The sequence below is a fragment of the Zingiber officinale genome, chromosome 8A (genome assembly GCF_018446385.1).
Source record: "Zingiber officinale cultivar Zhangliang chromosome 8A, Zo_v1.1, whole genome shotgun sequence".
Lineage (NCBI taxonomy): Eukaryota > Viridiplantae > Streptophyta > Magnoliopsida > Zingiberales > Zingiberaceae > Zingiber > Zingiber officinale.
The window spans coordinates 35,276,236-35,348,324 of NC_056000.1; the positions used below are offsets into that span (position 1 = coordinate 35,276,236).

A 72,089-nucleotide genomic window follows, 5' to 3' on the forward strand; every position below is an offset into this window, starting at 1 on the left:
ACCCGCCCACATTGACGTCTGCGAGACAGACTATGACTTAGAGTCAGCGTTAGTGCATAAGTGTATTACCATTACCAGGTTTTAAATCTAGTTTGGATTAAATAATTTGGTTTTTCGGTTTAACTGAATAGACAACATTAAACCCAAACCCGAACCGAAAAAACCAATTTTATTTAACCAAAATTCTGAAATAACCGAACCAAATTTAAAAAATCGACCAGTTCAGTCGGTTTATTCGGTTTGACCGAACTTTTGCTCACCCCTAATATTGGACCCCCATGGTTATTTTGATGTGATCAACCAAGTTAGGTTGGGTCCTTCTTTGGTTTTGATCCTTGTGTCTAAGTGTGCAAGAGCTTAGGAGCACAGGAAGTTGAGCGGAAGACGCAACTAGCGAGAAGGATGGCACGAGAAGGGAGCCGACGGGCTCGGTGCATCCGAGGGACAAAAGAGTTGTGGAAGAGTACATAGGTGGACGAGAAGAATGTACACGACGTTCGAGGGACAAGAAGCCAAAGCGGAATCCTGCTTGAGGAGAAGGCAGGAAATTGGGTTCGGGTGAGCCCTATTCCGGTGACGGAAATCACCTAGGAGATTACAGCAGGAAAGGAGCAAAATGGAGCTACAAATATTGTTGGAGGCGCCTTCAAAGGCTGTTGAAAGTGCCTCTGCGTCTTATGTGGAAGGAGCTTTCCATAGCAGGAAGGCGCATTTGATGAACAGTGCAAAGGCACCTTCCAAGGCTATGGAAGGCGCATTCGGCCAGTCAAACTAGTTGTTTGCAAGTGGATAAAGCTTTATCCACTTGCCACACTGGAGGCGCCTTCCAAGCCTTCTGGAGGCGCCTTCAAACTTCAGATAAGATTTTTCAAGGGCTATAAAAAGACCCCTGGACCTAGGAAATCAACAACAAATTGAGAACAACTACTGTAATCATTTTCTAGTCTTTTCTAAGCTTTTCAAAGAGTGTAAGAGGCTTCTCTGCCTACAGAGAAGGAGATTTTTCTAGTAGAGCTTTGCAACCGCCTTGGATTAACAGTCACCTAGGTTGTAACCAAGTCAAATCTGTTTGCCTCTTCTTTTTATTAGTTGTTCATTTTTTAGATTATAATTATTGTGATAGTGCTACTAATCTTAGTTGGAAAAATAGAGAAAGATTTTTGTTTTCTTTACAGACGTTGCATCCTCTTAGCACCCCCGCTACGCCAATAAGTGGTATCAGAGCCCAACCACCTCAAAAGAACTAACCACCGGCTGAAGCATCAAGATCAAGACGATGGCCGGTAGAAACATTCACCCACCAAAGTTCGAGGGAGACTTCACACAATGGAAACACCGGATGGAGGTATTCTTCAAAACAGATTTCAAAATTCTTTTAATAATGAAATATAGTTTTACAATTCCAAAAGACAAAGAAGAATATCATTGGGCAAAGAAGGAACAAGCTGACTTCGTGGCGAACAGTAAAGAAGAATTTCATCTGCTCAACGTTCTTCCACCTCAGGAAGTAAATCGAATCGGAGATTACAAATCAGTAAAGGAACTTTGGGAGAAGTTCCTGGAACTACACAAAGGAACTTCCAAAACAAAGCTTGTGAGACGGAACGTGCTCCAGAATCAATTGACTAAACTCCGGATGGAAGAAGGAGAGTCAGTAGCACAACTACATGGAAGAATCAAGGAACTGATCACCGGACTAACAAACTTCGGAGAAACGGTAACGAATCAGGACGCACAAAGGTATGCTTTAAATGTGTTCCCAAGAACACCCGAATGGACAACTATAGTAGACTCCTGCTATATTTCCAAAGATCTCGAGGTAAGTACTTTAGAAAGTCTTTTCTCTACTTTCGAATTACATGAATCTTGGTGCGCAGGGCAAAGAAAAGGACCGAGTCAAAATGTTGTACTGAAGGCAAGAACCAACGATTCAGACTCCGAAGAATCAATTGATGAAAACGAAGCAGCGTTAATGGTAAGGAAGTTCAATAAATTTATTAAATCTAATAAATTAAATCACATATGAGAAAGCAGTTTCGAAACAAAAGGACTGTCTGATGCTATAATTGCAACGAAGAAGGGCACTTCAAAGATGACTGCCCGAAACTGAAGAACAAAGACAAGGAAAAGAATAAGAAGTCAGCTCAACCCAAACATAATCTCAAAGCCACATGAGATGAGTCGTCATCCTCCGAATCTGAGTTCGAAGCATACGTCGGACTAGCCCTAACGTCAATCCATCAAGAAGAAGATGAGACCAGCTCAGATATGAGCATAAATGAAGGGGGAGAATCATCGGAAGAAAACAATGATGAAGGGGGAGCATCAGAAATTGAGGTAAGTGAGGTACGTACTCTATCTCCTAAGCAGTTCTTTAATTTTATTAAAAGTCTTACTAAAGATCTAGTTAAACTAGAAAAGAAAAATGCTGAGTTAAAATTGAACTTATCAAAAACATATCCTTTAGAATTGTATGATAATCTAAAATTAGAAAATGAAAAATTGAAAAATTGGAAAATGACCATGCATGCTTGAAACCAAATAACTTTCAAAAATTAAAACTTAGAATTTATGGTAGATTAAATTGATATATTAGACATCACCAAGGTCAACTTAGAAAAATTTTTAGAGAATATGTACCCCCAAATTCTTAGTTAACCCAATAGGAAGGAAGCTATATTGGGTTCCAAAGTCTTACTTAGATTAAACATTTTTTCTAAGGCTTTCAGAAAAGATTAAATGTTTAAATTCTTTAAAAGTCTTTGTCTAGAAATGGTTGATGATTCAATAACCAAGAAGGTCTATTGTCTCACCACAGCCTGGAAGCCAATTATTGAATTAAATATTTAATTGACTAACTAATAAACTTGTGAAATTAATTAAGATAATTGCTTTCAATGTTTGCCAATTTTTGGAAAACTCCATAAATTAGAAATTATTTTAAATTTCTTTTACTTGTTTTTATTAAATCAAGTTTTTTTCCTTAAAACTTAAACTTCTATATTTTTTTATATGATCAAAGGGAGAGAAATATGTACAAGTTTATGGGGAGTAGGGGGAGTTACAATTTTATCAAAATTTTGAATTTTTGCTAACTTTATTATAAGTCTGAACTTTGATAAATCAGTTTATTTCATACTTAGTGTTGCAATTTCTTTATTGTAAACTTGATACTCAAAATATTTTATTTACAAATTCCTTTATTACTCTTTGTTATTACCCTAACTTGAACTTGGGTTGATGCATATCAAAAAATGAGAGATTATTGGACTCCATGGTTGTTTTGATGTGATCAACCAAGTTAGGTTGGGTCCTGCTTTGGTTTTGATCCCTGTGTCTAGGTGTGCCGGAGCTTAGGAGCACAAGAAGTCAAGTGGAAGACGCAGCTAGCGAGAAGGATGGCACGGGAAGGGAGTCGATGGGGTTGGTGCATCCGAGGACGAAAGGGTTGCGGAAGAGTACATTGGTGGACGAGAAGAACGTACGCGACGTTCGATGGACGAGAAGCGAAAGCGGAAGCCTGCTCGAGGAGAAGATCGGAAATTGAGTTCGGGTGAGCCCTATTCTGGTGGTCAAAATCACCCAGGAGATCGCAACAGCAAAGGAGTGAAATGGAGATGCAAGTGCTGCTGGAGGCTCCTTCAAAGGTTGTTGAAGGCGCCTCCGTACTTTCTATAGAAAGCGCCTTTGATGAACAGTACGAAGACACCTTCCAAGGTTATAGAAGGTGCCTTCGGCCAGTCAAACTAGTCATTTGCAAGTGGATAAAGCTTTATCCACTTGCCACACTGGCGGCGCTTTCCAAGCCCTTTGGAGGTGCCTTCAAGCTTCAGATAAGATTTCTCAGTGGCTATAAAAAGACCCCTAGACCTAAAAAATCAACAACAACTTGAGAACAACTATTGTAATCATTTCTTAATCTTTTCTAAGCTTTTTAAAAGAGTGTAAGAGGCTTCTCCGCCTACAGAGAAGGAGATTTTTCTAGTAGAGCTTTGCAACCACCTTGGATTAAGAACCACCTAGGTTGTAACCAAGTGAAATCTGTTTGCCTCTTCTTTTTATTAGTTGTTCATTTTTGAGATTATAATTATTGTGATAGTGCTACTAATCTTAGTTAAAAAAATAGAGAATGGTTTTTGTTTTCTTTACAGACGCCGTGTCCTCTTACCGGCCCCGCTGCACCAACACAAGATTGGTCGAATGCTAGGGAAAGGAAGTCCTGATAGATTAAGGTTGACAAAATATTAGTCAAGAGAAGTTTTGATAGGTTGAGGTTAATCGGATGTTAGACAATGCGAGAATCCAATTTTAGAAAGGTTGAAATAAGAGGTATTAATTGGCTAGTAGGGAATAACAATCGATTGATAATCCCTAAATCTCAAGCTTGGGGTTTAAGAGAGTTTATTATATATCATTCAACTATTGGGTATGATGATCAATTGATTGTCGTCACTGTTGTAACAAACAAAAAGTTCCTGAGTTGGTTCGAGAACTCGACTAATCACTATTAGTCGATTGCTATGTATGAACAATTGACTGATGATAATATTGCAGCGAATAGAATATTTTGAGATTGACTGTGACACTCGATTATTTTTTAATCAGTTGATTGATGATAATGAACAGTTGATTGTTATGGTCAAAGTTAAGTTGGAAAGAATTGTTGTGCAAGTAAAATAGTCCAATTATCAGAGTAATTGACTGATGGACACTATCAGTAGATTGTTAGACGAAAATTAGCCCCGATTTGAAGGCTATAAAGGAAGGTTTTATGGATGATTTCGGTACTGGTTCTTGAAGGCTTTGAAGAAAAAGTGTTATTGTATTACAGTCCTTCAAGTGGCAATTCAAAGCAACCAACAATAATCAAAACAAAGATTTATTATTTTAAAGTGTTTCATTTGCATTGTTCATATTTTAATTGTATTTTTGTTTGGGTTGCTTGTATAAGAATTGGTGTGTAAAAGTTTTATCTACCTTCGAAAGGTATCTGGTAAGGAGAAAAATAGTGGTGATATTGCTATGACGCTAGGTCATGGAGTATGAATCAGGGATTCCTAACCACATAAAATATCATGTTACTTGTGTTTTGCTTCTTGTGTTTCTTTTTGTTGCATAATAATCCTTTGTAGACAAGCACATGAACAATCAACGAAATCATGAATTGATATTCACTTCCCTTCGAGCGATGTTATCGGTCCCAACATATGGTATCAGAACAAAATTACTTTTTATCGAATTGGCCAAAGGAGTTCGCACTAGAGGAAATTATAATTTCATAATGGAGGTCAAAGATGACTTTGGATATGACATCCAATTTCCACCGCTTTTCACTTTAGGAGGATTTACTAAGTGGAAGGTAGGATGAAGATTTTCTTCCAAATAGATATAGGGATTTTGATTTATCCTAATGGAGGGATTTGAAGCTTTAATAGATAACAAAAGAAAACTCCTCAAGAAAAAGAAATGGACTGAGGAGTAAATTCAAAGATCTAAGATAAACGATAAAGTAATACAAATTTTAATTAATTCTGTTCCTAATGATAATCTATGCAAGTTAGGTAAATATAAGGAGTTGTGTGGGTTATATGTTGGTGCAATCAATCTCTAGTCAAGTTGGCCAAATTGATCAGTTTGAGCTGACTCGCCAGTGTAACTATGCCCTTATATATAAATTGAGATATTAAAATTGAGATATTAAATCATGAAGGTAGGATGGCAAACCTAGGTCTCTTTAAGAAGTGTAATGAACTTAATTTGAAGTATTTCTAAGGTGCTTAAGTTCATCAACGAATTTTAATCAAAATTCATTGATGGATTTATATACATTGTTCGAAATTTCAAAATCGTGACATGGTCTAAATCAGTAGAGTCCTAAGAGGTCTTTAGTAGTATTGAGTGATAAGTATGACAAGCCTACGCCTTTTAATGAGCTCTATAAAATTATCTCAAGACTGTGAAAATTTCAAAAAACTTGTAGCTCACAATTATTTAGACTGTGAAATCTGAGTCTATGGGCATGGTAATATTAAGGAGACTCTTAGAACTAGAAGTGTAATGATCCTAGTTTAGTTTTTGGTTAAAACTCACTTATGAACCTATAGTATTTAGAATTTTAAAATATTGGCATAGTCTAAGTCAAGCGAGTCCTAAGAACTCTTTGATGATATTGGTTAGTGAGTATGATTATCTTCAAACATGAGTTTCACAACCTAAATAAAGAGATGTAAATTTATTAAATTGATATAATTTTGAGATAATTTATCACGAGCTCATTAGAGGGTCTAGACATGTCATACTCACTCTCTAACACTATCAAAGAGTTTCTAAAACACCCATAATTTAAATCATCTCAAGATTTTAAAATCCTAGACACTGAGTTATTAGTGAGTTTCAACTAAAATTCAATGATGATGTTAGACCCTGCGTGGTACTTCAAATTAAACTCAGTGTACTAATTTTATAATCTATTGGAGCAATTTTAATATGCAATTTAAATATTAAAGAAATTTGACTTCATGATTTAGTAAATTACCTATGTATAAACCCACTAACCTTTACTCATTCAACAACATGATCCCAATACATGCATTAGACCAAGTCTTTCGCCTACTCCCAACTCTAATAAATCCCCAGATGGACTTTCATGCTTACGATCATTCAAACTGCGTTTACTACAAGTAATCGACACTCTTACGAGGTCAACAGCTGCACGAATCTTCTGTCACCAGTTAAGTTCTCCCGAGTTATCAACTCCATCGCCGGGCGGTTGATCTTAATTTTCTTCCTATGGCTATGGATCGATCCACCACTCTATATAGCAGAAAGACGTCGATCTCCTTGCTGGCATCGATCGAAGCGGCCATGGCTAACGTGCTCTTCTTCTTCGTCGCCTTTGTCGTGCTTCTCTTCCTCGACCCTCACGTCGAAGGGTCTCGCCTCAGCCTCACCCATGTCGACTCGGCCGCTCAACTCACCTCGGCGGAGCGATTCCGTCGCGCCGCCCGCCGGAGCCACTCTCGGAGGCAGGCCTTCGAGGGAAAGTGGAGCTCGCCGAGCACCGTCGTGGCAGTCGTCGACTACGCAGGTGATACCGAGTACGTCATAGACTTCGGCATCGGTTCGCCGGTGCTTCCTGCCACGGCCATCCTCGACACCGGAAGCGACCTCATTTGGACGCAGTGTGTCCCCTGCCTCGATTGCCTCTCGCAGCCGAGCCCCTACTACGACCCCTCCAAGTCCTACACCTTCTCGCCGGTGCCCTGTTCCAGCCCTTTCTGCAGCAACCGAACCTCAATTGACAACGACTGCGGAGGAGACCGGTGCCTCTACTTAGCCTCCTACGGGGACGGCAGCGAGAGCATAGGCTTCCTCGGGACGGAGACATTCATTTTTGGCGACGGATCGTCGATCGCCGGCGTCACGTTCGGATGCGGGTTTCAGAACAACGGCTCGTTATCGAACTCCACCGGCATCGTCGGCATGGGCCGAGGCCCGCTCTCGTTGCCGTCGCAGCTGAACCCTCGCAAGTTCTGGTACTGTCTCACCCCTTTAGACAGCTCCGCCGCCAGCCATCTCTTCTTGGGTTCCACGGCGAGCCTGGGAGGAAACAGAGGAGCCTTAATTGGAAGCACGCCGTTGATCTCCAGCCCGCTTACCTACTTTTCCACCTTCTACTATCTCTCCTTGCTCGGGATCTCGCTCGGAGGCAATCGGCTTCCGATTCCGGCGTCCGTCTTCCAGCTGAAACCCGATGGCTCCGGCGGGACCTTCATCGACTCCGGCACCTTCCTCACGTCACTGAACCAGGCCGGGTACGACATACTCAGGGAGGAGATAATCAAGCAAGTGCGGAAGCCGGCGGCGGAGTTGCCGGAAGTGATACGGGATACGGGCGTCGATCTCTGCTTCTCGTTTCATGGAGCGAGCTGGCTTCCGCCGATGCCGGAGCTGGTGTTCCACTTCGAGGGCGCCGACATGAGGTTTCCGAGGGACAAGTACATGGCGTACGTCGACGACCTGGGGTTGCTCTGCTCGGTAATCGTCGGAACGCAGGACTCCTCGATCTTCGGCAACTACCAGCAGCAGAACATGCACATCCTCTTCGATCTGGAAGCCGACGTGCTCTCCTTCGTTCCGGCGAACTGCAACCAACTCTGACATGAACGCATGTCTGTAATTTTACGTAGCTTCTGCGTGGCACTTAAAGGTAGTGTGTGTTACGGGTGTTTGGTTAAATAAATAAATAGTAAATTGTCCTGATATATATATATATATATATATATATATATATATATATATAGAGTAGGTACATGCTGCGTACTGCAGCATGCGTAGAAACGTTGCTTCACTTTTTTTAAGTTCCCGGACAATGAGATTTTATTTTCGGGTGCGGTGGGTTGGGAGTCATTTCTGATAATCTTGGTAGGTATTTATCAATAAAATTTTTATTGGATTTAGATAATTGAGTGATTTCCGCCTCTTAAGCAATTTCATAATACAAATTATCACAAAATCTTAAAAGACTAAGATTTTTCACAATTCCCATGTTATCAATTTTTTTTTTTTAAATTATCCTCCACAAATTAATTAATATCTCCCCCTCACTCTCGCTGTCTCCGGCCTCGTGCCCTCTCCAAGCTCTGTCAATTTTTCAACACCGCCGTCGACTCTTTCGACTCCCCTCTAGATTCTTATCGTTTCTGCTTCAAATCGTACGCTTCTTCCTACATTAGACGTTCTGCTTCCATAATCCCATTCACCCGCCACTTCCTCCATGCTGACTTTCCCCAACGTCTCAGTACCAGTAGGATTGTAAACGAGCTGAGCTGAGTTGAGTTTGGGGTGTTTAAGTTTATTTGATAAGATAACCGAGCTGAGCCGAGCTTAAAATGAGCCAAACTTTTGAAATAATTGTTCAAGCTTGATTTGGTTTATTTTTTATGAGCTTGAGCTTGTTTGAAACTTGACTTGAGCTTGGTTTGTTTAAATGTTATCAAACTCTTAATTTAAGCTTGGCTTGAGCTTAGTTTGAGTTTGGCTTGAACTTGGTTAGTTTAGATGTCATCCAGCTTTCAATTGCTTGTTTGATTATTTAAAACTTTTAGTTATTTGATTAATTATTAAGTTTAATAATTTAAACTTATTTGTTTATCTCAGTGTTCTAAAACGCAGGCTAGGCGGCCGCCTAGGCGCCGCCTAGTCGCTGTGCGGCAGCAAGCCGCGCCGGAAAACCCCCAGGCGGGTGACCTCAGCGGCACAGCCGCCTAGGCGGCTCTCGGCGGCCCTCGGTGGGCCTCGTTGGGCCTCCGCGACACGTTATTTAGGTTTCACTATTTTGGTATTTTGTTCGAAATTTCCTGTTTACGCCTTCGTCGTCTCTCAGCGCCGCTTCGTCTTCTCATCGTTGCTGCATAGCTGCATCGTTGCATCGAAGGCTTCGTCGCTCCGGTAAGTTTTTACGTTTTTAAGTTTTTACGTTTAGACTTGATACATCAACAAAAGAACAGTGTTGAGTCATCGTCGCGGCACGTCTCCGGCGACGCCGGACGCGTCCGCAGCCGCCGGACGCGTCCGACAGCATCGCATGATGCTTCCAGCGGCGCTGGAAGCTTTCCGCGACGCTTCCGGCGTCGCTGGAAGCAACGACGGACTTCGCCGGACGCGCCGAACACGTCCGGCGGAGCTTCCGGCGGCGCTTGAGGCCACCCGCGAGGCACCGGTGGCGTCCGCGCTGTCGCGCGAGTCGCGAGTCTCACGGCGTTTTTTGTTTTTTTTTAATTTAATAAATTCAAACAATTCCTTTAAAATTTAAATATATTTAAAATTTATTTTTTTAATAAATTTTATTAATTTATATAAAACAAATTTAAATATATAAAATTCCATTATTAATTTTATAATTTATTATTTATATAATCACTAATCAGATTTAAATATATAAATAATATATTTAACTTTTTTAATAAATAATATTAAATATTAATTTATATATTAACAGATTTAAAAATTATAATAAATATTATCATTTATCAGATATTCAGATTTAAAAAATAAAAAATATTTAAATTTTTAAAAAATATAATACATATTATTAATTTATATAAATCATATTTATAAATTTTATATATTATTAATTTATATTAATCGAATTTATAAATATTAAAATTATATTAAAATTCTAATAAATATTATTAATTTATATAAATCAGTTTTAAAAATATGAAAATTAAATTAAAATTTTAAAAATTCCAATAAATAATAAATATTATTAATTTATAATTATATATAACAGTATAAAACAGATTTAAAAATATAAAAAAAATATTTAAAATTTAATTTATTTAAACACATATCTAATAAATTTTATTAATTAAATTAAGATATATAAAAAAATATTCTCAGACTGGTTAATGACTTAATGTTATTAAAATATTTTGTATTGTATGCCTGTATGTATCTGTATAGTATAATTAAATATTTAAATTTTATTATCATGTTATGTCTTGTTAGTTATTAATATATATAATTTTTTCAAATTATATCTGTTATCAATGGCAAGTAATTCATCTTCGACAGCATCTGCCACTCAACCCGAATCCGGGATTCTTAGAAGAAAGTCAAATGACATCGGATGGGAGTTTGGGATATTGATTGATCCTAAGAACCTCGACAAAATTAAATGTAAGTTATGTGGAAAAGCAATGTCAGGGGGAGTGTATAGGATAAAGGAGCACATTGGAAATATACCTGGAAATGTATCTGGTTGTCGAAAAGCATCTCAAGAAGACAAAAATAAGTGCAAACAGGCTATTTTAGAAGGGAGGAACAGAAAGAAGAACAAAATAATGGAAGAACAAAGTTGTAGAGCAGAGGTGGCTATTTCCGTAGATGAAGAAGAAGGTCTTGAAATTGAAGGGATGGATGGAGTTAAAAAACCTCTTCCACTTGACCCCATGGATAGATATGCATCGGCAATTGCTCCAGAAAATGCAGGCTCCAGTGAAAGTAAAGTACTTCGCCAAAAAAATATAAATGAGGCTCTTTTCAAAGAGAGAACTCAACAAGTTCAACAATATGTTGGGAGATGGGTTTATGAAAATGGAATCTCATTCAATGCTGTTGATAATGATAGCTTCAAGCAACTAATGGAGGCAGTGAGTCAATTTGGACCAGGATTCAAGCCTCCAACTCAATATCAACTTAGGGAGCCACTATTAAAAGCCGAAGTTGAAAGAACAAAACAATTGCTGAAGAAACATGAAGAAGAATGGGCAAAGAATGGGTGCTCAATTATGACAGATGCATGGAGTGATAGAAAAAGAAGAAGCATCTTAAATTTATGTGTTAATTGCAAGGAGGGTACTACATTTTTAGAGTCTAAGGAGTCTTCAGAGGAGGCGCATACAGCTGAACTTATTTTTGAGTATGTTGACAAGTGTGTTGAACAAGTAGGAGCTCAGAATATTATTCAGATTGTAACAGACAATGCCACCAACAATATAGCTGCAGCTAAATTGATGAGAGAAAAATGACCCGGGATCTTTTGGAGTTCATGTGCAACTCACACTATTAATCTCATGCTTGAAAGTATTGGCAAACTTCCACGATATAAAAAGGTGATTGAGCAATCCAAGGCTTTTACCATTTTCATCTATGCTCACCATAAGACTTTATCATTGATGAGAAGTTTCATGAAGAAGAGAGACATAGTCCGACCAGGAGTTGCCAGGTTTACATCAAATTTCTTCACATTGCAAAGTTTGATTGAAAAAAAAGCTAGTTTAAGAGCCATGTTTACAAGTGATATGTGGGAGAAATGTAAATGGTCAAAAACAAACAAAGGAAAATTGGCTTACTCTACAGTGATGAGCATGAGTTTTTAGAATGGTGTGACACTTTGTTTGAAAATATTTGCTCCTTTGGTAAGAGTTCTTCGATTGGTAGATGGAGATAGAAAGCCATCGATGGGGTTTCTATATAGGGAGCTTCTTCAAGATAAAGAAGATATCAAGGTGGCTCTGAATAACGTGGAATCAAATTATCAGCCTATCATAGTCATTATTGAGTCAAAAATGAAGGATAGACTTGATACATCATTGCATATCACTGCTTTTTTGTTGGATCTTTATTTTTACTACAAAGATAGTTCTATTGCTCTTTATGAGGAGGTCGCAATGGGGATTTTTGAATGCATGGAAACTTTGCATGCCAATGAGTTAGATCTACAAGATACAATTATTAATAAGGAATTTCCAAAATATAGAAATAAGACTGGGTTGTTTGGAAAAACATTGGCAGCAAAAGCATGTGAAAAAAATGATGATACATTTGATCCATGTGCATGGTGGAGTACATACGGTGCTCACACACCTAACTTGCTAAGGGCGGCATTGAGGATACTTTCATTAACTACAAGTTCATCTGGGTGTGAAAGAAATTGGAGTACATTTGAAGGAGTAAGTTTTAAACTTTCAATCTACTCTTTAATTAAATTAGTTATAATTTTTAATGTCTACTCTATATTCAGGTACTAACTATAATATTTACTTTCTCTGTTTTTTTTTATAGATTCATACAAAGAAAAGAAATACGTTGGATGCCAACAGGTTGAACAATCTAGTATTTGTCCAATTTAATGCTAGATTGTTGAACAAACAAAAAAGAGAAAAAGAAAGAAATGTTGATGTCCTTCTTGCAAAAGATGCTTCAAATGCACAAGGTTGGATTGTGGACGGTGGGGAAGATGATGAAGTTGAACTAGGTTCTGGGCTCACTTGGCAAATGGTTGATGAAGCAAGTGGAGCGGATGAAAATCTACAACCCCGAAGAAGCTCTAGAGTGAGAGAACTTCATGAAGATGATTTTGAATCTGAAGAAGAAGACGAGGATCACAATAATGATATTGAGTTTGTGTCCGATGAAGAACAAGTTATTGAAAATTATGGAGAAAAGGAAGCAGAATAAATACGAGTTTATGAGATATTATTAGTTGTGTAATTTTAAACTCATTTTGTTAAGACATGATTTACGTTATTTAACAATTATATTTTGCTTAGTGGTTACTGGTTACTGATTCACAATGCATTGTAATCTTGAATTGAACTATTGCTACTATTTTCCAATGTTCTACTGTTTGCTATATGATTATGATAACCTACTGCATGTTCTATTGTTTAACTGTTTTTTTTTAACTCATATTTACTAAGTCTAGTATATTTCCTTTGCACAAAACTATTAATTTTCTTTTATAGTTTTTCATTTTTTGGTATTGGAAAGTATGTATTTATTTCAGCATACATAGTTAGATCTCCATTGCTATGAAATTGTTTAAGACAACATTTAGATTTGTATATGACATTATCCACAGTCCACATGAAACAAGGAATACCGAGGAATCCGCCTAGCGCCGCCTAGTCCTCGCCTAGGCGGCCTAGGCGCTAGGCGCTGGTCCGCCGCCCGACTAGCGCCTAGCGAATTTTAGAACCTTGGTTTATCTTATTTTATTTTATTTTTTATTTAACATATTGAAAAGAGTTTATTAATGAATACGTCTCGTGAATATTTTCATGAATATTACTCATGAACATTGTTCATGAATATTGTTCATGAATGTTGTTCACGAACATTATTCACGAACGTTAACGAGCTGAACACATATGTGTTCAAGCTTGTTTGGTTAGTTTAACGAGTTGTTAAAATTTGTTTGTTTAATTAATCTTGTATATATTGAACGAATATAAACAATCTCTTACTAAGTCGAACACCAAATTTACTCATGAATACTTGGTTCATTTATAGCCCTAAGTACCAAATTCGTCACCATCGACCGCCTCTATGCCCTTACAACCTTGTTCAATCCAAGATCCGGGAGGAGACCACTATCGCATCTCCATATTTATGACATTGCAGGGACTCTTTCGTGATAACTTCCCTCTGCTGTAACCATTTCATCCATATATTGAAATCAATTATAGTTATTTATTATATATATTATCAATTTATTATTATCATTAATACTATTAATTTAATTTAATTTAATTTTTTAAAAAATAATTAAATATTAAATTGATTTAAGTGCAACCATGTCTAAGCTTGGAGCACAAGTAATATAGTAAATATTAAATTTGGTTATAGTATTATCTATGGTTAAATCAAACTATATTATATTATATTTTATTCTCTATAATCTTAGTTATGTGATTATCCTAATAATCACATAACTAAAGTTAAAGGTTATGTATAATTACTTGAACTAAACACGATCTTAAAATTTAGTGATTGGATTATAGTATTAAGCAAAAAAAAAAAAAAAAAAAAATATTTATGGTTATATATATATATATATATATATATATATATATATATATATATATATATATATATATATATATATATATATATATATATATATATATATATATATATATGGTTTTATTACTCTAAAGACCTTATGCCAGCGTACCCCGTCCCCCCATGTAAACCAAACCAAAAAACATTGATTTGAATTTTTTTATACTTAATATTATAATTCAATTTTTAAATTCTAAGGATGTGTTTGTTCAAATTATCATGTATCACCTTAGTTATATGATTATCAAATAATCACATAACTAAAATTATGGGGAATAAAATATAATCAATTATTGTTTGGTTCAATTTAGGTAATGTAATAAAAATGTATTTGTTTGAAGGTGTTAATAAATAATCTAATTTAATATTTTATTATATTACCCTTAACTACAAAATCAATTATATATTATTATTATTATTATTACTATTACTATTATTTTTAAACTCTATGTTTTTTTTTATTTTTTTCACGTTTTCTTTATTTTTATGTGTTTTTTATTTATTTTTTTTTCTTTTCATTTTTTTTAGATTTTTTTAATTTTAAAAATTTTTTACGTTTTTTTATATTTTATATTTTATATTTTTTTAAGTTTTTTTTATTTTCCCTATTTTTTTAATGTTTTTTGTTTTTTAAATGTTTTTTCTATTATTTATTTATTTTACGTTTTTTTTATTTTTTTTATTTTTTTTACATTTTTCCTATTTTTTTACAATTTTTTAAAAGTTTTTTTTTAATTTTTTATATTTTTAATTTTTTTCTTTACATTTTTCTTTTTTATCACATTTTTCTCAGAGTATTTTGGGTAAAAAAAATTCGTTAACACGGGAATCAAGAAAACTTCGATTTTCCGAGGTTTTCCGATTCCGGATTACATGCCCTTTTGCTGACGTGTCGAGCATGAAATATTATTTGGGAATCATCAATTACGTAAGCCAAACAGAGTTTTCATTAATAACATTGATAGATAACCAAGATTACCAAGATTAACTCCCAACCAAACACACCCTAAAAATAAAATCTTATTGATATAACTGAAAGCTTAAAAAAAATAAAAAATTAAACAAACAACAACAATTCACGTTAGGGCATAAATTTATTTTATATATATACTCCTTACATTTCACACCTCATGAGCACGTTAATTTTTTATATATATGATTTTGTTAATTTGAAGACCTTATGCACATACCCCCATGTAAATCAAACAAAAAAATCGATTTGAAATTTTTTTTATATTTAATATTATAATTCAATTTCCAAACTCTAAAGATAAAATTTTATTCATATAATCGAGAGTTTAAAAAAAATTAAAAATTAAAAAAAAAACAACAATTCACGTAAGGGTATTATACACTCCTTCCATCTCACATCTCATGAGCACGTCAATTTTTTTATTTTATTTATTTTTTTGATTTTTTTTAAATTTCTTGATTTTTAGAATTTGAATTATAATATTAAGCATACAAAAATTAAACAAAAAAAATTTAAGGTGCTCACGTGCGACATAAAAGGTACCGTATATCAAAACTCTATATAGTAACCCAACCCCTATATCCGATGAGCATCGAATTTTTTTTATATTTAATACTATAATTCAACCCTTAAATCATAAAAACAAATCTCATTGAAATAACCGGGAACTTTAAAATAAAATAAAAAAAATTGTTTTTACCTTGTGAGCACCTAATTTTTTGCAAGTGTTTTTTTAAATTTCTTTAGCTTTGATATTATAACCCAATTTATAAACTCTAAATCTGAAATTATAAATCCTAACTTCTAAACAAAATATATATTTGGTGCTCATAGAATGAGCACCATAAGATATGTAGCCTTCTTTTGATATATCTAAAAGCTGTGAAATTATGTATAAGCTGCGAATTGATGTGCGACCTTGAGCGACATGTAGACGATCTAGCACAATCAAAATTTAATTTTTTAATCTATGTAATAACTTTTCTCTCTTTCCTCTTAAATTAAAATAAAATTTTATCTTCTCTCATATTATTACATGCAACAATTACTGTGGACAACGTTTTTACAACTACTATGTAATAGTTGTTATAACTGTGCAATAGCTACTATAACGATGTAGTAGTTGTTACAATGATACAGTAGCTATTACAACTACATAATAGCTGCTGCAATGGTGTAGTAGCTGCTACAATGATACAGTAGTTATTACAACTGTACAGTAACTTTTACAACGATGCAATAGATGTTATAACGATGCAGTAACTGCTATATTGATATAGTAGCTACTATAATAATGCAATAGTTGTTACAACGCAATAGCTACACAATAACTGTTATACGTTTTAACAGTTACTACATAATAGCTGCTACAATGTTGTAGTAGCTGCACTATCTTTAAATCAATACTACAGTAATTATTGTATGTAATTATAAAAAAGAGAAATGAGAATTTTATTTTAATTTAAGAAGAAAGAAAGAAAAATTATTTATTTTAATTTAAGAAGAAAGAGAAAAAAATTATTGAATGTAAATGAGAGATTAAAAAAAATTAGTTGTGTCATATAGCTCACATCTTATTTTGCTCACGATTGCATAGGAGGTATCGTGCAGTATGTATATATATGAATATTGATTGTATAATACCTTTAAAGGTATATAAGATACTAATTATATTATATTTTTATATTCCATGATATTTGAACAAAAATATAAATTATCTTAGAGATGTTAATTTTTAATAATACTAACTAAATCTTATATTTCAATTTGATTAATAAATTTGGATTTATTAAAAATATTATACGATAACAAAGAATAAATTTGCATTTATTAATAAATTTGTATTTAATCCAGAAATTTTATATTTATTAAAAACATTATATAATATCTAAATATTTATAGAATACATATTATTAAAATATAGGTAGAGAAATAATATCCTCCGCACCACTTGAGCACTTAAATTTTTTTTCAATTTAAATTTTTTTTATACTTAATACTATAATTCAATCTCTAAATTCTAAAGTAAAATTTTATTAATATAACCAAGAGCACAAAAAAATATTTTTAAAAAATCAACATTTTGCAACCCAGGATATCTTCGTTGAATATAAGAATACAATCTTATACAAAATATCATAGCTTATAGAATCGTGATCCTGTGTAGAATCGATTTGGGATCAGGATTAGATTGGTCAAAATCGGATTATAAAATTATATGATCCTATAAAAATCATTAAAATTTTATCATGCATGATTAATAATTAGAAAAATATCTAAAAAAACTAATTTACATATAAATAAATTACTATATATATATATATATAGAGTTTTGATACTGTACGCGCCTTCTTATACGCTCCCGTGCGCGTCTTCTTATTTATTTATTTATTTTTTAAATCTAACATTTTCTCATCGATAAAACCTCTCGGTGTTCCTCTGCCTTCCTCGCTCAGTCGCTTGCCTCGGCGTTCCTCGCCCGCGACGCCGTGCTCCTCGCCCACGACGAACCGATTACTGAATGACAGTGCTGCCGGCGCAGGCAAGGTGCCGGTGGTCCTCGACTGGGCCATCGGCGGCGAGACGTGCGAGGCCGCAAGTCGCGACCTCGGCTCCTATGCCTGCATCAGCAATCACAGCGTGTGCGTCGACTCCTCCAAGTGCCATCGTTTGAGCATGGATTCGATTGCAGATTACATTCATCGATGTCTAAAATCGAAGTGCAGATTACAAATTAACCATCCCATGCAGTGCAGCAATTGAATTGAATTAAGCAGAATATATATAATTAAATCGATTGGTATTGATATAGACAGACGGACCTTGGCATCCGTCGGAGACGTAAGGGTTGCCTCGGTATCCCGTCGAACAGTTGCAAAGATAGCCAGGGCCATTGGAGGAGTCGACGCACACGCTGTGATTGCTGGCAGGCATAGGAGTTGGTTCGTCGTAGGCGAGGAGCACGGCGTCGCGGGCGAGGAACGCCGAGGCAAGCGACTGAGCGAGGAGAGGTTTTATCGATGAGAAAATGTTAGATTTAAAAAAATAAAAATAAAAAAAAATAAGAAGACGCGCACGGGAGCGTATAAGAAGGTGTGTACAGTATCAAAAATATATATATATATATATATATATATATATATATATATATAAAATTATTTACACTTAACACCTCATATTACATTGCATGTAAAAATTTAAATTAACTAATAATTTAACTATCATTCTCATAAAATAATATAATATAAAATTTTTATTAATATAATAATAATAATAATAATCACATTCAACCTCAAAAATATTTCCTTAATTTATAAGATGATTCAATTTAAATGTCAACAAAACACCTAGCATATATAGTATAAACTATTGAATCCTTTGATTCGAATATAAACACTAGAAATAATCTTCTAAAGACTTTTTTATTCTGCAGAATACTAAACAATATGCATCCAAAAATTTATCATTTTAGAAAAAAAATGATAAAATATTATTGATAACAAACTAACTCAAAAATAATTAACTATATATTTAAATAATCTCAAAACTCTAACCCTAACTATGCAAAAGATGAAAAAAAACTAATAAAAAGAAGACAATCTTCTGGATGTCCGAAAATACTTTAAATGATATTGTTTGAGTTTGGAGCTGGATAGTTAAGGGTAAACCTTGAAATTAACTATAGACCTCTAAATGAACTTCAATTTAATATATTATAGGTCTCATGGTTCAATCCGAGTCAAAAGTCATGACCCCTCAAAACTTTCACCGATTCTACTCCAATCCTACCGATCATGTTCCAATCCTACTAATCCTTCTACAATCCTACTACAAAAATCAATTCAGCATGATCCAGAATTGATTTATACTTCCGGATGGTAGGATCCTACTATCCCGGATCGTGATTTTACAAACACGGCAAGATACCATGTATATTATATTCTGATGTCTAAATATTATTTAAACTAAGAATAATAGAAAATGATACTAAAAAATATATAATTAATTAACGCAAGGATAATAAATTATTTTAGAAGTGTTAATTTGTAATTATACGGATAGGAGGTGTATTATTGTGCTATAAAGAGAATCTTATGATGCATGATCAAGAGACTAGTCGAACTAACCATGGTTACCGAGCATGATTTGACTATCCCGTTCAAACTGAAAAAACTTGCAAACGAGATGAAAATGAATCTTGGAACTTCAACTGAACCAGAGAGCTAGCTCGCGGTGTCTAGGAGATTCAATTTTGTCCCATTTATCTACTAAGTCTATTCTTAGGCTAAATAGAGAGATCGACATTTGTGACTCAACGACATTGTAAGTCAATAACCATCAATCTAGAAAATGTTTCTAACTCAACGAACTGATGAAATTGGGAGCAGAAGGCAAGAATTTTCGAGTCTAAGAGTCCAACAACACAAAGCACAGAGAATAAAGTTATGAAGGTACTTTATATTTCCTCCAATCGCTTTAAGACTGATTCTGCAAAAATCTGCTGCCTGCAAATCGAGGGAAGAAGGTTTCAGAAACAGGAAGCAGATTGTATAGTTAAGGAATAGCATGAGTTCAGAAAAGACTGCAAATATCTCAAAATGTTAGGTAGATAAATGAAAAGAAACATAAAATTTAAAAGCTGCATATGAATTGGATTTTATACTGTCCATTTTGTGCCAGAAGTTGATCTCCAGATGTAGTAAGCTTGCAAGACTGTTGTGTGACGACGCGAGTTTTAATTCTGTAATTTCCTTCCACTTGGATGTTTAAGTATAAACTTATAGAAAGAAAATTTCATTAAAATTATGGGATATATATATGTAAAATGGATGTCATGCATCGAATGGGAGCATTAGTTCTTGAAGCATTTAAATATATCTTGATTCACGACTCTGAAATGAATTCAATCTAGCAAAATTAAAACTGGATAAATACCATTACACTTTTTAGCTAAAGTTGGTGCTCCAACTAGTGTTTCCCCTCTCTTTTATTTCCCTCTTCAAAAGTATTCATCTCCTCTCTGTGATCTACGGATGCTATCAAAGGATGAGTTTTGAGGAAAAAATCTTCCTCTCTAGGTCGGTATTTTAGGTTAGACAAGTCCAATCTCAGTTGACACTATCGGAACTTTACCGGTAGATGTGGCACAGTAACATTTACCCATGTTGATACCAATATTATCCGTGCCCACTGATATTGATCGACAAAAGTTGCAACTGTGCTGTATCCACCCAGTCTACTTACGGTGGAAAGAGACTAAACGATGCCCAGGTAGTGATTTGTAGAAAGCGATTTGTTCTAAGCATAAAATCAGGTTAAACAATCAAATGCTTGCTCTCATGTAAATTTGTAATTTGTTCTAAGCATTATAAGTCGATATATTCATACTTGCGTTCTGTGAGCTTGGGGCTGGGGCGGAAGTACTTCAGATAACCATCCCATGGAACCTTCTTGAGACCAGCCCGAACGGAGATCATGTCTCGAACCCTTTTCAGTAGGATCATTCAACAGGCAGAGAAGCAGCTTGAGTTGGCATAGGATGAAATTATTTCAGCTAACAATATTCAGAAAATGAAACTTTACCTTTCAGCAAACTCGATAGGAATCTCGCCAGGTCGTATGTACTGAGGTTCCAGGTACCACACATCGCAGACTACGGCCCATGATGTCATAAGCTGAGCTAAGTGTGTAGTAAAAGACTGCCTGTTTAAACATTAGCACAACTTACAAAAGGGTAGGATGGTGATAAATTTTGATGTTCCATTGTAACTATTATACAACAACATAGAAGTGAAAATGTTATCACAAGAAGATTTATTACTTTTTACTGTTCCAAAAAGCATCCACGAAAATCTTATTGTACTTGATTGCTACTGGGCACACAGCGCAACCAAGTTCAAAAGCACCCTGAAAATGGATCGTAAAGGACATTCATTAAAGAACATGAAGAAAACAAGAACACTAAAGAAATAGTTCCTTAGGAAATGGTGGAATCTTCAAGAATGAATAAAAGAAGCACAGAAGAGCCTGTTGAGTTACATTGAAGTACATGAACAGAAATTTTAACTATATGTATAACTAACAATAGGGTGTAACCATAATAACTCTTAATGAATAGGATATGAGTGAACAAGCTTAATAATCCGTGAACTCATTTAGGTTCATTCGATAATAAAAAATAAATAAATAAATAAAGAAGCTTGAATATTAATGAACTCAGCTCATTAACGGTCATAAAATGAACAATAGCTTGTTATCAACTTCTCTAAAGTTTGATTATAATTTTGTTTTAAAATATATAGAAAATACAGCAAGTGTGTGTTTGTTCATATTTATGATTTATTTGTGTTTATTGTTTTTGATATCATACAATTTTTATGATTGCATATTATCTCATAATATATTAAAATGTGAGAAAATAATATCTTCTATATATTATATTATTTTAACTAAGTTATAAAGACAACAATGTCTTTAGTCAAGCTTAGAAACAAAAAACTGAGTTTGGTTAGAGTTCAATGACGTTTTAATAAACAAATAGAAGCTAACCCGCATGAGAAGCATGGTGAGGGACGAGGAAGAAGTTAAAAATCCTACCCGCTTCCTATACAGTTGAGGATGAGAAGTTAAAAATGGGATTATACCAATCTGTTGGCCAGTTCTTTTGTGTAACAAAGACAATCACATCTGGTTTGTATGTTTTCATGCCTTGTTTTACAGCTAAACATGGCATTCATCTACGAAATGCTATGATGCATTAAGGGGATCAGAAGATAATTTCCATCACCAAATATAGTGCAAAGATTAACAACTTTAAGGTGGTGTGGTATGCAGATAAATGCCAAGATGGTAAGAATAAGACTATTACTAATCATATAAGCCAATGTGAATTTCTATCTAAGTTTCAATGAAAGAGGAAAATCAAGTTTTTGCATAGAGAGTCAAGATTGTATCTCTCTATATCTAAGCAAGTTAACTCCGCCCATGATGACCGGTCATGGCCGGTCCCAAACCCGGATAAAGGAGGAGGGTTGCGTTAGGTTGCCAGCCAGCGTCAAACTATGGCAAATATTTCATGAATGAATCCATTAAACTATTGTGCTAATGCTAGGTTGTTCCCCGGAAGGAACGCGTTGCAGGGTCCGACTGTAACGTCTCGGCAAGGACCGCTGCATCTCCAGAACTCGGGTGTAGTGATAAATATGCAAGAGTTCGCGTTACAGGGTCCGACTGTAACGTCTCAGCAAGGATCGCTACATCTCCATGAAAACTTGGGTGTAGTGTTAAATAGGCAAGAGTTCTCACACCATAGGTTAGATAAGAACAAATATGATAGGAAAACTAATAATCTAAGATTTGGAACATGGAACATAGGAACTCTCACTGGTAAATCAATGGAGGTAGTAGATATGATGATTAGGAGAAAAATTAATATTTTATGTGTACAAGAGACAAAATGGACAGGTGAGAAGGCAAAGATGATAGAGAACTCGGGTTTTAAGTTATGGTACACGGGAAAGAGTAAAACAAAAAATGGAGTGGGTATTATTGTAGATAGTTTGTTAAAGAATGAAGTTGTAGGAGTAGTTAGAAAAGGGGATAGAATTATAACCCTTAAGATAATAGTGGCGAAAGAAACTATGAACATAATTAGCGTATATGCACCACAAGTAGGATTAGATGAAGCTACCAAATTAAGGTTTTGGGAGGACTTAGATGAAATATTACAAAATATTCCACCAAATGAAAGGATTTTAATAGGAGGTGATCTAAATGGGCATGTCGGAGTAAAAAATGAGGAATATGAGAGAGTACATGGGAGTTATGGGTTTGGAACTAGGAATGAGGAAGGGAAAATTATATTAGATTTTGCGATAGCATATGACCTTATATTAGCTAATACGTTTTTTAAGAAAAGAGAAGAACACTTAGTCACATTCAAAAGCGGGAATAATAGATCGCAAATTGACTTTCTTATGGTTAGGAAGAAGGATAGAAAGATTTGTAAAGATTGCAAAGTCATCCCTAGAGAAAGCTTAACTACCCAACATAAGGTAGTAGTGTTGGATATACGTCTCAAACATAGTATCAATAGAAAGAAAATATATACAATTCCTAGAATTAATTGGTGGAAGTTAAAGGATGGGAAACAACATATATTTAAAGAGAAGGTAGAAGTACAAGCATTAGGTGAAATATACGATGACTCTAATACAACATGGGATAAGATGGTATCAAAGTTGAAAATAGTAGCTAAGAGTGTCCTCGGTGAGTCAAAGGGACATGCACCGCTAAGTAAAGAATCTTGGTGGTGGAATGAGAAAGTACAAGAGAAAGTGAAGGAAAAACGAATAGCTTATAAGGAATTATATATTTGTAAGAACGAAGAAAATTTTAAAAAATATACAATAGCCAAGAAAGAAGCTAAGAAAGTAGTGAGTGAAGCAAAAAATGAAACTTTTGAACGGTTATATCAAAAATTAGATACAAAAGAAGGGGAAAAAGACATCTATAGAATAGCTAAAGTGAGAGAAAGAAAAACAAGAGATCTTAGCCAAATAAAATGTATTAAAGATGAATGTAATAGGGTATTAGTAAGCGATGGAGAAATAAAAGAGCGGTGGAAGAGGTATTTTCATCAACTTTTTAATGAAGGTTTAGGAGACCAACTTAACTTAGGTAATTTAATTAGGTCAAATGAGCATTCAAATTTTAATTTTTATCGTAGAATTCAAACTTCGTAGTAAAACAAGTTTTAAATGAGATGACAATGAAAAGCCGTTGGACCGGATGATATTCATATATCTTTGATAGCTAATACCAAGTTATTAATATTGGATAGGTTAACAATATATGAAAGCGAAAAAAAATGTCGGATCAATGGAGAGTAAATACTCTAGTTCTCTTATATGAGAACAAGAGAGACGTATAAATTTTTACAAACTATAGGAGTATTAAATTAATGAGTCATACCCTGAAATTTTGGGAAAGAGTAATAGAAAAAAGATTAAGAAAGGCGACCATAGTGATTGAAAATCAATTTGATTCATGTCTGAAAGGTTGACAATAGAAGCTATACATTTTCTCAAGTAATTAATTGGAGAAAAACAAAACCTACACATGATATTTATTGACTTAGAAAAATCTTATGATAGAGTCCTAAGAGAAATTATATGAAAAATTCTAGAAAAGAGAGGTGTTCTAATTAAGGATATGTATGAGGATGTAACGACCAGAGTGAAGACTTTAGGCAGATTAACTAAGCATTTCCAATAAAGATAGGGTTACATCAAGGATCGCCTTAAGCCCCTATCTTTTACATTAATTATGACACAGTACCGTGGTGCATGTTGTTTGCAGATGATATTATTTTGGTAGATGAGACACGTGAAGGAGTAAATGCTAAGCTAGAATCTTGGAGAGAAACACTAGAAGGGAAAGGTTTTAAGCTTAGTAGATTAAAGACGGAATATATGGAATTTAAGTTTAGCAATATTAGAAGTAATGAAACAATTGTTAAGATAGGAGAAGATGAGTTGCTTGGAACCGAGAGATTTAAATATTTAGGATCATTTTTACAAAATGATGGAGGGATTGAGAGAGATGTCTTACATAGAATACAAGCAGGATGGGTGAAATGGAGAGGAGCGTCGAGTGTTTTATGTGACCGTAAAGTACCTCTTAAACTTAAAGGTAAGTTCTATAAAATCGCAGTTAGACCTGCTATGTTATATGGAGCTGAATGTTGGGCTATGACTCGAGCACATGAGCAGAAGATGAGAGTTGCAGAGATGAGGATGTTAAGGTGGATGTGTGGACATACGAGGATGGACAAAATAAGAAATGAGAACATTAGAGAGAAAGTAGGAGTTGCATCTATTGAGGAAAAACTCAGAGAGACACGTTTAAGATGGTATGGACATGTACTTAGACGACCAATAAATGCTCCAGTTAGGCGATGTGAAACTATGATAAACATGCATATAAAACGAGGAAGAGGAAGACCAAAAAAGACTTGGTTAGCAACAATAAAACAAGATAAAATTTTTTTAAATATAGATGATGATATAATAGGAGATAAAGCTCAATGGCGTAAAAGGATTCATACAGCCGACCCCACCTAGTGGGAAAAGGCTTGGTTGTTGTTGTGTTGTGTATATCTAAGCAAGTTGAGACATCATGTTTATATAAAATGTAGGAATATAAATTGGGTACTAACCTTCTTGAACATAACAGTGTAATGGTTGTTTACACAAGTTCCTTCAGGAAATATGAGAAGAGGATTGTTGTCAACTCCTTGAGTATGTTCCCTTATCCTAGAAAAAAAATTCAGAGAGCGGTCAATAACCACAAACAAGCAAACCAGAACTCACACCATCATCAATAGAAATTTTACTTTGTAGCAACGACTTCACGATCTTTGGACTCAGTGCGATTAAACCAAATACAGCCCACACTTTCTAAAATAGTCTTCTGAATAAATCCTGTGCACCAATTCAAGCATTTATTATTTCTCAGGTCAGTTAATAGAACAGAATAAGGGCCAGGTAAAGGAATTGTAGATCCTCACCAACCCAACCAGGATGCTTCTGCATGATAACAGCAAATGCTGTCATCTGTTCTAAGATGATGAAATCAATCATAGAAGTGTGGTTGGCAACAAATACCTGTTAAATATTACACTCCAGATAAAAAGAGGCTGAAAACTACCATCTATAAGATCTACGAGAACATGAAGAACCTGCTGCGGACGTCTGCTTGGACGTGGTCCATGGTATTTGATCACTCCTGTCCATGAAGCAACAAAAACACTGCACATCATTTCAACCAGTTTCCTCTGCACAGAAGAAACAAATAGAGATCAGCACATAGTGAATGGAAACAGTATGTAAGTATAGAAAAGTTAATACAAATTAAAACATCAGTCAATAAGTGTTTGCAGCTGATACAATTGCTACTTAAATTGCATCCTTCTAAAGCAAAAGTATTGCAAGAAAAAGAGTAACAGGGTAAAGTGCCTTAGGTTCTGTATCAATGATTTTTAACATGTATGGAAGATCAAAATATGTGACAACTTCAAAATATGAACATCAAAAGCAAACAGGTCTGCTTCTCATCAAAACTCTCTGGTCATGAGACTGACAAAATTACCAATCTTTAATAATGAATCTACCTCCACTCAAATTGACAAACCATTAAATTTTGGTTAGGACTGCTCACAAAACACCATTCTCTCAAGAGGCATCAATTTGGAGTTAATGACCGATTGATCTAAGGAATTCTGATTGATATTAGTGCCTTGTTACTATGAACAACACATCTTAACAAAAAGGAAGGAAAAAATTAGAAGCGAAAAGAAAGAAATCTACTACTTCCCATTTCTATTTTACTTTTACTGCTCTTTGGTATGGAGTCTGTGGACTTCCCTGTCTCTTTAGTTTCATTGTTTTTCATGATTCAATCAACGACATCATCCATGCAGAGATCAACAATGTTTTTTCCTAATGATGGCACACACACAACTTAACAGTAAACTCCTGAATTGTAGCATTATATCTAAAGTTATATAAGGAAAAGAAGCACAATCCATTCCACTTGTTCTAGATATTCATAACACATGCAATCTCTAATGTATAATGTAAATCCTAAATCATAAACATACTGAAAGATAGAGTATAAGAGCATCCCAACAAAATTAAGAAATAATGGAATAGGAAAATAACAAGCTACTTGGCACTGAAAATGTGAATCTGCAAGTATTAAAGCGATCAAAGATTGACAATTACAGATAATGATGTAGAATAGATTAAGTTCTTAAGATACATTGCCCAAGGCGTCTATTCATTAGAAAAATTACTTATATGGTATGTAATTCTTAAAGTATCTATTAGACTATCAAATAGATAAATTGAGGTACAACAAGAGATGTACCTCTATTTTGCATCTCCATTTATCATGCCCTCTTATAAGGAAATGTACTGGAAGGAAGGCTGCAAAGAACACTATCCATCCCAGAGCCAAAACTCCAACTCTACAAAACATACAAGAGATTAGATTGGAGAAAGAGACGAGCCAACTAAAGCTACTTATGGATCACCAAATATTTGGAAGACATGTTTTCTGCAAAATGAGAAGTTGAGAGGCTGTACAAGGGCATAACAGCATCAAGTAGACAAAAGATATTTAACAAGTTTATTGGTTCATCCCTGGGAGAAAAAAATCAAACTAAAAGAACACACCTCAACCCCAGATAAAGCCAATAAAATGATACACAAACTAACCTCGACCAATTAAATAACCAAATTAAAACTAATATGAACATTAATTAAATCCCACAAGCAATACTAGCATCCTGTTTCTGTGAAGATATATATCAAATGATGGACTGGGGGCAAGAGATAATGAATTAAGAGTGAGAAATCAGTCAAAGAATAGATTATCTTCCTCTATCTTCCTTTGACAAATAAAGAGGAAAGATATTTATTTAAATAGATGAATTTAGGCATCCATCCTTTGTAACTCATCAATCTAAAATTGGACAGAAAGCTAAATAACACCTGTTGGTTGTTTTTTTTTAAAAAAAAAATGACTATCCTCTTCAATTACATTCAATCAAGGAGATAACTAAAAGAACAATTTCAGTTCATACCTCCTCTCCATATTTCCATCCTTTTTAATTTGTCATCTCTCCAAAGAAACATGGTCAAGTGTAAGCATCTGATCTATTTAACTGATTTTGCTTAATTTTTTTTTTATTAAAAAATTGAATAGCTAACCACAGATGGTAATGACCTTGTACGAGAAGCACCAGCAGCATCTATTAGAAGGATTCCAATATAAGAATGGTGTAAACATGAGATACATTACTTCCACAAATACACACCTAGCATTATATGGAAACACATACATATAACATATTGCTGGCCAAAATGTCATCCTCAAATATATGCAAACAAAAATACTTGAGACGTATTGCAGGCTCATGTACCAGCCTAGTATTTACTCATTGTTGGCTCCATACTAGTCTAGTTTCATATGGAACTCTATGAAGAACAAATTAATCAATTTCATTAGAATTAAACTGATAAAGCTCCGTAGAGAATAAGCCTTACTAACATCATCCTACTTGTTGAACAAGCATGCAAAAGATAAATATCTCAAAATTTAAAGTAGTTCTTGTATTTTAGTTTCGATTACATTGCAGAAACTAATAGGGTGAAAATACCAAGTGGAATTAAGCAAGTGATAAGACACAATGTGATTGTTTGGGAAAACATGGGCAACGCTTGTTAGGCCACTAACTGACAACCTATATCAATGTTGAACAACAAGAGTAAGCTGTGTAACCATTGTCACATGCCAATCAATAATTGAATGCACGATATCAACCAGCCAAGGCATGATAAATACACGCAGATAGTTATTTATGGTGTATCTAATCCATAGTTATTTATGGTGTATCTAATCCATGCATTAGGCTCAGAATTCACCATCTCACATACATTACAAATGCACCCCTAGAGGGGTAATTCAAGTATATCAGAACTACCCCAAGTTTCATTTTGCAGATTACAATACTTTCCAAGTTTCATGTATATGAGAACTACCCTGACTGAACTGACCCTCCACTGCAAAGCAGAGTCAACCAGAATACAATTTCCTATGAAAGAAAAGCTCTGATTCCAACCCTCCCATCCGCATCAAGCAACCAAGGAAAGCTTGAGCTGATGTTCATTATAGTGTATTTGGCATGTATTACATATGTTCTACAACATGAATTCTCCATCAAAATAAGTAATTTCTTCATCCTTTTCACTTGCATAGTTGCATGATATAAAACAAAAGACGAATATGACACATGATGGTAGAAATGTTATTAAATAGAATTACAATGTATTGAAAAGGCCATATGGCTTGTGAATCTGACAAAAAGAATTAGCAGTTAACTCCATGAACGACAAAACTGAGTTAAAACAATGCATAATAATTGGTATATTAATCAGTTCATTAAGGTTGGGCCTTCATCAATATCACTATAGATGCCTAGGTGGTAGCCAAGTTGCTAGGAGGCCACCACAAAAATATCATCCATTTTGGCTTGGTACTTATTATTGAGTCTACCCTTTTTCTATGCAAAGGAAACAACACTCTCACAATTGGACTAGGATAGCACTTCCAAGCTGGAAGTGGCCACTTAACTTGAGTTATATCATTAATAAACGGACAGAAATAATTGGAATTTAACTAGATGAACAATTATTTTACTATTCAAGTAGCAAACTGAAGTTACTCATTGTCCAAAGTGTTCTGATTTCTACTTGATCATCATGCATAAGTCACTGCTGGGCATATCAGAAATTAGCTAAGGTACATTATTATAAAGTGTGCTGCGGATAAAGTAGGAAAACACACATTATGCAAAATCTAGAATGAATGGTAGGCACTTGCATCTCATAATGGATTTTGCTAAATCAAATTACAACTAATCAGACCTTGCTGGAAAGAGAATCCCATATCGTACAACTACTCCCAAGCACCACAATGGGAACAAATAGATATTCCAATTCCAAGGTTCCGGAGAATTTGATTTAAAACAGCGTGTAAAAGAGTCCTGTACCCCATGAAAGACAATTAAATATCAAAATCAAAGTAAGTCAACAACATGAAGCATTTGGATACATAGAGTTAAGCTAATCCACGAAACTAACCATCACGGGTTTGATAAAAACAAGAAGAGATGGCATTTAGCTTTCGATAAATGTTCAGCATATTCAACTTCCAAAAAAGTAAAAATAAATAAATTTCTTATTTACAAAGTCCAAATACTGAACAAGAACAGATGGCATTGAGATTTTGATAATCATGCATGATTACCAAACACCATGCCATCAACCACTCACTAACATCTAATAACCTTTTGTTTACATATCACAAGAAAAATTCAATGAGAAAACAAAAGGATCCACCAAAAAAATTTATCACAACAATCACGGAATAATGCTTAAAAGACCCAATAAAAACATAACTTTGCTCCATCAGGTAGTATTAACTCAACTATCATGCTTTGTATTAAGTTTCTAGCAAGAAAATAATCTTAGAAAATTTAACAGCCCGGGAAAAATCACAGAGCCACCAAAAGACTACAAAAGAAACGTCATATCACGTCGCCCTTTCAGTTCAAAACCTTAAGTTAGTGCTTTTACATTAAAAATAACTCCAAAGATCCTCAAAAAATGTGTAACCACCACATTAACAGCCCCCCTACAACGACCCCATGTCGTATGGAGGGAGGTTCAACAGGAGCACAGGTGGCAAGCGCATGGTGAGGCCTTAGGCAGTGAATCCCTGGGATCGACCCCTGCCCGATTTGGACAGAATACAATGCGCTTACCATCTCTGCCAAGCCCTAGGGACAACTCCAAAGATCCTCGAGATTGAGAGAAAGGTAGAGAGAGACTGACATCCACAATGGCGCCCGCAGCTTCAGTGAGGGTAGGGGAAATGTCTAAAAGGTCGGACCTGAGCAATGAAAGTATATTATAGTAAGTATATCTGATCAAATATTCTTTAAAAAAAAAAAAAGTGTAATAGAGATGAAAAGAGTACAAATGGAGCTTCTTTGGAACTTCCCGAATTGTCTCCGTCGTAAGATACTCCTCAATGTTGGGACGATCAAGGTCAGTCTCCATACTTGAAGAATCCAATCCCCCCATAGCAGCCAAAATTCTGTATGAATAAAACCTTTATATAGAAATTTGCTAAATCCACCACAATGATGGGAGATTCAGCTATCTCACCGAAAATATTCTGAAATCCAAATTGCTCACCTTTTACTATCATAAAAAGAACCTCTAGATCATAGGACCTTAAAGACTATACTCTAGTTCCTCCTATTTACCCCTCTCATTCTCCATCAAATGCAATCTACCCAAACAGAAATAAAAAAGGGAAAAGGAGCCTTAATTACTGGAAGAGAAATCCTTGCAGGCAAGTACCTCCGACCTACGAGCTGGCTTCCTATCTGTCGGTGGGTTCTCGCCGGAGGGGCTCGCCTCCGGGCGCCGATGAAAGTAGCGAAAAGGGGGAGGCTAGCCGATTCGCAGGCAGCGAAGCGAAGAGGCGACGAGTCGGTTCCAACACGTTGCTATCTATTGGGTAACTATGTGGGCCACCACGTATGTGGCAGTCTGTAAAAGGTGATCGTGTAACATTCATTTAAAAAGTAATCGTGTAACATTCGTTAACTTTTATTCGAAGGAAATTTATAGTTTACCCCAGGCTGTACTTGTTTTCAAATCGACGGAGTCTCAAAGGTGAAATTTCTGAATTTCAAAAACGTATCAATATTTCATTATTTCCATTTATGGGTTTTCAAAAGACGTATAAATATTTTATTATTCTCAAAAGGTGTATGAAATATACAATTTTATCGTACAGGGAACGTTTCTTTTCTTTCGTTTGTTTTTTTCTCGCTTACATCACGTGCATTTCTTTCTAAATTAAATTAAATTAATTTAAACATCATTTAAACTTTAATAAATAATCCTCTAAATTTATTTATTTTTATTTTTAATTTTAAAACTTTTATAAAAACTAAAAATATATAAAAAGAATGTTAATAAAACATTAAAAATAGCTTTTCTTATTTTTTAACATCTTCACATTTTTAATATGTAATTATAAAAGGGTCAAAAATAAAAATAATAATAATAACCAGAGTTGATTTTATTAATAAGAATATTTTTTTTAAAAAAAAATAATTTTGCTGCTGGTTTGACCAGCATTACAATGATGTTTTTAAAGACAAGTATTATAGTGGTGCTAGTCTAAAAAAAAAAATTAGTATCATAGTGTTCTGAAAATTTCAAATTAATTTAAGCACGGTTGGAAGGATTTTAAAATGGTAAAAGAGAGCTTATTTGAACTCATGTTTATTTAATAAATTCACTGAAGTTGGAATGAGTCCAATCGAAACTCTCTAGGTCCATCAATGGATTTCAATCAAAACTCATTGATGGACGTAGACGACTTGCATTTCTAAAATTTTACAATAAGATGGAAGTGTAGAATGTGTAAAAAGTAGATATGGTAAGAAATCTTGATCCTAAGTCTCCTACATAAAGTTATAGGCCCATGTCAATTTACACAAAGTTTGAAAGTTTCTAAACATTTTGAGCAATGTTGCAAATCCTTTATGATGATAATGGAGGGCACATTTGGCTTCTGGGTGAAATGAGTTAGATTAGAGCCCTCTAAGTCCATCAATGGATTTTGACTAAAACTCATTGATGTATCTACACGACTTGGATTTCTAAAATTTTATAATTAGATAAAAGTGTGGAGTGTGTAGAAGGGAGATATGGTGAGAAATCTTGGTCCTGAGTCTCCTACATGAAGTTATTGTTGGTTGCTATACGGAATATCATACCGGTTTCCCTGTACAAAAATTTTGTACAAGTCCTGAACCTATACTAACAACCTATTGTGTTCTTTAGAAATTAAATTAGGAATCGCAAACGGAACTTAACATTATTGATTCCAAATTTAACTTATCTGTTCTTAGTGGTTTAGACTTGGATCGCAAACGATGCTTAACATTATTGATCCAAATCTACCCATGTTATAAATTCAATTAAATATTAATTTCTAAAATTGACTTCCAGGACTGTATGGCGAGAACTAGGCCTTCTTGGGTATGGGATCATCCACCATCGCCTATACAAAGCCTTTTAAAGAAATTTAATATTTAATTTCCTTATATAACTCTAGGTTTAACCAAAAGGAACAATCGAATCACAAATTCGAAAAATAAAAAAAACACAAACTTGAATCACAAATTTGAAACCTAGAATCATATGTCTCTTGTGTTTGGTATTTCAAAAATTATACAAAGAAAACTAGTATGATGCAGAATAGAAATTACTAGTTATACCTTTCTTTGTAAACAACAACCTCTTGATCTTCTACCGTATTCCTCTTCTTATCTCAGACGTCGTGTGGGCGACGATCTACCGAGACGAGAACCACCCAAGCTTCCTTCTTCTTCTTGTGAGTTTCGGCCACCACAAGAATTCCAAGAATAGATGAGGTTCGGCCACACCACCAAGCTTCAAGGGATGCTAGAAACAAAACCTCCTTTTCTCTCCTTCTCCAAGCAAAATCCGGCCACCAACAAGCTCCTTGAGAGTTGATGCCGCCGACCACCAATGAAGAAGAAAAGGAGGAGAGGAAGAGGATGAGAAGGGTCGTCCACCAACCAAAGAAATAGAAGAGAGGAAAACTAGAACATAAGTTATGAGGTGAGGCACCTCTACCCTCTCTTTTATATTCCTTAGTCTTGACAAATAAGGAAAGTTTTATAAAAACTTCCTTATTCTCTTAGCCAATGAAAGGAAAGTTTAATAAAAAATTTCCCTTTCAAACTTAATGTGGCTGACCACCTCTTAATCATCTAAGCAAGCAAAGTTTTAAACATAAAATTAAAACTTCCTTATTTGTTTCCGGAAATTTTAAAATTAAAATTTCTCTATTAATTTTTCCCTTCATGGTTGGTTATAAAAGGAAATTTTATAAATTAAAATCTCTATTAAAAAACATGTGGATGATTTCCAAAAAGGAAAATTATCTTTAAAATTAAAATCTTCCTCTCAATCTATAAATAAGGAAAGATATCAAATCTTTTCTTAATTTTTTTGTAGAAACTATAATAGAAAAGATTTAATTTTAAAACTTTATTTTAAATCATGAGGATGGTTAAAAAAGGAAAGTTTTATAAAAATTAAAATCTTCCTTTCAACTACAAATAAGGAAAGATTTCTAACCTTTCTCTTAATCTTTTGTATAAAGCTATAAAAGGAAATATTTAAATTTTAAACTCTCTTTTAAAATCATGATATCCACATAAGAAAAATTTTTAAAAATAAAATCCCTTTAATTTTATTGTGGTCGGCCACCTAAGCTTGGACTCAAGCTAGGGCCGGCCACACTTCAACCCATCCAAGCCATGTCTTGGTCGACCCTTGTTTGGGCTCCAAGCTTGGCTTGGTCGACCACATAAGGATGGGTAAGAAGGTGGGTATGGGTGGGTATAATTCTTTATAAATAAGAGACTACGATAGGGACCGAGAGGAAGAATTGGTTTTGGCCTCCCGATGAAATTAAGCTTCCCGTGTTCGCCCCGAACACCCAACTTAATTTCATCAATAATAATTCATACCACTAAAGAATTATTATTGAACTACCGCACTAATCCCAAATTATATTTTGGGCTCCTTATCATGAGTGTGTTAGTCTCCCTGTGTTTAAGATATAGAATGTCCATTAATTAAATGAGTTACTGACAACTCACTTAATTAATGTCTAGCTCCAAGAGTAGTACCACTCAACTTTATCGTCATGTCGGACTAAGTCCACCTGCAGAGTTTACATGACAATTCTTATGAGCTCCTCTTGGGGGCATCATCAATCTAGATTACTAGGACACAGTTTCCTTCTATAATCAACAACACACACTATAAATAATATCATTTCCCAACTTATCGGGCCTCTTGATTTATCGAACTAAATCACACCCTTTGATAAGTCAAAGAAATAAATACTAGATATATGTGCTTGTTATTATATCAGGATTAAGAGCACACACTTCCATAATAACAAAGGTCTTGTTCTTTTATGTAGTCAGTATTAGAAGAACTTACCTTAAATGGTCCTGCTCAATACACTTAGAGTATACTAGTATAATTTTATAGTTAAGATAAAGTAATACCAATTACACTACGACTATTCCAATGGTTTGTTCCTTTCCATCTTAGTCGTGAGCTACTGTTTATAATTTATAAGGAATTGATAACATGATCTTCTGTGTGTGACACCACACACCATGTTATATAAATTAATTGAACAACTACACTTAGCATATAAATGTAGACATTTGACCAATGTGATTCTTTATTTCAAAAATAAATATTTACAAAAAGCTAGGCTTTTAGTATATACTTTAACAGTTATAGACCTGTTCCAATTGGCACAAAATCTGAAACTTTCTAAATCTTCTAAGTAATGTTGGAAATCTTTTATGATGATAACGGAAGGCACATTTAAGGCTCCTGTGCACTACATAAATCAATAGGTTTTAACTGAAATCCATTGATGGATATAGGGTATTTGGATTTTTAAGATTTTGCCATCAGATGAGAGAGGTTATTATGTAGAATGTATATATGGTGTTCAATCTTGGTCCTAATACACGTAAGAAAAGTTATGGTCGCATGCTAACTAGCATAAACTATGGTGCTAGTTTTTGAATATTAGCACCACAGTATTGGTTCTGATCACACACTGTGATGTTGGTTTCTAAAGATCAACATTACTATGGTGCTGGTCTTCAGAAACTAGCACCACAGTCTATGCTAGTTGGCACGCTATCATAACTTCGCCTATGTGTATTAGAACTAGGATTGGACATCATAGATACCTTCTACACACTCCATACTTTCATATCATTGTAAAATTTCATAAATCTAAGTCGTTTAGGTTCATCAGTGGGTTTCAGATGAAACTCATTGATTGACTTAGAGAGTTATGATCGAACTCATTCCAACCCCTTTAGGTTTCTATAGTTTCCTAGAGTCCAAGGGTGCCCTCCGTTAGCATCGTAAAAGATTCTCAGAATTACTCAGAAGGTTTAGAAAGTTTCAGACTTTGTGCTAATTGACACGAGCCTATAACTTTATGTAGGAGACTCATAACTATGATTTTTCACCATATTTACCTTCTGCACACTCCACACTTCCATCTCATTATAAAAATTTAAAAATTTAAGTCATCTAAGTCCATCAATGGATTTTGGTCAAAATTTATTGATAGATCTAGATAGCTCTAATCGAACTCACTCTTGAAGGATCGAAAAGAATGAGAGAGGGACTGAATCTCGTTTTTAAAACTTTTCCTTTTTGGGTTTTAAAAAATAGTCAGAAAACTAAATATGTAGTGGAAAGACTAATAAAAGAAAATAAAATACAGTGAAAAATAAATGCGCTTTTGGTTTTATTGGGTTCAAAATATTCGATAACTCATACTCCAAGGCCCACGATTCCTTGGACTGTATTGTAGGCCCTGGTGCAGTCAGCAAGAGGGGGATGAATTACTTGAAATAAAAGTTAAGTTTTCTCGATCTTTAGGCTTTACCAAATACACACTTAATTAAAGTAGAATGAAATACATAAAAAGGAAATACGAGACAACCAGATTTACTTAGTTTGTAATCAGACAATTATTAATCCAAGGCAATAAAAGCTCACTAAGATCTCTTTCTATGAGTGAATCCTCGAAGGCGAAGAAGCCTCGTACAAGCGTTGAAAGCATAAATTAAAAGCACAGAATTAGAAATGAGATTATAGAAAGTGTGTTGTGTTGAATGAAGTGAACCAAGACTCTATTTATAGCTCCCTAGTCGAAATATAGTTGTTGATGACGTGATGAGTTTCGGGCACCTGGATAGGTACGGGCGTCTCCACTGTAACACCTTATCTGCTTCACAATGACTCTTCAACAGTTTGGTGATAACTTTTTTAACCTCGCCTAGGCGCCTGGATCGGTCCGGGCGCTTAGAGTGTTGCTAACATAGACTCCCAAAGTTTGCCTTGTCGCAACGGACAAAGGGGTACCTATTCGGTACCAAAGTGGCTCGGACGCCTGGAGCCTAGGCACCTGGAGTCTGGGCGTCTGGACTTGGTCTGAGCACCTAGACAAGTCAACTTCGTGTTAACTTGTTTGACTTATGCTCTGGTCGCTTGGGTGATTCTCCGACCATCGAGAATTGAGATCACCCTAACCTAAATTCGGCCTTCTCCTCGACCAATCTTCCGCTCCAACTTCTCATCCCTTGGAAGCACAACGCACATCCTACTTGTCTACAGGTGTACTATTTCATAGCACCTTGTCCCTTGGATGTACTGAGCTCATCGACTCGCTTCCCGTGTCATCCTTCTCGCTAACTGCGTCTTCTATTCGACTTTCTGTGTTCCTAAGTCCCTGCACACTTAGACACTAGGCATCAAATACACAGAGCCTAACTTAACTGAATTGATTATATCAAAACTCATCCAAGATACTTATAATTTTTCTATTTTTTATGTGTATCAACACAAGTTAAGTTAAGGTAAAGAATACAATAAAATAGGTAGTTATTTCAAGTTAATACAATAATTTTGCAATTAAAGTAAGTATTTTAAAATCTATACATCTCCTTAAACTTAATCTCTAATTCTCCCCCTTCGATCATATAAAAAATAGGACAAATAAATAAAAAATATTGAAAATATTTCTAGGGTTATAAAACAGATTTTTTAGAGATATATCTTTTTATTAAAATTTATTTTCAAAGAAATAATTTTTTAGCAATTAATTTTGTTTTGATAAAAATAATTTAAAAATTATTTTTAAGTTTTAAAAAAATCTTGGATATTTTTGTCCATTTTAATCATAATTAATTTAAGTATTATAAAAAAATTACACGAAATCTTTATATTTTAACCGTAGAAAATATTTTAAATAGATAAAGTTATTTTTAAAAATAAAACTTTTAAAAATAAAAATTATCATCTAAAAATCTTCCTGATAACTTCCCAAAAAATTAGATTTTTCAAAATTAATCTCTATAAAAATTTAAAATTTTAAAATTACACTTTTAGATTAAAAATTTAAAAAATATTAGATAATTGTCAACAAATTTTTAAAAAAATTATTCTAACAGAAAATATAACTCATGATTACAGAAAAATTATGGTTTTGATAAATCAATTTTCTAAATGTTTCTAATCATCAAAATTCATTTTTTAAAAGAAGAATTTTAAAAATAAATATAACAAATAGAAAATTTTGAAATAATTCTGTGAGTAGGTGATGTCTTTATTTTTCATAGAAATAAAATTCAATACAAAACATTAAAAGAAGGCAAATGAAATAATTAATTTGATAAAAAAAAAGTTAAAAAGATAAACAAAGTTAAAAACTAAAGTAAATTAAATTTAAAGCACGCATAAAAATTAATTTTAATCAAGTTAAACATGATTTTGAAATTCAAAAATAGTTTCTACCTATTAGATTTATCAGAAACTTTCATGGTATATGTTTTCGTGTCATTTTTCTAATTTGATCCTTGTAAAATATAAAATACCAATTAAGTCCTTAAAATTTTTTAAAATTATGAACATTTGAATATGTATAATTCTTTTCAAATTTTCTAGTTGATTCTGTAATTTGTCATTTTCAATTTTCAATCTATCAGTCTTATAATGAACATGCTTTTGCTAAGGTAAATTTTAATTCGGTATTTTTCTCTTTTTAATTTGTACGAATTTCTAGAAAATATTTTTATGAACTCATATAACTTTTCAGGAGGTAAGGAACGTACCACCTCAGATAATAGACTATGATAGATTGGAAATTTACTGAACAAATAGAAAAATTAACCTTTCTCAATATTTGTGCTTTAGCAAATACACAATTAAAGTAGAATGGAATGCATAAAAAAGAAATATTTATTTAGTTTACAATCAAAGAATTATTAATCCAAGGCAATAAAGCTCACTAAGATCTCCTTTTATGAGTGAATCCTAGGAGGCAAAGAAGCCTCGTATAAGCATTGAAAATATAAATTAAAAGCACAGAATTAGAAAGGAGATTACAGAAAATGTGTATATTCCAAAAGGAGAACAAACTCTCCTTTTATAATCCTCTGGTCAGATTTGACCATTGGCTGATGTGGAAACTCCAAGCGTCTAGAGTGGGTCCGAGCGCCCCTAGTGGTGCACCTTATCTGCTTCGCAACGACGCTTCAACAATTTGGTGATAACTTTTTATCCTCGCCTAGGCGCCTGGACCGACCTGGGTGCATGGAGTGTTGTTGACGTGAACTCCCATAGTTATCCTATTCACAATGGACAAAGCGGCACCTATTCGGTAACAAGGTGGTCCAAGTGCCTGGACTAGTCCGGGCACTTGGAGTCAGGGCGCCTGGACTTGGTCCAAGTACTTGGACAAGTTAACATAGACTTGACTTGTCCGGCTGCTGCTCCGATTTCTTGGGTGATTCTCTAGTCATCCAGAGTTGAGCTCACCCAAACCGAACTCTGGCCATCTCCTCGAGCAGCCTTCCGCTCTGGTTTCTCATCCCTCGGAAGTGTCACGCGCATAATTCTAGTCAGCTGGTGTACTCTTCGGTAACACCTCGTCCCTCGAATGTACTGAGTTTATCGACTCGCTTCCCGTATCATCCTTCTCGATAGCTGCGTTTTCCACTTGATTTCTTATGTTCCTAAGTTTCTACACACTTAGACACAAAGATTAAACATAACATGACCTAACTTAACTCGATTGACAATATCAAAATTATCTTTAGGTACTTACAATCTTTCCCTTTTTGATGTCCATTAACTCGAGTTAAAGATAGGATTAAACCAAACATAGAATTTATTTTGTAAAATAAATTAACAAATTAAAACATGAATATTGCAATAATTAAAACATAAATTTTAAATTTTGTAATAAAGTCCTTCCCTAAATTTAACCCCTTTCTCTCATTTGATCACATAAAAAACTAGAGAAAGAAATACAAAAATAGCTAGAAAAATTTAAAATATTTTCTTGGGGGTTAAAATAAAATTTTCAGGATTATTGCTTTTTATGGAAATTTAAAATTATATTTTTTTAGCAATTAATCCTTAGTGTTAACAAAAATAATATTTTCTAAATATTTTTAATCATCAAAACTCATTTTAGAGAGAAGACTTTTAAAAAATAAATATATTAAACAGAAAATTCCAAAAATAAATTTGTGAGTAGATAATTCTTTATTTTGTGCAAAAAAAAATCAACACAAAATATTAATAGAAGGCATATAAAATAATTAATTTGATAAACAAGGTTAAAATCTAAAGCATATTAAATTTAAGCATACATAAAAATTAATTTAATTTACACTAAGACTAATTTAGAAACCCAAAATAAGCTCCTACCTACTGAATTTATTAGAAATTTTTATGATATATATTTTCGTATCATTTTTCTAATTTGACCACCCCTGTAAAATCTAAAATATCAATTAAGCCTTTGAAAATTTCTAAAATTCTAAACATTTGAATATACATAATTCTTTTTCAAATTTTCTAGTTGATCCTTTAATTTGTCATTTTCAATTTTCAGTCTATCATATATAGTCTTCTAATGAACATGATTTTGCTAAGGTAACTTTTAATTTGGTATTTCCTCTTTTTAATTTGTATAAATTTCTAGAAATCATTTTTATGAACTTGTATAACTTTTTGGAAGGTAAGAAACGTATCTCACTTATCGTGTTATTCTCGTAGTCTGGTGCTTCCCCTTCATCATTGTTTTCTTCTGAAGTATCTCCCCCTTCATCAATACTCTCTTCTGAAACACTTTCATCGTCTTCAAGTAGATATTTGGCTACTAGTAATATTTTGGCAATCTCCTCGGTCTCGAACTCTTCTGAAGATAAAATAATGTCCATCGAGGAGTCGGATTCTGCCTCTTTTGGTTCTTTGTGGAGTTCCAAGAACTTTTCACAAAGTTCTTTGGCAGATTAGTTGCAATGATTCTTTTGAGTTTTTGAGTAGGTAGCACATTTAGAAGATGAAACTCAGCCTTACCATTTGTGATAAATTCGTCGCATTGCTTGTTAGTCCAACTATGATTCTCGAGTTCTTTTCCATCTTTACTTTTGGGCACTTCAAAAACATATTTAATTGTTAATAAAATATTAAAATCGGTTTTGAAAAATATCTCCATGCATTGTTTCTAAAATGCGAACTCCCCCTCAAACACTGGTGGGTAGATGCTCGATTAAACCATAGTCTTGTTGCTTTAAACGGTGGTTAGTCTTCTTAAGGCATACGATCTGATACCAATTTAGTCCATTGCAATTTTTAAAGTTTGCAATAAAGTCCTGCCCTAAATTTAACCCCCTATTTTTTCCCATTTGATCACATCAAAAAACTAGGGAAAAAATACGAAAACAGATTTAAAAAAATGGTGCACCTTAGCTGAGGTCCTGGTTTCCCCCATCTTGCCAAAAAGTAAAAAATGGAAGAGTACACAGAATCTTATGTTTTCTATTAGTTAAACAAAGAATCTGAGGTCGACGAGGTCGGAGCATCCGAGGGATGAGGTACTACGGAAGAGTACACCGGTGGACGAGAAGGATACACGCGACACTTCCAAGGGACAAGAAGTCGGAGTAGAAGACTGCTCGAGGAGAAGGCTAGAGTTGAGTTCGGATGAACTTAACTCTAGATGGTTTGAGAATCACCTAAGCGACTAGAGCAGCAACCGAACAAGTTAATTGTATGTTGACTTGTCCAGACACCCGGACCAAGTTCAGGCGCCCAGACTTCAAGCACCCGAACCAGTCTGAGCACCCAAACCAGTCTGAGCGCCCAAACCACCTTGGTACTGAGCAGGTGCCACTTTGTCCATTGCGATTAGTATAACTCTGGGAGTCCATGGCAGTAACACTCCATGTGCCCGAACTAGTCCAAGCACCCAGGTGAGGATAAAAAGTTATCACTGAATCGTTGAAGAGTCATTGCAAAGAAGATAAGGAGCACCGCTGGGGGAGCCCAGACCCACTCCAGGAGCCCAGAGTTTCAACGTTAGCCAACAGTCAAACCCGACTAAAGGGTTATAAAAGCAGAGCTTGTTCTCCTTTTGGAGCATACACACTTTTTTGTAATCTCATTTCCAATTCTGTGCTTTTAATTTATGCTTTCAACGCTTGTACAAGGCTTCTTCGCCTCCAAGGATTCGCTCGTAGAAGGATATTGTAGTGAGCTTCATTGCCTTGGATTAGCAATCCTCTGATTACAAACCAAGTAAATCTAGTTATCTTATATTTCCTTTTTATGTATTTCATTTTACTTTAATTAAGTGTATATTTGCTAAAGCCCAAAGATCGAGAAAGGTTAACTTTTATTTCAAGCAATTCACCCTCTCTTGCCAGCCGCATCAGGACCAACAATTGGTATCAGAGCAAGAATGCTTCAGAAGGAGTAATCGTCGTCTAAAGAAAAAATGGTCGGAGCAAACATTCATCCACCAAAGTTCTAAGGAGATTTTGCTATTTAGAAGAAGAAAATGAAGGTATTCTTTAAGACCAATTTTGATATATTAGTAACTATTAAATATGATTTTGAAGTACCCAAAGATGTGAACAGAGAAGAAAAAGAAGAGGACTTGTGGACAAAGAAACAACAGACTGAGTTCATGGCGAATGGAAAAGCTGAATTCTATCTCCTGAGCGTACTACCGCCTCAATAACTTAATCGCATCGGTGCTTATAACTCTGCAAAGGAACTTTGGAAGAAATTCCTAAAACTACATGAAGGCACATATGAAACAAAGCTAGCCAAAAGAGATCTACTCAGAAATCAACTAAGCAACCTAAAATTAGAGAAAGGTGAGTCAGTTGCCCATCTTCACGCAAGGATCAAGGAGCTCATCACAAGGCTCTCAAACCTTGGAGAAATGGTAACTAATCGAGACTCTCTACAATTTACTCTAAATGCATTTTCAAGAACCTCGATATGGTCGTCAGTAATTGATTCCTATTATATTTCTAAGGATTTGGAGGTAAGTACGTTAGGTAATTTATTTTCAACCTTGGAACTTCATGAGTCTAAATGTACAGACTTAAAAGAAAATAACCCACCAAGCCTAAACATAGCACTGAAATCAAAGAAGATTGAGTCTGATTCAGATTCCTCACCTGACATAGATCAAGAAGCATATATGGTAAGGAAGTTCAAAAAGCAATTTAGATCTAACACGTTTAATGAAGTGCAGGCCAAGAAAAATTCAAGAGGCAAAAAGAAAGATTAAATGCTATAGCTGTGATGCAGAAGGGCACATTAAGAATGACTGTCCAAAGCTGAAAAGGAGGGAGAAAAATAAAGGGTCAAGCAAATCGAATCACAAGAATCTGAAGGCAACATGGGATGAACCATCATCAAAGTTTGAACTGGAGGAGTATGCCTGACTAGCACTAATGGTGAGTCACCAAGAGGAAAGCATAGATGAAAGGGGGAGGTACTTCAGATGGAAGCAGCGATGAAGGGGGAGAGACAAACTTTGAGATCGACATGGTAAGTGAAGTATGTCTTCTTCCTCCTAACCAACTTTACGAAGGTATAAGATTAATGTCTAAATCATTATGTAAACTTAAAACTAAGAATATTAAATTAAAAAAAGGAAAATGTAGATTTGAAAATTATTTTAGCTAAAGTATGTCCATTAGAAGATTTTGTTAGAATTAAAAATGAAAATACAAAATTAACTGAACAAATAGAAAAGTTAAAATAAAAAAAAATATTTTTCATATTCAAGCTCATATGCCCCATAAAATAATTTTAAAAATTTAAGAGGGTTAAATTGATATTTTAGATTTCACAAGAGTCAAATTAGAAAAGTGACTCAAAAATATATTCCAAAAAATTATCTTATTAATCTAGTAGATAGAAAATTATATTAGGTTCCTAAATTATGCTTAGTATGATTAAGTTAATTTCCATGCATGCTTTAGATTTAATCTGCTTTAATTTTTAACATTACTTACAAAATTAATTGTTTCATAAACTTACTCTTCATAATTTCGATTGAATTTTTTTATGATCTAGAGTTATGTTTTCTGTCAGAATAAAAAAATTTAAACTTTTTGGCAATTATCTAATTTTTTATGAATTTTTAATCAAAATATATAATTTAAAATTTAAAAAAAAAATAGAGATTAATTTTAAAAAAACATGATTTTTCAAGAAGTTAACGTTGTATTTTGGATAGTGAGAAAAATCAATAAGATTTTTAGAGGATGGTTTCTATTTTTTTTAAACAAAATCAAAAATAACTCTATCTATGTAAAATATTTTCTATAGTTAAAATAAAAAGATTATGTGTATAAAATTTTTTAGGGTGTGCATCATCCATAGGAGTTGTGCAACACATTCCTCTATTGCTATATATTCTGATTCAGTAGTAGATAAAGCAAAGCAGTGCTATTTTTTACTAAACCAACTGACAAATGATGATCCAAGTAATTGACAACCACCGCTTGTACTTTTCTTATCAAGTTTGCAGCCAGCATAATCTGAGTCAGAGTACCCTATAAGTTCAAAATTTTCTATCCTAGAGTACCATATTCCTACGTTGGATGCACCCTTTAAATATCTAAAAATTCTTTTAACATTACCCAAGTGTGATTCCTTGGCACAAGTCTGGTACCTAGCACACATACTGACTACAAATAAGATATCTGGTAGACTTACAGTTAGGTACAGTAGGATTCCTTGGCACAAGTCTAGTACCTAGCACACATACTGACTGCAAATAAGATATCTGGTCGACTTGCAATTAGGTACAGTAGGCTTCCTATGGTACTTCCATAATATTTGAGGTCTATATGTTTTCCATTTGGGTCACTATATAGGGTTGTATTGGTAGCCATTAGAGTTTTAATGTCTTTGAAGTGTTCCATTCCAAATTTCTTAAGCAATTCAAGTGTATATTTTTGTTGATAAACATAATTAGCTTCATTTGTTTGTTTGATTTGTAGACCTAGGAAGAATGTTAGTTGTCCTACTAGACTCATTTCAAACTCCTGTTCCATTAATGTAATGAATTCTTGTAATAGTTTTGAGTTAGTTGATCCAAATATTATATCGTCCACATAGACTTGGGCTATAAATAGATCTTGATTAATTATTTTTACAAAAAGGGTTGGGTCTATTTGACCTTGTTTGAAGCTTTTTGAGATTAAGTATGTGGTCAGTCTTTCATACCAAGCTTTGGGGGCATGTTTAGGCCATACAGGGCTTTCTTTAATTTAAACACATGATTAGGGTATTCTTGTAGGACCGTTGGATTCGATAGAGGGGGGGGTGAATATCGATTCGAAAATATAGAGTATAAGCGCAGCGGAAAAGTAAAGTAGACACAAGGTTTTTTACTTCGTTCGGAGCCTGTGACGACTCCTACTCGAAGGCCCGTACTCCTTGAGTACTTTCGTTGGGCAATTCACTAGCAATTCGGATAATTACAATTTAAGTACAAAAAGAAGCTAATGAAAAGAAAAACAAAGCTGTACCGACAGACAAGGAATTTAAAAGAGCGGGATCGTGTCGTCGGAGCTTTGTGATCGTCGTTGGAGCGTAGAGCAGCAGAGCGAGTAATCTCAGAGTTCTCAGATGTGAAAGATGATTTTGAAGCTCCTGCCTGGGGCTTCTTTTATATGTTGCTCTGAGCGCCTGGATTCCTTCCGGGCGCCTGGAATGTGACGTAGCTGCTCAAACCGAGATGTTCCACGTGGCGACGACTTGGCTGAATATAATTTGCTTTCCGGGCGCCCGGACCTCCGGGCGCCCGGACCTCCGGGCGCCCGGACCTCCGGGCGCCCGGACCTCTTTGTTCCAGAAACTCCCTTTTCCTGCAAAACAAAGTTAGTTCGAGGCAATATATATCCTGCAAGATAGATTGTTAGCATATTTTATAATAGTATGAATTAGCACAAATAGTATGACTTAGATTCCATCTTTCTGAGACCGGAATCTTGTCACGATCTCGACTTAGACATCCGAAATGGATCTAAGCCGGATCGACGCCTAATGTTCCCTTCCCGGGAACGCGTCCTCGCAGTCACTCCCCTCCAGTGACTTACCTCACTTACCTGCCAGACGTCCGGTCAGCCCTTCGACCCGTCTGGACTTCTTGCCAGCTATCCGGTCAGCCCGTCGACCTAGTTGGACTTCTTGCCAAGCGTCCGGTCAGCCCGTCGACCTGCTTGGACTTCTCGCCAGCTATCCGGTCAGCCCGTCGACCTAGCTGGACTTCGTGCCAGACATCCGGTCAGCCCGTCGACCTGTCTGGACTTATCCTGCACACTCGATCAGAGTGTTAGATAACGACGAACCTAACTTAACCTGATTTGTCATTCATCAAAACCTGAGTTAGACCGTTAGTGCTAACCGCACCAACAATTCTAAGTTTCCAAACTTGGAGGGTTGACCTACATACACCTCTTCCTTAATCAATTTATTTAGAAAGGTTGATTTAACATCCATTTGATATAATTTGAATCTCTTATGGGTTGCATAACTCAGTAACATTTTAATTGATTCAAGTCTAGCAACTGGTGCATAGGTTTCATCGTAGTCAAGCCCCTCAATCTGGCTGAATCCTTTTGCTACTAATCTGGCCTTATTCTAACAACTTCCCCTTTTTCATTTACTTTGTTTCTAAAGACCCATTTGGTTTTGATTATCCTTTTATTTTCTGGTAACGGAACTAAATCTCATACTTCATTTCTTTCAAATTGGGCTAGTTCCTCTTCATGGCTAAGATCCAATCTAGATCACTTAATGATTCTTCTATTGTTTCAAGTTCGATGTTAGATATTAAAGCTATTTGACTTAAGTTTTTAAAGGTTGATCTAGTTTGGACTCTTAGATCTGAGTCATCAATTATTTGGTCAAATGAATGGTTTGGGTTAACCCTTATGGTTCTAGTTTGTTGTTCTTGAGGTTGATGTTCTTCTTTGTCAGTGCTGCCTCTAACAAAGTCAATTAGTTGAATATGAGTTTAATTTCTTCTAGGTTCAGGTTGGATTCTTCAAATTTTACATTTATGGTCTCTTTGATTCTTAATGTATTTTTGTTATATACTCTGTACCCTCTACTGTTTAATGAGTAACCCACAAAAATTTCATTTTCTACTTTTGAGATAAATTTTTCTAAGTGTTCTCTTGTATTTAATATATAAACTGGGCATCCAAATACTTTAAAGTATTTGATATTGAGTATTTTATTATAATAGAGTTCAAATGAAGTCTTATTATGATTTTTATTTATTGTGGTTCTATTTTGTACATAGCAAGTTGTACTAATAGCTTCTGCCCAAAAGCATTTTAGAAGTTGATATTCATTTAGAATTATCCTAGAGGTTTCAAGTAGGGTTCTATCCTTTCTTTCTACTACTCCATTTTGTTGTGGTGTTTTAGGGCATGAAAATTCATGATAATAACCATTTTCAAGACAAAATAGATTAAAGTTATGATTCTTAAATTCATCTCTGTTATCACTTCTAATTCGTTTAATTTTTTTTGTCTTTCTCATTTTTAGTTTGTTTGTAAAAATTACTAAACACTTTAAACATTTTATCTTTATTTTTTAATAATTTTAGCGAGGTAAATCTCGAGTAATCATCTATTATTACTAGGCAATTGAGACTCCCATTCATGGATTTGATTCCATAGGAGTCAAATAGGTCTAGGTGTAATAATTCTAGTATTGAATTAGTTTGAGTTTGATTAGTTGATTTGTGGGTTAATTTGGTTTGCTTTCCTTGTTGACAAACATTACAAATTGTTGAGTCTAAGTTAGGTAATTTTGGTAAGTCTCTAACTAAATCATTTAATTTTATTAGAAAGTTCGTGTAGGACATTCTTCTATGTCATAACTAGATTTCTTCCTTTTGTGTCAAGTGATACTTAAGTGAAGAATTGGTTAGGTAATTGAATAGATGTTGTCCTTTCTAAACCCTTTTAGATTTATGTTAGGGTTATCTATGTGTTTAATTAAACATTCAGAATATATGAACCTAGCCTTATATCCAGAATCACACAATTGACTAATGCTAAGTAGATTGTATTTGAAATTATCAACAAGTAATACATTTTTAATAATAAAGTCACTTTTGAGTTCGAAATTACCTATCCCAATTACCTTGAGTTTGTCGTTGTTTCCAAAGATAACTATTCCTAAGCTTTTGTATGTTAGTTAAATGAACTTAGTGTGATCCCCAGTCATGTGTTTGGAACAACCACTATTCAATATCCACTTAGTTTCCTACAAAGGGTAGGAATCGTTAATTTGGGTTCAATTTAGAAACTTAATTTAAGTTAACAAGAATTGAGTTATTTAATTATTTATGTTAATTCTTAATTTAAGTTTAATTTTAATTTTAAATTTTGATTTTAATATAATTTAATATAATATAATATAATTTTAATTTAATTTAATTTATTATAATTTAATTTAATCCTTAGTCAACTCACCCAATCTATATTTTCAATTAAGGTATCCTATAACTTTGTGAGATGAATTAGATTGAATTTTAGGGTTGAGTTTAACTTTGTATTAAATTCAAATTTAGCTTTGGGTTTAACAAATAAACATTCTTTGGTTAAACTTCTGAACTATGGTAAGTCACCTGGACATCATTAGAGTAACCATGCCTTCAAAAATTTTTAAATAATCCTATCCACTGAACTTAGTACAAAACTTTGGTCTAACTGGTTAGGATTCATAAGGGGTAGCTTCAGTTAGTTCCACTAAGCCAAATGCACCAGGTCAAAGTCATATCTTCCTAGACATGCATAGACAGAATTTCCTTAACTTACTATCATCCAAAACTTCACCAATACCGTTGGTCAAGTTAAACTTTTGTCCTTTTTTAAACTAGTCCTAATTACCCATCCGAGTATGTTTATTAATTTTGGAGGTACCAACTAATTTGGAGTCTTCCCCTGAATTATTGGACTTGAGTTTTAGGTTTTGGGTTTGTGTCGATTTGTTTTATAATTATGATAGACTTAGTTATAGTTTTGGTCTAATTTAATTTTTTTAATTTAATTTAGGTTTATGTCGATTTGTTCCATAGTTATAATAGATTGAGTTTAGGTTGATTTTATTTAACTTAGGTTTATTAGATTTGATTTTATTCTTTTGGTTTAAAGTTTTAATTTTTGGAATTGAGGGTGAGTTATTTGATTTATTTTGCTTTATGTAGTGAATATTATTTTTTGGTATATAGTATAGGTTAAGTCCTACTTACGTGGTTAAGCACACTTTCGGAACTCAGGCCTTAGTTTAATTTTTATTTTGAGTGATTAGAGATATAAATGTTTTATTAGTTGAGCTAGACTCGTATCCAAGTCTAGATTTGTTGTATACCGCTGTTTGTGATCCAAGTATCATATCAAGGTACTTAAATCGAGTTGTGAATTTTTCTCATAGTTGTTTTAGTTCAACTACTTCTCCTTTCAAACTGAAATTCTCCTTTTTAAGTGTTGCAATTTGAGTTGGAGTTTTAGATTGAATCAGCTCGGTCATTGAGATTGATTTTAATTATTTGTTAAGTGTTTTATTTTCTAAATTTAGTCCATTTACTTGATTTTTATACAAGGTTAATCTCTTATGTAAACATGCAATTATTTTAAAAAAATTTCTTGCTTAAAGTAAATTGTACCTCATCGGAACCTTTAAAAATGAGTGCGGACTCATGGCTCGATTCGGGTTCGGACCCATCTTCCGATTCGCTTTCCGATCCTGGTCCATATGCCATTAGCATGAGATAGTTGGAGTTTTTGGTTCATCGTTGTCCGATTCATCCGCAGACGATTCATCCCACATTGCTTTAAGGGTTTTCTTTTTCTTTAGATTTGGGCAGTCATTCTTGTAATGCCCCTTCTTGTTGCATCCAAAACACGTGATGTTCGTCTTATTGCTGCTGGAGTTGATCTTTTGCAGGTCCCTTTTAGTGAAGTTCTTCTTTCTCCTGGTGAACATCTTTCTTATCAGGTTTACTAAGTGTTCTTCATCGTCTGAGTCTTGGTCAGACTCAACTTCAAGTTCTGGTTTAGTTCTGGCTTTTTCTTTGATGTTCCTGCAATAAAAGTAACACCTTTCTTGAGTTTAGCGTTAGTCTGTTTGTGTAACTCTAATTTACAGAAAAGTTCATCTAATTTCAATTTGGATAAGTACCTCGAAATCTTATAGGCACCCACGATGGATGCCCACAGTGCATTTCAAGGAAATGTGTTTAGAGTGTTCCTTATTGTTGGGATTCAATCAAAGTCCTGCATTAGAAAGATTTGGTAAAGATCATGGGGTTAAAAGAATGAATGATATCTCCATTGGCATGAGGCATTTTGGGGAGAGCCCAAGAGTAAAGCCATGAGGACTTAGGCCCAAAGTGGACAACATTATGTCATTGTGGAGATATGTGGACATCCTTTGGGCACAACAAATGGTATTGGAGCCATGGTCTAGACCATGTGGGGCGGCCTTGAACGAAGTTGAGGGTGAGCCCAGAGCAAGTTAGGTGATCAGATGCTTGCGAGGAGGCCCAGAGCAGGTCAGAGTGACTGAATGCTCGCGGCGAGGCTCGAAGTAGGTCAAGGTGACTGAATGTTCGCGGGAAACCCAGACTAGGTCAAGGTGACCAGATGCTTCCAGGAAGGCCTGGAGCAGGTCAGAGTGATCGAATACTTACGGGGAGGCAAGTAGGTCAAGGTAACCGGATGCTTACAGGGGAGGGGGCCCGAAGCAGGTCAGGATGACCAGATGCTCGCGGATAAGCTTGAAGCAGGTCAAGATTGACTGGATCTAGCCGCTTACAAGAAGGCCCAAAATAAGTCAGGATGACCAGATGCTTATGGGAAAGGCCCCGAAGTATGTCAGGGTGACCGGATACTCGCGGGAGACCAGGAGCATGTCAGGGTGACCAGATGCTCGTAAGGAGGCGAGTATGTCAGGGTGACTGGATGCTCACAGGGAGGCCCGAAGCAGGTCAAGGTGACTGAATGCTCGTAGGGAGGCCCGGAGTAGGTCAAGGTGACTAGGTGTGGATGCTTGCAGGAAGGCCCAGAGCAGGTCAGGGTGACCAGATGCTCGCGGGGAGGCCAAGACCATAAGAGTAATTTTGGTCCTTCGTTTGAAGGGAGGATTGTTGGAGTTCAATCAAAGTCCCACATTGGAAAGATTTGGTAAAAATCATAGGGTTAAAAGGATGGATGATATCTCCATTGGCATGAGACCTTTTGAGGAGAGCCCAAGAGCAAAGCCATGAGGGCTTAGGCTCAAAATGGACAATATCATACCATTGTGGAGATATGTGGGCATCCTTTGGGCACAACACTTATAAGATCCAGTTCTCCATCTAGTGGTCGATTGTGTAAAGTCCGTTGAAGATATCTTTTATCCTCATGTGCAGCTGACTAGCAGTCTCACCTTCTTTTCATTTTTATATTAAATAATTTATTTAAATATAGATATCTTTTTGTTACCTTTGCGTCGTTAGTTTCTTCATGTAGTTCTATGAGCTTGTCTCATAGTTCCTTTGCGTTTTCGTGTTGGCCGACATGATTTAGCTCCTCCTTTGTCAACCCGCGTTGGATTGTGTTGAGGGTGTTGAAATCGATCTGAGCCTTCTTCTTCATTTCTGGATTCCAATTTTCTGGGTCCATTAGAATTCTAGCATTGTCAACTAGCGCCTTGTACCCTTTGGTGACACTGAACCATTGGTCGAAGTTAGTCTTTAGGTACACCTCCATCCGCTTCTTTCAGTATGGGAAATTATCCCCGTTGAAGAGTGGTGGACAAACGTGTAGGATCAAAAAGAATTTAGATATCTCCACAATTGCATGATATTGTCCACTTTGGGCCTAAGCCCTCATGGTTTTGCTCTTGGGCTCTCCCCAAAAGACCTCATGCCAATGGAGATATCTTTCTCTTATAAACCCATGATCTTTTCCATGTGTTTTCAATATGGGACTATGTTTGCAACCTTGCAACCCCAACAATCCCCCCCCCCTCAAACAAAGGACCATGGGCTTCCCACGTCCGATCCTTGACCCACCAGGTCTTCCTGCCCCTCGGTCTACCCGACCTACTAGGACTTCCTGCCCCTCGGTCCACCCGACCTACTAGGACTTCCTTGCCTAGCCGCAACTAGGACTTCCTGCCTGGTGTCTGGTCCTCTTGATCCGAACATAGGAACCCCCACTTTCTTTGTTCGAGGTCAATATTGTACTCACATGGTTCAATCAGACCATAGCTCTTGTGCACAGTCGGCGGTTAAACCTTCTGGCAGTCTGGGCTCTGATACCAATTGTAGGATCGAAAAGAATTTAGATATCTCCACAATTGCATGATATTGTCCACTTTGGGCCTAAGCCCTCATGGTTTTGCTCTTGGGCTCTCCCCAAAAGGCCTCATGTCAATGGAGATATCTTTCTCTTATAAACCCATCATCTTTTCCATGTGTTTTCAATATGGGACTATGTTTGCAACCTTGCAACCCCAACAAAACGGTGTTGTATCCCTCGTTTTGGGCCATGAACCTTACTGAAAAAAGAAAACTAGAGGGAGGTACCAAAACTTGGTCTTGGATTAGTAGTGCTTGAGAAAAAATAACTATAGACGACTCGAGTGGTGTTACACCAACTTCGAGTAAATCCGTATGAAAAAGATTTATTTAAAAAGGTAAATTTTACCAATTCAAATAAGTTTCGAAAATCTGAAATCCAAAATAAAATGATTCCCTCGGTTTAATTGATGGTTGCACCAATTCAGAGCAGAACCTCGCTCTAATACCACTTGTTAGATCGAGTCACACGTGATAGGGGAGGTGAATTACGTGATTTTAAAAAACTTATCTTTTCTTTTTAAAACTAAGATCAAAGTACGTAGCGGAAAACTAAGTTAGACAACGAATTAGAAAAGACACATAAGGAAGTACGCAAACACAGTCGATTTACTTGGTTCGGAGCCTGCGACGACTCCTACTCCAAGACTCAGGTCCCGTGAAACTATTGATGGGTAATCCACTAAACGTCTCTTCCGGTACCCTCAGAAGAGGTTATCGAATACAAGATCAAAGTAGGATAGTGTAACAACCTACACTTCCTTTTTACAAGTATGACGAGTAAACAATAAATAAAAAATTCGTTACCAACACTTTAGAAGATAGGAATCTGAACAGGCTTGTGCGTTGGTGTTGGTCTGCTAGCAGTGGTCGGATATCGCAGAGTAGTAGTGCAGCAACAACATATCGTAGTCGAAGCAGCAGAAGAATCGTAGAAGCTCAATATCAAGTTCTATTTTTTCAGTGTCTTTGAAGTGCTGATTTAGGCCCTTTATATAGTTGAGTTAAACCTAATCCAGATCCACTGATCTTGGGATCAGTGTGTGACTTGACGCTAATCGGTTGACCGATCCAGTTGTTCAGTCGACCGAACCCTCTAAATATGTCCAGCTTCGCATCTAGATTCAGCCGCTCCGGATTGAGCCTTCGTTCGGTCGATCGATCCCGCCGTTCAGTTGACCGATCCCTCTTTCCTTACTGGCTTATCTGGTCTGATCAATCTGGTATGATCAAGTCAACTCTTATCCACCGTTCGACCGACTGAACCTGAGGTTTGGTCGACTGATCCCTTGGTCGAGCCTTAGCCGCAAGCAGATCTGATCTCCGGGGTTTGGTCGACTGATCTAGACGTTCGGTCGACCAATCCCAGTATAATTCTAACCTACATAAGTGTTAGTCTTCTTGCAAAATAAAGTTAGAATAATAAATAATAAAACATATAAAGACAAGTTTTGATAGTCTTCAGACTATCTGGTTCTAACTTTGAGTTTCGTTGAAACTCTAGGTCGAATCGACGCCTACTGTTCCCTCTTCGGGGGAACGTGTTCTCACCTAATCACTCTTCTCCACTGTCCTACCTTTACTTACTAATTTGTTGTTGGTTGACTAGCCTCTTGACCCACCAAGTCTTCATGTCAGTTGTCCAGTTCCGCGGACGCAACTGGACTTCTGTCGATTTTCCGGTCCTGCGGACCCAATCAGACTTCCTGCTAGATATCCGGTTGGCCCGTTGACCTATCTATACTTCACACTAGCTATATGGTCCCGTGGACCTACCTGGATTTCCGTCTAGTGTCCGGTCCTTCAGACTCGTCAATTTCTGCACACTCTGTAAAGCAGTTAGATCACAAAACACCTAACTTAACTCACTTTTCATTCATCAAAACCTAAGTTAGACCGTCAGTGCAAACTGCACCAACACTTATTTCTAAATCCTTAGAGATATAATATGCATCTACTAAGATTAACCATTCGAGAGTACAAGGAAATGAGTTAAGTGCGTACCTTAGCGAATCTCTGTTGGTTACCTTTTCTCCGAGATTCGTGTGTCCGGTGATGAGTTCCTTGATCCTTGAGTGGAGGTGTGCGATGATTTCTCCTTCTAACCAGAGGTTGCAGATATGGTTTTGAAGCAGGTCCCGTCTCGCGAGTTTGGCTTCGGGCGTACCTTCATTAGCTCCAGGAACTTCTTCCAAAGTTCCTTTATTGATTCATAGGCGCTAATTCTGTTAACTTCTTGTGAAGGTTGCACACTCAGTACATGAAATTTGGCTCATATATTGGCTATGAAATATGTTTGCTCCTTCTTAGTCCATTGATATTCTTCTTTGTCCTTCAGTGCTACAAAACCATACTTTAAAATTAGTAATAAATCAAAGTCCGTTTTGAAGAATACCTCCATCTTTCTTTTCCAAATCGTGAACTCCCCCTCAAACTTAGGTGAGTAGATGCTCGGTCCAACCATCTCTTGTACTTCGGTCGGTGGTTAGTCCTTTTGAAGTGACCTTGCTCTGATATCACTTGTTGGTCTCTTGCGACCGATAAGAGGGGGGTGAATTGCCTGAGAATAAAAATGAACCTTTCTCGACTTACAACTTGATTAAAACTAACACTTGTATAAAAAGAATTAACAAACTAATTAGGAAGAAAGAAGAGGCACAGAAGAATTTACTTGGTTTGTAATCAAAAGATTGTTAATCCAAGACGTTGAAAAAACTCACTAAGTCTCCTTCAGGCGGAAAAGCCTTTTACAACGTTGATAGCTCACATAGTAGTAGAACAGACAAAGAAATTGATTACAAATAATAATCTCTAGCTACTGGGATTATGGTTGTATTTATAGCCCTAATCGGGGTACTTGAAAGGGTTCCAGATAGGGGTGGGATAGGGTCGGGACCCGTCCCGTAATCCCCTTACCCAATACTCGTCCCGATAAGAATTGGGAATTTTTTTTTCTCCCGATCCCGTACCCGAAAAGTGTCGGGACCCGAATGTTCGGGATCCCGAATATTCGGGATCGGGTAGGGACCCGTAAGAATATCCCGAAAAATATTTTTTTTTAAAAAAAAATCTATAGAGACTCAAACAATTTTTTAGTACAATACAAATAAATTAAAACGATTTCATGGTACTTAACCATTAAAAGCTAAAATATCTTCCTAGGACATCATAAATATATTAAAACTAATAAAAAAAACTAAAACTACTACTTAGTTTATACTTTATACCTAATACAAGAAAATCCAAAAATAAAAATTGTCATGTCAACCATTGTATCAATAATGAATTGATGATATGGTGACCTTAGTCTTAGAAATGCTTGGATTCTAACTTACAGAAAAAAAATCATAAAAATTATTCTTTATATCATTTTATCAGTTTTCATATGCTAAAATAAACTAATTGATTATCTTCTTCATACATTGCCAATAAATTATTTAGAAACAAAATTATGATAAAATATGAGAAAAATGAAGAGAAAAAAAATAAACATAATAGTTAGATGTTTAAAATATAAAAAAAATAATATAAAAAATAATATTTTTAATATAAAAAATAATATTTTTAATATAAAAAATAATAATATTTTTAATATAAAAAAATAATATTTTTAATATAAAAAATAATATTATAATATAATCGGGTCGGGACGGGATTTTCGTCGGGAGAAAAATAATTCCCGATCCCTTTCCCGATAGTGATCGGGACGGGAAAAATCCCGAACCTTCGGGTCGGGATATTTTCGGGTCAGAAATGGGATGGGATTCGGGAAGGGTCGGGATTTTCGGGAATTTTTCCAACCCTAGTTCCAGATACCTAGACGTGGATAGAATTTTATCCACGTTATACCAGATCGCAACAGGTGGCTTTGCGATAAAATTTCTAGTCTGAGCGCCCAGACTGGACTGAACCAGCTCGACCAGGGCATGAACTCAGGGTGCGTTGGGTCTGAGCAGTCCGGGCGCCTAGACCTAGTCCAAGCGCCCGAAGTCTGGATGCCCAGAATAGCTCTGGGCGCCGAAACCAAATTGAACTTCCGATTAACTTTTCATCCGGATCTTTCGCTCCAGCTTCACTCGCTTGGGTGATTTCGGTCATCCGGAATAGGGCCCACCCAAACTCATTTTCCAACCTTCTCAAACAACCTTCTGCTCCGGCTTCTCATCCTTCGGAACCACCACATGTTTCCTTCTCGTCCGCCAGCGTACTCTTCTGCACAGCCTCATCCCTTGGACACACCAAGCCCGTCAACTCTCTCCTGTGTCGTCCTTCTCGCTAGCTGCATCTTTTGCTCAACTTCTTATGCTCCTAAGCTCCTGCACACTTAGACACAAGGATCAAACCACAACAAGGTCTAACTTGACTTGGTTGATCACATTAAAACTCCCACGAGGTACTTACATATTGAACTCTCTCAGTTCTATGGTCCACTTTATTAGTCGCCCGGATGGCTCTGGGTTGACGAGGACTCTCCCTAGTGTGTTGTTAGTTAACACAATTATGGGATACGAGAGAAAATAAAGGCATAATCTCTGAGCGGCGAGAACCAGCCCATATGCCAACATCTCAGGACAGGTGTAGCGACATTCAGCATCTTTCAATAAGTGACTCAAGAAGTACACTGACTGTTGTTCAGCTCCGTTCTATGGCACCAACGTCGATCCGACCACTCACTTTGTGGACGACAAGTACATCCATAGTGGCTCGCTAGCAATGGGCTTTCTGTCGGTACCCCATGGTAGTTTTGATGTGATCGACCAAGTTAGGTTAGCTCCTGTTAGTGTTTAATCCTTGTGTCTAAGTGTACAGGAGCTTAGGAATATAGAAAGTCGAGCGGAAGATGCAGCTAGCGAGAAAAAAGGCATAGGAGAGAGCCGACGGCTCGGTGCATCCGAGGGAGAAGGTGTTGTGGAAGAGTACACCGGCGGACGAGAAGGACGCACGCGGCAATCCGAGGGACGAGAAACCAGGGAGGAAGTCTGCTCGAGGAGAAGGCCGAAAAATGAGTTCGGGTGAGCCCTATTCCGGTTGGCCGAAATCACCCTAGCAAACGGAGTAGAAGAAGAGCCAAAAATGAGCTGCGGAGCTGCAGGAGGCACCTTCATTGGAGTTAAAGGCACCTCCGCGCCTTTCAGTAGGAAGACACCTTCAACCCACATGGAAGGCGCCTTCAACCTTGATTGAAGGCGCCTTCAATCTAGCAGATTTGAACGTTGCTGAGGACAATGTTTTATCCTCGGCAAATAAAGTTCTATCTCTTGAAGGCGCCTTCAAGCTACGAATAAAATTCTACAGGGGTTATAAAAAGATCTCTAGACCTAGGAAATAGGTAACAACTTTTGTATTGATTTCCTATCCACTTTCTGAGCTTCCAACGAGTGTAAGAGGTTTCTCCATCTTCAAAGAAGGAGATCTTTAGTGTGTTTACTTGCCTTGGATTAATAACCTCTCCGATTATAACCAAATAACTCTTTTGGTCTCGTTTTTTTTTGTTGTTCAATTATTCTATTTTTTTGTACTACTAATCTGAGTTAAAAGTCGAGGAAGGTTTTTTTTAAACAGCTAGTTCACTTCCCCTCCCTCCGGCCTACTTAGGCTAGCAATTGGTATTAGAGCGAGATTCGCTTTAGGAGGACTAACCGCTGAACGAAGCATACGAGATGACCCGATCAAGCATCTACTCACCGAAATTCGAGAGGGATTTTGCTAACTAGAAGAAGAAGATGGAGGTATTTTTCAAAACTGATTTCGATTTGCTTTTAATAATGGAATTTGGTTTTGTAGCACTCGAAGACAAAGAAAAATACCACTGGACCAAAAAGGAGCAGGCCAATTTCGTGGCAAACTATAAAGCAAAGTTCTATCTGCTAAGCATCTTACCGCCATAAGAAGGCAAGCGGATCGGACCCTATGAGTTTGCAAAAGAGATCTGGGAGAAATTCTTAGAACTACACGAAGGAACTTCAGAGGCGAAACTCGCGAGATGGGATCTGCTCAGAAATCAGATCAACAACATCAAACTGGAAGAAAGTGAAACCATTGCACACCTTCACTCAAAGATCAAGGAGCTCATTACTGGACTCACGAATCTCAGAGAAAATGTAAGTAATCGAGATTCGCTAAGGTACGCTCTTAACGTATCCCCTAGAAATACTGAATGGGCATCATTAGTAGATGCTCATTATATATTTAAGGATATAGATTCAACCACTTTAGAAAAATTATTTTCAACTTTTGAAGTCCATGAATTGAGATGTGCAGATCCAAAGAAAGAGCATAACATTGCCTTAAAGGCAAAGGCGGATGAATAATATTCAAAATCTTCTCTCGATGATAATAAAACAGCACTGATGGTATGTAAATTTAAAAAGTTATTTAAGACTAAAAGATTTAATCAAATGCAGGGTAGAAAAAGAAAGATAAGATACTACCACTACAATAAAGAAAGACATGTGAAAGATAACTATCATAAATTGAAAGACAAGAATAAGAAGCCGACCCAAGAGAACAACTATAAGAATATGAAGGCGATGTGGGATGAAACGTCGTCCGAATCGAAAATTAAAGTCAGCGCCTGACTTGCGCTAGTGGCAAGTCACCAAGAAGAAGGAGATGAAGCAAGCTCGTCCAAAATAAGAATCGAAGCAAGGCTTGGTCGGCCCCTTGCTTGGGCACCAAGCAAGGATGTGATTGGCCCCTTTCTTGTGTAGGAAGTAAAACCAAAACGAGTGAATACGAGGCTTTATAGAGGCTACAACAAGGATCGAGAGGAGGAATTGATTTTGGCCTCTTGATGGACTTAAGCTTCCTGTGTTCGACCCAAACACCCAACTCAAGTTCATCAATAATAACTCATACCACTAAAGAGTTATTATTGAATTACCGCATTAATCCCATATTACAATATGGGCTCCTACTTATCATGAGTGCGTTAGTCTCCCTGTGTTTAAGATATCGTATGCCCGTTAATTAAATAAGTTACTGACAACTCACTTAATTAACATCTAGCTCCAAGAGTAGTACCACTCAACCTTATTATCATGTCAGACTAAGTCCACCTGTAGAGTTTACATGATAATCCTTATGATCTCCTCAAGGGGACATCATCAATCTAGATTACTAGGACACAGTTTCCTTTTATAATCAATAACACACCATATAAATAATATTATTTCCCAACTTATCGGACCTATTGATTTAACTGAATAAATCTCACCCTTTGATAAATTAAAGAAATAAATACTAAGTATATGTGTTTGTTATTATATCGGGATTAAGAGTACGCACATCCATAATAACAGAGGTTTTGTTCTTTGATGCAGTCAGTATAAAAAGAACAACCTCAAATGGTCATACTCAATACACACATAGTGTACTAGTGTGATTTTATAATCAAGATAAACTAATATCAAATTACACTACAACCATTCCAATGGTTTGTGCCAATCCATCTTGGTCGTGAGCTACTATTTTTATAATTTATAAGGAACTGATAACATTATCTTCTGTGTGACACCATATACCATATTATCTACAATATAAATTAAATGGACAACTGCATTTAACTAAATGCAAACATTTGACCAATGTGATTCTCATTTCAAAATAAATGTTCATATAAAAAGCTAGACTTTTAGTATACATCCTAACAAACCCGACCCTCTGACCTGTAGAAAATTGAGACGCGGAGAGTTAGATACGAAATTACAACCCAGTTTGCCACAAGGAGCCCTAAACCTTCATAGAGCTTAATAGATCAAACATAATTCGTTGTAGATAATGATTAAGGCTGATACGTCGTTGTAAAAGCAACAGTTCATATTGTATATCATAGGATGATCTATCTACATAAATACTCATTGAGGATAGAAAACAAAATATAGATTAAGTGTTTACAAGTAATTGAGTGAAACCGAAGTCCTAGAATCACTTCACCCTTCACTCACTCCTCGTCTCTATCTCTTCCTTAAACCTCTCTCAACTCTTATTCTCTTAAGTTTGTTCGTAGTTACTTTTGATTCTCTAGATAATCTATTTTACCATTTTGACTAATACTTGATTCACAGTTCTTGTGAAATCGATATCTTAATTATTTGATGGCATCTCCTTACACTTATGAATTTGCCACCATATCATACCTAAAGGATCAGAATTCACTTTTTGCGGCTTTCAGGTAGACCTGACCACGGTTCGGAACCGACGGTTCGACGGTTCGGAACCGCCGGTTCGACGGTTCGGAACCGCCGGTTCGACGGTTCGGAACCGCCGGTTCGACGGTTCCAGGCAGGTCGACCCTTAACCTTAACCGCCCAAGACGGTTACGGTTCACGGTTCAGAACCGCCGGTTCACGGTTCGGTTCACGGTTCGTCACGGTTCAAGATTAATATGTTAAAAAAATTAAAAATTAAAAATTAAACATTAAACATTAAACATTAAAAATTAGAAATCAAAATTTATTAAACAAAGGGCTTGCACTTATTTAAGTTGCCTACGTATCCCTTTAGGGGAATCAAAGCCCACGTAGTTCTTTTACATTTTTATCCTTTTACATTTTATTCACTTCCATATTTTCGTATTTGTTCCTTCAGTATCAAAATCTTCAACTTCGTCATCTGAAAGTTGCATTCCTTGGATTCTTTTCTCCGCTCTGGTCCAATCGTCCAGTAATGCTTGGGCTTCCAAGGAGTCGGGAGACAAAGTTGATCGTGGTTCATCTAATATGTTGCCGCCGGCACTGAACGTCTGCTCCACAGCAACAGTTGACACTGGACAAGCTAAAATTTCTTTTGCGATCACGGAGAGAACGGGAAAGCTTTGAGCCTTCTGTGACCACCACTTTAAGATATCGAAGTTTTCGCTATCTGCTTCATTAAAATCAAAAGAAGTCGTAAAATAATTCTCAAGTTCCTGTGTGGAACTTGAGGGGGACAGGAACTTGAGGATCCCCGTGGACGTTTTGTCCGTTCTTTTAATAAGAGTTGTGCTTTTGTAAGTTTTAAATTACTACTAGTAGTTTGTTGAATTTCAGAAATATTAATTTGTGTTCCATATTTTGCATAATATTGATTATAAATATCATATAAATAAATTCTAACATTATATATAATATTAGCTGGATCAGGGGAAGAAGAATCTTTAATTGGAATTAAAACATCATAATATAAAGTTAACATTTCTTGTAAAACTTCTAATTTAAATCTAGGATCTAAAGCAAATGCAATTAAATAAATTTCAGGAATTAAATAAAAATATTTTTCCCATTTAGTTTTCATAGCTAAGATGCAAGGAGATAAAGATTCATTATTAATATGTTCATTTAAAACTAATACTATATTAGAAAAATTTTCTAAAACTAATTGAGCAGTGGGATAATAAACACCGGAAAGTTGTTCGGTTGCATCATTAAATACTTTTAAAATTTCACAAATACTACTACAAATATTCCATTGTTGTGAAAATAAATATATATTAGTATTAGTGTTTTGTGCAAAAAATGAACATAATAATTCTTTATATTGAAATGAATCTTGTAATAATTGGTATGTTGAATTCCAACGTGTTGGTACATCACGTGGAAATTTTTTAGGTCTCATTCCATTAATTTTACAAAACATACCTCATTGTTTCATTATAGATGGATGAGACCATAAATAAGAAATTGCAATTCTAATTGGTTTAATATAACTTTCTAAAATTTTTAAACCATCTTGAACACATAAATTTAAAACATGACATACACAACGAATATGAAAAAATAAACCTCCAATAATAGGTTGACAAACAAATTTTAGATCATCTATACAAGCGGTATTAGAACTAGCATTATCTAATGATATTGAAAATATTTTATGAGTTAAACCATATTCTTCTAAAATTAAACATAATAATTGTGCGATATTATGAGCATTATGTGATTCATCAAAAACTCTATAAGCTAATAATCTTTTTTGGAGGTTCCAAGAGTTATCAATCCAATGGCAAGTCACACCTATATACGAATGTGTTTGCCAATGATCACTCCAAATATCGGAACATAAAGAAACTTTATTATCTAATTTACTAAATTCATCAATTAAATTCTTTTTTCCTTGTTTTACTAATTTTTTAATTGTACGAGTAAGTGTAGTCCTAGGAACACGTTTAGCACATGGATTAAGAGATTCTTTACAAAAATCTTCAAATGTGCATTTAGATCCAAAACTAAAAGAAAGATGTTCTACGGAAACAAATTTAGCTAATGATTCTCTTAATGTATTATCTGAATATAAAAATAAACCGGAATCGGTACTACCGCTAGTTGAAGAAAATCTTGATAATTGTGTTTGAGAACGGTCGAGTCCATATTCCGTCGGGTGCTTCGTTTCTACATGTCGTTTCAACGACCCATAGCCGCCGTCGGCTTGGAATTTGTAGGAAGCATTGCAGTGCTTACATTTTGCACGCATTTCTCCCGACAGAAGAGTGACCTTCTCAAAATGTTTAGTAAAAATAGAAGACTTTAGAGGAGGAAGTTCCCGAACCTTAGAAGTAATTGCATCGGTACTTCCTTGTGTTTCGGGTGTCGGATTCGGAAGATGCTCGATCTCATCATCGGTAGATTGAATGTTGGGGTCCTCCTCCTGCGGATTCATTATTTGCTTTCCCTTCCGAGCTCGAGATGATGCACCTCCGCGGTCTCCTTCCATTGTAATTGAAAACGAAAGCGCGTAGAGATTAGAGAATACGAAAATGAGATTAAGAGTAGAGAAGATGTGTGTGAAAAATGATGAAATGAGCTCTCTATTTATAGAGTTTTGATGATAACGGACACTAAATCATAGCCATTGATCAAAAAACGGTCAAATGATCCTAACCGTTGAAAAAAAATACCTAAAAAACCCTCCCAACGGCTACGAACCGCCGGTTAACCGGCGGTTCCAACGGTTATGAACCGCCGGTTAACCGGCGGTTCAAGCTGTTTAAAAAAAAAAAAAAAAAAATTTACGGCTGAACCACCGGTTCAACCCGCCGGTTAACCGGCGGTTCGCCGGTTTTTACATCTAATGAACTTGAACCGGCCCGGCAACTTGCCGGGCCGGTTCCGGTTCGGCCCGTTGACCCGGTTACGGGCCCGGGCCAGGTCCGGGCCAGACCCGGCCCGGGGTCGGATCTACTTTCAGGAGGAGACACAGTGGCACCTTATCTTTAGGTGTGACTTTATAACGGAGCTACGGAGATGGATCAGGAGTGGCTATACATGCATCTGAGCATGTCCACCTACATGAGGATGCTTCGAGTCTTCAGGCATTCCTACCATGAGACCTAGGTTTTGATGAAAGCTCGTCATCTTATTATTTCTTTTATAATACACTACCTATAATTGACAAGGAATGATTATTTATTTGTGGGGGTTCGGATATCAGAGAGTATCTTCGGGAGGCTACAATTTACAAGTGCACGTGTTTCGGGCTATTGTTTACTCGTACCTGATGTTGTATCAGGAATGAGTGGCACCCGAGACTTATATTATCCATGTTGACTCATATATACCTTCACACATTTACCTATAAAAAAATATTTTACAGCCGACTTATGATTGAACGAAATGAATGTAAAGACTATCGGTCTAAAAAACAAGGTGTTATGTTATCACTCTTCTTAAACATTCCGTATCATCAATTTCATAATAAATTATAAAAAATATTTTATTCTAATACAATAATCCTAGAGAAGATTAGATGTCTAACAAAATATTTTACATCTACTAAAAAATTAACCTTAAAATTTATTAAAATAAATACCCATGTAAATATCAATTACATCAATTCATATATAAAATATAAAATGAAGTCAAATACATATTCATATAAATACCACATACATTAACTCATAGGTAGCATATAGAACGAGGTAGAATGTGATGCGAAGATCGATACATGGAAGTAGATTGGAAAGGAAGATCGTTTCAGTAATTAATATTTACATTTCTTATTAAAACAAAGTTGATAAAATGAATTTTTAGTTTGAAATTTAAGATATTGGATAAAACCATTATCTCTTGGCTCAAACTCAAGAACATGCATCCAACAAATTCTTGTATTTTAAAAGTCAATAATGCATTAAGCAATCACATAGTCCCTGTTTATAATAGCAAAATAGAACACTAAATTAAACTGAAATGATCAATAATTCATTAAACTTTTACACAGTTTCTACTACAATTTTTTCCTTTTTAAGAATAAGATAATAGCAACTAGAATTCTAGAATTTCAAATCCCAAATGATGCAAACACTATATCTTATGACATGCTATCATTTATTAGCAAAATGAGTTTCAAATGGTGTTACCGAACTGAATTCACTGAACAAAATCCTCGTGGTAGCTGTCACTAATCACGGATACGAACCTCTCGAGCCAGGGGAGCTGGTGGAGGTCTTTCACGGTATCCATGTAAGAATCAGAACATCGAGGAGAAGATTGCGGAGAGTGGTGGAGGTCACTTAGGTCGATTCCTCCAGAGAGAAACCTTTGTACAAGAGCCAATTGTGCCCTTTCTTGCTCGGAGTATTCATCTGTCAGGGCTGGCAGGGAATCAAAAGACTCCCATGTCCAGAGCTCTGATCCGTCGGTCGAGGGTGTTGCAGAAGTCTCGGGATTGTTCCCGCCCCAAAAGGCACAATGACAGGTCTGAATGCCATTCCTATATTCCGCGCCACACATGTAGCAGAACACATGCCCACACCTGCCGAGCAAAAGCAGAAAATTGAAGATGTCTGAGTTCATATCATGTCGAAAAAGTGTCGATCTACTTCATCTGAACAAGAAGTATCAAAACCAGAAAACACCAATTTAAGCTTTATTCAACCTCTCCACATGTGCTAATGCTAATAAAGAAAGCACTGGAAAAGTTATGCATAAAAAAAAATACAAGTAGGGCACCGAGAAACCCACGCCTAGCATGGGCCTGCAAACATGGCCGATCAAGGCACAACACAACTCAATGAGGGCAGGGTCATGCTTAGCCATGGTCAGCCTGGACTTCCGTATAGAAATGTTTGTGTTATTCCTGAACACAAAGATGAACAATCCTCAACCAACTTTAAGAAACAACAGAAATCTGCTTGGTTAAAGCTAGACTTCTTATTACCTGAGAAAGGAATTGTATAACTTTCTTTTACTGGTGTGATTATCTGGCGAGAAAAGAATCAAAAACTCATTGCAGGAGTTTCATGTTCAGTGGCATGACCATAAGGGTTTGTTGCATATTATCATGGTATGTTATGGATCTATTATGCAACACAAACCAAGCTCGGCTAAGTTTCTTTGACACCCTTGGGATGACACTAGTCTTAAGTTTCTTTGGCACGGAGAACACCTTAACACAATGTTGGATGGTCAAACACAAAGGCAACGATAGCAAAGAGCTAATCAGATGGCTATAATGTCCAATTCAAGATCAAAATGATGATGGGATAGTACATTTCAATACGTTAAATTTTAACCATATTGGCAGATGCCACTAGAGAAGTGATCCTTAAGAAACAAAGTCATAATAAAGCAAAAAAGAAAAATTTAAAATTGAAATTAAGACTAGTGGTGCAGCTTTTTGTACAAGGAAACTTCTTTAAAATAATATAATTTAAGACCTGAAAAATTACAACAAACAACATGAAAACAAATCTAAAACTGTCATTTTAAGGGCAATATCACTTCACCTAATGTTCAATTTGGTTTGAGATAAATCAAATCTAGATTTGAGAAAGGTTCAAAGTTGTTCACAAGTTCTTACAAATCCCTGTAAAACATAAAATTGAATTGCTTAGGCTATGTCTAATTGGAGTGAGGAAGATGGAGAGAAAGGAGGAGGGATAGGGGCAAAAGAGGGAAGGAAAGAGGAGTGATCCAGAGTTTACTCAAAAGTAGGGACTACAATTTATTCTTTCTCACTCTTACAATTAAATGACGTGGGGATGGGACAAAAAAAAACCTTGTATATATGAGATGTACATGAGATGGATTTTTATGCTCTGCCCCCTCACTCCGCTTATCTTGCAAATATATTAGTTACAATTTATATATTTTGTAGATAATAATATATATTTTATACTATATTTTGTGCCTTACCATAAACTCAACCCGCTTCTCACATGATCCAGAAGTGGGACAGAGTGAGAATGGGAAAGAAGAATTCTTCACATAACCCCTGATTTACTGTATATTTCCTATGTAAACAAGTGATGAGAAAAGACAATTCAATGCACGAAGCTCTCGGTCTTGAGGAAGGGTTGGACCATATTGGGTCTATTGTATGTGATCTTACCCTGCATTACACGAGGTTATGTCCACAAATCGAACGGCAGCAGCTTTACCATTGCATAAAGACTCCCCTTCAAGAACGGGGTGGGAAGTTAAAAAAATGGCCCAGCATCTAGTGGTGATCAATGGTTAGGGATGAATAAATGATACATTAATCGAGCATTTCCTTCTTTCTCTCCTACTCTATCTATTTTTGGGAAAAACCAATTTGGAGGAAAAGAGAGATTAAGGGTGTGTTTGGTTTGTGCGGTTTTCATTTTTATTTTATGGAAAACACACGTTTATGAAAAATGGTGTTTGGTTTGCATTTTCTATGTCTGTTTTTTAAAAAAATAGAGAATGTCTAAAAGTCATTTTCTATTTTCTAGAAAACGTGCATTTTTTAGAAAATGAAAATAAAAAACACGCAAACCAAACGCACCCTAAGGGATTCCTCCATAGTTTCCATCTCTCAGCAGCTTTATCAAAACAGGTAATTGCTCCTCAATCTTTCCCCTCCCTTCCCTTAGTTTCATTCTCTCTAATAGCTTTATCAAAATAGGTAATTGCTCCTCATTCTTTTCCTCTCCCTCCCCCTCTATTTTGGCTTCTGCCCTCCGAGTAAACACTGCCTTAAAGATTTAAATTTTAAGAAACATTCCACTTAAAGTTAGAAACTAATAAATTTATCCTTTTGGTCAGGTAAAATGTTTATATTTGAACCTTTATCAGAAAAGCTATCTATGTTCCCTTTCACAAGCATGTCATTGGTCCTTGGGATACTGTCACAGTCATTTTGAAGTTCTTTCTCATTTTCTTCATTATTTTGCATTCATGTATCCATCAAAATGAGTATAGACCATAAGAACTTTCTATGAGCTACATTCATACAGAAAAGTAAAATGCTATGTAATAAAAACTAAAAACGCAGTTTAATCCTTGTTGATAGTCAGTAAATGTATTAAAGCATTTCTGATGATTTCTGAATGGAGCCAATGAGAAACAACCTTGATTGAGATTGCTCAGTTCAATGGTCTGTGCAAACATTAGTTTTCAATACCAATAGAAGAACATGGAGACAGCAAACATGCAAGTAGTCCAGTTAGGTTCTGAAAGTAACTACCCTTATCATATGCATAACACAAGAGAAATATAAAGATTTTGTTTAACAACACTATGATGATTCTCCAAATCAACAAGCTTACAGGTGCAAGTATTCTTACAGAGTTCAGACCCTGCAAGAATTTGGCAAATATAGCTTTAACGCTAATATGGTCCACATTAGGTTTTGTAATTAAAACTTTACTGTTTTTATGTTGACAACAATCTGCCTTGAAGGGTTGGCACAATTAACATATTGTCCATTTATCGCAATATATCACACTATATTTCTTGAGCATTGACAACCTTGGTCAGTCATTTTTGAAAATGAAGGGTTTGTGATCTAAATAATCGACCAAATCTGGTAAATCTAGATGCCAGATCTTGTTAGCAAGATGGGATAGAACAAAGAATTGGAGACAGATGAAGGATGTAAGGTTTTGGAGGGTTCCAGGGCAAGAATGAATTTTGAGGATAAGGTGAGTTACATGCCAAAGTCAACGGACTTGCATCAAGTACAGGAGGATTGAATTCAAAGGGGGGTAAATTTTAAAGAGATTGGTTTAAAATGTTTGGGTTAAAGAGTTCACTTGTGGTATCTGTACAAAAAAACTACGAGGCACAGTCATGCCATGTGAAAGAGAAAAATGTGTGGATTTAATCACAAGGGAAAAGAGAAACCGTGTTGCTCCAAAACATGTCCAATTTTCCCCTTGAAATACATAGTTCTGTCAAGCAATCAAGAATGAGAAATTTTGGCAATTCAACTATACTTATCTATGTTAGAAAATGAATTTTATCACAAACATAGAGGATATACCAGCAGGTCATGTGATAACCCTCGTTTGTGTGCTGAATCATTTGCCCACATTGCTGGCAGCGTCTATGCCTAGGGTCTTCTGCCAAGTCATTAGAACTAATATCCCTTGCATCTCTTTCAGATGCTGATAGGTTCTGATAATCCTCGCATGTCATCAAGGAATGCCATGGAACATGACAGTTGATACAAACATCTCTGCGACACTCTAGGCACTGAATGCGGTTGATATCTGATTGAGTTGAAGAACTTGCTCTAGATGACAAACAATGGCCAAGATGGAGTACTCCAGAGCAATTGCGGAAAGGGCAAAAGAATGTGTCTAAATTCTGAACATCCTTCATGGCTCTCTCTAGTAATCCATATCTATCAGATGAGAGAAATGACTTGCATTCAGTGGTTGAAATCAAATGTCTGCATTTTACTTGAGGGCACTTAATAGGAATCTTTGAACACCGCAATTCACGAACAACATATATGATCATGCAATCAGGACAAATTTTATGGGAACAATTCAACTTTAACATCTTTGAACTTTCCTTCTCCTCACAGCACATGGGACAAATGTCAGCTGACCAGTCACCAATTGCTTCTCTGGCCAAACGCAATGGCCTCTCTAGTTCATAACTCGATACCAGCTGTATATCAAAGTCTTCAAGCTGCTCAACCAGCTCTAGGATTCTGTGTCCCAAAGCTATCAAAAGTTGGTGGCCAAGAATTTCCGTTTCTGCAATCTGTTAAAGAAATTAGACAGTCAAAATTAATAATCTCACCAAGAAACTAAATTTTTCCATCATAAAGAACAATTATAAACAATTTTCTATAAAATGGCCTATATAACAAAACACTTCATAAAGAAATGAGACGTGTACAGATTTATCTGTTACACAAGGGATCAAAAACAACATAAGAAGAGTAAAACAATTCATCCAGCACGAAAATCAGGAGGACTACAATCTATGAAGAACTTAAATTGTGCTGTGATCTGGTAGAATAGTTTAATGTTCATTAACTACATAGGTTAAAATTAAATTAGATCAGAGACTACAGAAATATAACAAGATGTTCTTTAGATACAGTGAACAACAAATTTTTAACTTTCTGACCTGATAATACAGTTCTTCAGAATCAGTGAATGCATAGAGCTTTTTAGTGCCATTCTGGATAGCAGCCAATATACCGTCCATCAATGCCAAGTGCTCAGCTACCAAATTCTCTACATAAAAATCAAGCTTTTTCTGCACTTTAATTAGGGAAGCGCCAGCAGATCTTTCCATCACCACTCCAATTCCTGAAGCCTTAGATCCTTTACCCTGAGCATCTGAGGTGGATAGACCTTTAAAAAACATTCTTAGTGAGAACTCATCGAGATCATCTTTAGACCCTTCGGCTAAGGATTCCTCACTGTCCTGCCACTCCTCTTCTTCTGTACAGCAGCTTCGAAATTCATCTTCCACGTCAGGATTATCCAATAAGCCATCCTCAACGCAATTCAGTGTCTCCATTTCCAAATTAGGCTAGGTATGATCCTTCTAAAGTTCCAAAAGAATACCGTACTTTCGCAACAACAAAAAAAAGCTAACGTATTATCGAACCTCTCGTCATAGGCAAACCAAAAAATCCCCGATTTTTAAGAGCTAGGGAAAATTGCAGGTTTCAATTTGTCAACCCCTTTCTTCAAATCAATAACCAATCTAGAATCCTCACGAGAAGGAAAAAAACATTGAACTTTCAGATCGGCCACCTGGATCTCAAAACCAATTCATCCCAATCAACAGATCAGTAAGACAACAGCCTCATCATAGAGCTTCCATAGCTGAAATCAACGAGAGAGAAAATTAAAAATGGATCATGCCTGCTCACCTCAAATATTATAATCGGAACCCTAAATCAGAATCCTCCCAACCACAAAGCAGCCCCAAAAGCGCATCGAAGGACAAAAGAGCCTCAAATCCGAGCAAAAACAGTGAGAAAAGCGGCCCAGAATCCCAAATTGGAGAACACCACCATGAATCCTTGCCTCCTTCGTCAATTGGCCGGAAGCACAGGTCCGGATGGAAGATGAGGCGACGCGAGGCGAAGCAGCGAGCTAGAGGAACGAGCAGCGAAAGAGAGAAGAAGCGAAGGAATCATTAATGCGATTGTAGCAAAAGCTGCGGCTTGATTATTCAATAGGAATATTTCATTTCACTCCCAAAGTTACCTTCTTCCTTAAAACACCCTTAAATTTTAAATTCATGAAATCCACCAGAAGTTTTAAATACTTCCTGGTAAAAAATTAAAAGGGGCGTCTTGTATAAATCATTGAAGAATGTCTTTTTTTTCAAAAATAAAAAAATAAATAAAAATCAAAAGACGCCACATCGGTGATTTTATTCTGATGTTATTCCTACTGTAATTTGTCAATAATTATTAAAATACGTTTAGGATGAATTTTAATGGAATTTAAATAATTTTATTTATGTTAATAAGGAGTATTTTAATATAATAGATTTCGTTGAAAAATTTAAAATTTAGGATTTTATTATAACGTATAATAGTTATTAAAAATCTTTTATAAAATTATTCCATAGCTACCATAACAACCATATGGAAGATATTTTCAAGAGAATTTTATTGATAGGTTCTTCTGAATTATTTTTTTTTAAATGTCTATTTGATTCTTTTTTTTTAATTTATAGCGCTTTTTATTTTTATCCACACACATTTCATTGATTATAATTTTACATGAATACTATAAATAAATATTAAAATTTTATATTTGTTCAAAATATATATATATATATATATATATATATATATATATATATATATATAATTTATTAAAGTTTTTTCATAAATAAAATTTATAAAACATATGTATTCATTTAGTCTTGATTTAACTTATATAGTTACGTTATTAAATAAATTTGGACATGTTATTATATAAAAAACTTAATTATGACACTAATGCTTAAAACATTTATTAAAAAAAATAGATTCATTATTTTAACGGTCTCCTAGTGATATGATGAAATAAATATCAGGTGTTCAGTTCTTAAAAATTGACTTTTACTATATACCAAAAATATCATGCGTATGTTGCGCTAATTCCTAAGATAAAAGAAAGATATTTATTATTAAAACATCTATATGAAGCATTCAACTTTTCTAAATATAAAATTTATCTTAAATTTATTTATTTTTAAAATTTAAGGAATAAAATTCATTCTCTAAATATTAAAATATTATTTAATTTAAGAGAGAGAAAAATTAAAAAAATAAATTAGATAATGAAAAGTAAATCCTATGTAGGAATAGAGAAAAAATAATGAAAAAATGGAAAAAAGAAAAAATTATAATAAAAACTTTATGATAGTTAATGTGGTGTATAATAAAAAATAATTGTTTAAATGTAATAAAATGAATTATTTATTTTAAATTTGTTTAAAATAATTGTATTTATTTTTTATTATCCAGTTTATTCCCTAGTTACGTTACATTTGAAAGGCAAACCTTCTCAGTTCTGCCTCATGGCTTCTAAATCCCACTCTCGCAGATGGCTTCTTCCTCCGACGGCGGAGGCATCGGCATCGAGGGG

The 72,089-nt window shown here is 35.4% G+C and overlaps 3 protein-coding genes across 6 annotated transcripts; 1 reads left to right on the forward strand and 2 right to left on the reverse strand.

Annotated features, from left to right (window-relative positions):
• The first annotated feature begins 6,862 nt into the window (after positions 1-6,862).
• Positions 6,863-8,339, forward strand: LOC122011691 (aspartic proteinase nepenthesin-1-like). The gene has a single exon (XM_042568059.1). It carries the CDS (start codon positions 6,865-6,867, stop codon positions 8,158-8,160), a length of 1,296 nt encoding a protein of 431 aa, XP_042423993.1. The 5' UTR covers positions 6,863-6,864; the 3' UTR covers positions 8,161-8,339.
• An 11,172-nt stretch (positions 8,340-19,511) lies between these two features.
• Positions 19,512-31,481, reverse strand: LOC122008439 (glycerol-3-phosphate acyltransferase 9-like). Of its 2 annotated transcripts, none has more exons than XM_042564165.1 (13): positions 31,321-31,481; positions 30,932-31,051; positions 30,787-30,844; positions 29,818-29,936; positions 27,257-27,356; positions 26,067-26,162; positions 25,896-25,992; positions 25,722-25,809; positions 25,545-25,641; positions 21,147-21,232; positions 20,909-21,028; positions 20,714-20,812; positions 19,512-19,830 (listed from the first exon to the last, which is right to left on the reverse strand). In XM_042564165.1, exons 2-13 carry the CDS (start codon positions 31,036-31,038, stop codon positions 19,782-19,784), a joined length of 1,116 nt encoding a protein of 371 aa, XP_042420099.1. In that variant the 5' UTR covers positions 31,039-31,051; positions 31,321-31,481; the 3' UTR covers positions 19,512-19,781. The 2 variants fall into 2 exon arrangements, with proteins under 2 accessions (XP_042420099.1, XP_042420100.1); XM_042564166.1 differs by having other exon boundaries at positions 31,293-31,440.
• A 32,982-nt stretch (positions 31,482-64,463) lies between these two features.
• LOC122008440 (ATP-dependent RNA helicase DEAH12, chloroplastic-like) lies at positions 64,464-70,650 on the reverse strand. Of its 3 annotated transcripts, none has more exons than XM_042564168.1 (4): positions 70,416-70,650; positions 69,616-70,325; positions 68,513-69,243; positions 64,464-65,038 (listed from the first exon to the last, which is right to left on the reverse strand). In XM_042564168.1, exons 2-4 carry the CDS (start codon positions 70,012-70,014, stop codon positions 64,654-64,656), a joined length of 1,515 nt encoding a protein of 504 aa, XP_042420102.1. In that variant the 5' UTR covers positions 70,015-70,325; positions 70,416-70,650; the 3' UTR covers positions 64,464-64,653. The 3 variants fall into 3 exon arrangements, with proteins under 3 accessions (XP_042420102.1, XP_042420101.1, XP_042420103.1); XM_042564167.1 differs by having other exon boundaries at positions 69,616-70,253; positions 70,373-70,650; XM_042564169.1 differs by having other exon boundaries at positions 69,616-70,259; positions 70,373-70,650.
• Positions 70,651-72,089: the final 1,439 nt, after the last annotated feature.

Bases quoted from the DNA above. Each gene is read 5' to 3' on its own strand.
- LOC122011691 (XM_042568059.1), top strand. From the start codon at position 6,865: ATGGCTAACGTGCTCTTCTTCTTCGTCGCCTTTGTCGTGCTTCTCTTC.
- LOC122008440 (XM_042564168.1), bottom strand. From the start codon at position 70,014: ATGGAGACACTGAATTGCGTTGAGGATGGCTTATTGGATAATCCTGAC. The intron at 69,244-69,615 runs GTCAGAAAGTTA...TTTCTTTAACAG, and splicing joins CTGAAGAACTGTATTATCAG to ATTGCAGAAACGGAAATTCT. The intron at 65,039-68,512 runs GTATATCCTCTA...TTTGCTCGGCAG, and splicing joins GGTTATCACATGACCTGCTG to GTGTGGGCATGTGTTCTGCT.
- LOC122008439 (XM_042564165.1), bottom strand. From the start codon at position 31,038: ATGGGGGGATTGGATTCTTCAAGTATGGAGACTGACCTTGATCGTCCC. The intron at 29,937-30,786 runs GTCAGTCTCTCT...CATGGGGTACAG, and splicing joins CTGCGGGCGCCATTGTGGAT to GACTCTTTTACACGCTGTTT. The intron at 25,810-25,895 runs GTGAGGATCTAC...ATTGGTGCACAG, and splicing joins GAAGCATCCTGGTTGGGTTG to GATTTATTCAGAAGACTATT.